At 35.0% G+C, this 72089-nt stretch overlaps 3 protein-coding genes across 5 annotated transcripts; 2 read left to right on the top strand and 1 right to left on the bottom strand.

Annotated features, from left to right (window-relative positions):
• Positions 1-17072: 17072 nt before the first annotated feature.
• On the top strand, positions 17073-22066 carry LOC120189688 (axoneme-associated protein mst101(2)-like). Of its 2 annotated transcripts, XM_039192909.1 has the most exons (5): positions 17073-18815; positions 18849-19688; positions 19901-20076; positions 20155-20495; positions 21760-22066. In XM_039192909.1, exons 1-5 carry the CDS (start codon positions 17108-17110, stop codon positions 21911-21913), a joined length of 3219 nt encoding a protein of 1072 aa, XP_039048840.1. In that variant the 5' UTR covers positions 17073-17107; the 3' UTR covers positions 21914-22066. The 2 variants fall into 2 exon arrangements, with proteins under 2 accessions (XP_039048840.1, XP_039048839.1); XM_039192908.1 differs by having other exon boundaries at positions 17073-19688.
• A 17194-nt stretch (positions 22067-39260) lies between these two features.
• LOC120189788 lies at positions 39261-54406 on the top strand. 2 transcript variants are annotated; one of them, XM_039192976.1, is made up of 13 exons: positions 39261-39408; positions 39575-39637; positions 39753-39839; positions 40588-40686; positions 41145-41240; positions 41333-41398; positions 41503-41593; positions 41808-41875; positions 41963-42028; positions 42438-42488; positions 42676-42740; positions 43065-43147; positions 43329-43455. In XM_039192976.1, the coding sequence occupies exons 1-12, from the start codon at positions 39373-39375 to the stop codon at positions 43120-43122; spliced, it is 846 nt and encodes a 281-aa protein (XP_039048907.1). In that variant the 5' UTR covers positions 39261-39372; the 3' UTR covers positions 43123-43147; positions 43329-43455. The 2 variants fall into 2 exon arrangements, with proteins under 2 accessions (XP_039048907.1, XP_039048908.1); XM_039192977.1 differs by lacking the exons at positions 43065-43147; positions 43329-43455 and adding an exon at positions 54396-54406 and having other exon boundaries at positions 42676-42769.
• LOC120189829 lies at positions 44632-58089 on the bottom strand. The gene is made up of 5 exons (XM_039193000.1): positions 57401-58089; positions 46005-46191; positions 45333-45615; positions 45079-45156; positions 44632-44868 (listed from the first exon to the last, which is right to left on the bottom strand). The coding sequence occupies exons 1-5, from the start codon at positions 57924-57926 to the stop codon at positions 44818-44820; spliced, it is 1125 nt and encodes a 374-aa protein (XP_039048931.1). The 5' UTR covers positions 57927-58089; the 3' UTR covers positions 44632-44817.
• Between the last annotated feature and the right edge of the window lie 14000 nt (positions 58090-72089).

Raw genomic sequence — 72089 nt, forward strand, 5'->3', positions numbered from 1 at the left:
ATAAAATATTTTTAGGTTACGAAAAAAATAAAATATATTTAATAAGTTAAGATAAAAAATATATTTTTTAATTCCAATATGTAAAATCAATTTAATATGTGAATTTAAGTTAAGACATATAAAATATTAAGAACTGAAGTTTACCCCAAAATTTTCTTTTATCTCTGATTGGTGAGAAAAATATATTAAATTTAAAATAAATTAAAATAAATTTAATCATCCAATCAAATTGTGACGCATGTTATTACACATGGCACCAGTGATACATGCCACCATTTGATTTAAGGGTTAAGTTTATTTTAAATGTATGGACCAAATTGATAGAATATATAAGTAACAGTTACCAAATGTGTAATCATACCAAATATTTAAACTGACACATCAATTTCTCCATTAAATATTAATGGCAAGTGGTTTAATTGAATGCATTTAAATAGTTCGCTAACCTGATTGATAAAATTTCAAAAATGGTGGTCAAAATGAAAAGGGACAATAGTTAGTTGGCCACTGATATAGTGGGATTCTACATTTTGTCATATAAGAATCAATAAATTCCTTAAAAATTCATACATTGTTTTATAATTTTGAAACTATTATATAATACTTGTATTATTTCAAAAGTTTGGGATAAAATTTCTTTAAAAATTTGATATATACAATATTGATATATCCAATGAGGCAATGATGTAGTGACAATAATTTTCTTTAACAAGTTTATCTTATTCAAATATATTTTTTAGAAAATAAATTTAATATATAAATTGACCCTTAAATTTTGTAATTTTTTTTAACTTGGTGTATAATTTTTTTTAGATCAAATTGGTATTTAAACTTGAAAAAAAATATTCAGATCAGTATTTGATGCTGACATAGATGTGATCATTTTAATTGATTAGCGTCACGTTAACTGCTTTTTGTTTGTTGAAATATTAAAAGCATGAGTATAAATTTGAGATTATTTTACAAGCTCAGGTACCAAATTGATAAAAAGAAAGAAAGTTAGATACCAAATTGATAAAAAAAAAGTTAAATATATAAAAGACACTTTTATATAAAAATAAAAGTAATCAAACACATTCCAAACGGCTAGATATGACTTCAAACACATTCCAAGATATAAATACAAGCTAAGGACACTTGAAGAAGAAAGAGAACAACTATCCAAGTAATCAAACACAAGAGAAGAGTTTTTCATTCTTATTTCATCTTTCTCTTGTAAATATTTTGTTCTTGTGAGCTTAATTCTTGTAAACACCTACCTTAGAGATGTTTTATTGTTTACATCTTTTATCCTTTTGTAAAGGGGAAAGGTTCTAGCTTAGCTCGTGTAAAAGCTAGGGAAAGGTTCTAGTTTAGCCCGGAAAAACTAGGGAGTTGTAAGGTTATCTCTTTGTCCTCAAAAGAAAGAACAAATTAGTGAATTTGTTGGAAAATCCTTGGTGAGGAGCTAAGGTAGTGGACATAGACTTTGATTGAGAAAGTCGAACCACTATAAATTGCTGTGCAATTCTCTATCTTTCAATCTCCTTACTCCCTAAACACAAAACCATTCCGACCCCTCTTTGCAAATCATTCCGGTTGTCATTTCGAGCTTCCGAAAATCCTAAAAATTGGCATCAGAGCCTAACTCATTAAGAAGGTTTAACCACCTTGAGACGATCTTAGAAGAAGCTCTACCAATTCCCGACGCAACCGACAAAGAAATGACTTTTTCCTCCGGTGCTTATTATCTTGAAGAATATTCTATTATGGATTCACAACTGGTCAACAAGCCACCCTTCTTCAATGGAGCAAATTATGCACATTGGAAGAATAAGATGATGTACTTCATTCAATCATACAATCTAGGAGCTTGGTACTCAATCATGAACGGTTACTCCTTTCCACCCGGCAAGTACAACGATTGGAGTAGAGAAGAGCAGAAAAATTTTCAGCTTAATTCTAAGGCTATACATATTCTATTTTGTGCTTTAGGCCCAAATGAATATGGAAGAGTCTCATCTTGTTCCAGTGCCAAACAGATTTGGGATAAGCTTCAAGTCACTCATGAAGGAACCGACAAAGTGAGGGAATCAAAGAAAAGTCTTCTCAACCATAGCTACGAGAACTTCAAGATGAAACCCGATGAAGACATCAAAGCTATGATGGATAGATTCTCTATGATTGTCAACAGTCTCAATGGATATGGAGAAGTAATCCCAAATGAGAAGCTTGTGAGGAAGATGATTTACTCTCTTCCAAAGGAGTGGCAATCAAAGAAGACGGACATTATCGAAGCAAGAAACCTAAAGTCTCTCACTCTCGACGAGCTAATTGGTTCCCTTCTCACTCATGAGATGATGACGAAGGAAGATGAAGAAAGGGAAGAGAAGAAAAACAAGAAGAAGAAGAAGAATGAGGACGTAGGCATCAATAAAAGCTATCAAGATTCAAGTGATGAGGTGGGTGAAGACGATGATAAAAAAAAAAGAGATGGTCAAGCTCTTGAACGAACTCAAGAGATTCATGATTTCCAAGGAAGTGAAACATGAATCAACCAAGAAGAAGAGTCCCCCGGTATGTTTCGATTGTCAAAGAAAGGGGCATGTCATGTATGAATGTCCTCTTCTAAAGAAAAAGGGGAAGAATGCATTTATTGCATCTTGGAGTGATGAAGATGATTCCAATGATGAAGATGAAGTAGTTAACCTATGCCTCATGACCACTCAAGAAGAATTTGAGGTATCTTCTAACTCAAATGAATTTAATTCATTTACTTTTGATGAGTTACAAGATGCTTATAATAGGTTGTATTTGGGATTTAAGACCATGAATTCCAAATATACAAAATTAATTTCAAAACTCAAAATTGAAAATAAATCGATTTTGAAAGCTAGAGTTGATTTTGAAAATCAAAATGAAATTTTGAAAAATGATTTAGAACTTTCAAAAATCAAAATAAATGATTTAGAAAAGAAAATTTTTGAGTTAGAAGTTAAGCTTGAAAGCTTAACAAAAGAAAAAGAATTAATTTCTAAAAACAATCTATTATGTTTAAAAATGGCAAAATGCTCACATTGCCATTATCATGGTCATATGGAATATACTTGTCCTTTGAAGAAAGGAAAACATTTTAAAATTAGGCAAGTATGGGTTCCAAAAGGAACAAGGGGCATTGTAACTAACGTTCAAGGATCCAAAGCAATTTGGATACCAAAATCTACTTAAATGTCTCTTGTAGTTGTGTGGAAGCAATTGTGATGAAAATGATGATATTCAAGATGCTCTAGCCACACATGAAAAAGTAATGGGTAACCTCTAAGCTTAATACTTTTAATTTTGGATTATTTGGTTGCTCATTTGATTTTAAGCATGCATGAGTTTTGGTTTTAAATGATTATGCATCATTGTTTTAATCTCATGTATGTTGAAAAGATGATTATGATGAACATTTTAAAATTGTAATGATTTTTCAGAATTTTTAGTTCATCATAATAAAATTTTGGTCAAAATTTGTTTTAATGCAAATGATATCTCTCTAACAATTGATATCAAAAATTTTCAAATGCATAATATTTTTAGAAAACTTTATGCATATGATCTTAAATTCAACAATTGGTATTGCATAAAGTATTTTAGTATTGGATATATTGAATTTCATATGCTACTAACATGTTTGTTATTCTTTGTTGAAATTCAATTTTGTTTAAGTGTCAAGATCCTAAAAGAAAAATTTTATTTGGAATGCATTTATTGAGGGGAGATTTGATTTTTTTTTCAAATGATTTTTAAAATGTCAAATTTACTACTTACTCTCCAAAGTTATTTTGAACTTCAAAGATTAGAGTCTTTTTGATTTAACAAAAAGGGGGAGAAGTGTGAAGGTGTTAAAGTGGAGAAGTGTTAAAGTAAGGGGGAGTAATTTCAAACTTGATTTCAAAATCTTAAAATTACTCAAATGTTTTGTTATATCAAAAAGGGGGAGATTGTTGAAAACATTTTGATGTTTCGATATAACAAATTAAGTTAAATGAATTTAAAGATTTTACAAAAGATTTTCTAAGTATATTCGATGTAATTATTCGAATATCAAAATATTACTCCAAGTCTTTCAAAGTTCATTTTAATCCTTACTAAAGTGTAAAATTGTGTTTTATACTTAAACTATTTTAAAACAATTTTACAAAGTATTTCGAGCCTTAATCGAGCCAAAAATATTTTATTTTTAAAGGGTTTCAAGAAAAATCATATTGTCCAGGGGGTATAGATTCCCCCCAGGGGAACAGATTCCCCCCAGGGGGTATCGATTCCCCGGGAACAGATTCCCCCAGGGGTATCGATTCCCCGGGTACAGATTCCCCCCTACATGGTTTGGCTCCGAGAAATAACAGATTACTCAGAGGGAACAGATTCCACCCTTAAGGGTACCGATTCCCTCACTGTTCATCAGCCCAACGGTCATAATATTTGAATATTATTAAGGGGTATCGATTCCCTATGAAGGGGTACCGATTCCCCCCATTCTGGGCAGCCTATTTTTGCAGAAAAATCATTCCCAAACGGCTCCAAAACATCCCCAACGGCTAGATATGACTTCAAACACATTCCAAGCTATAAATACAAGCTAAGGACACTTGAAGAAGAAAGAGAACAACTATCCAAGTAATCAAACACAAGAGAAGAGTTTTTCATTCTTATTTCATCTTTCTCTTGTAAATATTTTGTTCTTGTGAGCTTAATTCTTGTAAACACCTACCTTAGAGAGGTTTCATTGTTTACATCTTTTATCCTTTTGTAAAGGGGAAAGGTTCTAGTTTAGCCCGAAAAAACTAGGGAGTTGTAAGGTTATCTCTTTGTCCTCAAAAGAAAGAACAAATTAGTGAATTTGTTAGAAAATCCTTGGTGAGGAGCTAAGGTAGTGGACGTAGACTTTGATTGAGAAAGTCGAACCACTATAAATCGCTGTGCAATTCTCTATCTTTCAATCTCCTTACTCCCTAAACACAAAACCGTTCCGACCCCTCTTTGCAAATCGTTTCGGTTGTCATTTCGAGCTTCCGAAAATCCTAACAAATATTTTTGCGTAAACTACACATTAAGTATCTCAACTATCGCTTTTGTTCCATTTTGGTCAATCAAATATTTTTTATTTCAAAATCATACCTAACATTACATTTTAGTTTCATATTAGTTACATACTGTTAAAAAATTAACGGCTAATGTGTCGTCATAAGATAATTTTACATTATTTATTTAAAATGACACATCAGCGGTTTTGTTAATTTTTTAAAACCGGGTGACTAAAATAAAATCAAAACATAACTTTAAGATGATTTTGAAAAAATAATTAACTGATCAAATTAGAACAAAAGCAATAGTTAAAGTATTAAACGTGTAATTTACCATTTTTTAAACACACTACGTATTAAAATATGACAAAGGTGTACAAAGTGTACATTGTTCTCAGCATAAACATTATTTCATCCGTACCTAAAATCAAGAAGTTATCATTTTAGATGCTTGATGGTAACTCATTTAAGTGACATATGTTATATTTATAAGTTTTAAAAAAAATATATTTTTAAAAAATATTTTTAAAAAAATCTGAAACCATATACTTTTTTTGCCCTTAGATCTATATCATTTGGGGCTTGGTTGTGAGAATCGGACGGTGGATTTGTGTTGGGGTGGAGTGAGGATTATTTTGAGGTAAGATTAATTTTTTTCGGCCGCCAAACGGGGCGGTCGGAGCGGCGGCGGACGACGTTTGACCACCGGAGTGGTGGCCGGGTTTTGATAAGCCATCAGGGATGTTGAGAGAGTTGGGAGAGGGGAGAAGATAACATTTGAGAGAGGGGGAAATGAGTGAATTTGGGATTTTTTTGGGATTATATATCAACCCGGTGGGTTACCCCGTGTCCGACCTAACCCGCCTAAGGGGGTCTGCGTGTTTATGTAACAAATGGGGGAATCACGTTTTCGATCCCCCGATTTTTTATAAATTTCATTTTGATCCCCATATTCGATTTTTACCCTAATTTTCTCTTAAATTGTACCCCAGGATATTATTATTTCAATTTGGTCCCCTGAAATTTTTTCTTTGTTATTTTTTATTATGATTTTTAATATTAGTAGTATTATTTTCTTATTTGTTTCTATTTATTTACTTTTATATAATTTTTCTTTTCCTTTCAATTTATTTAAATTTTATTTATTATTTCTTTTATTCTATTTCTTTGATTTTATTTATCTATTTATTACTTTTTATATCTTTTTTTATTTTGATATATTTTTATTTATTTATCTTCTATTTGTTATGTTTTTGCCCTTTGATTTCTATTTGTTATTCCTTATTTATTTAACATTTTTTTGACTTCTTTTTGGTAATCTCAATCGATCAAAGGTAAGCAATTTGAATCAGGTTTTTGAATTTTAATTCTCACAAATAAAGACAACCGGTAAATTAATTGGTACCGAAAGGGCAGTTCAAGGGTGCTAGTCCTTCCTTGACCATAACCGACTCCCGAACTTGACATATTTCTGGTAAAATGAAGATCAGGTAAGATGGTGTCTGATCCACCTAAATGTTTTTTAAAAGTGATCGGTGGCGACTCTAACCCAATTCATTTAAGTTGAAGCCCAATTCCGGGCCTAACCGAAAGATGTTCCGACGACTTGGCGACTCTGCTGGGGACAGGTAAGTGAGTTAGGCCAGAATTAATTTTCGGTTGTCTTTTTATGCGAAAATAGTAAATTTTAATTTTAATTTATTTATTTCATTCCAATTATTTACCTTTGATTATTTTTCAAATAAATAGTTGTACTGACATTTTCTTAATGATTTCAGATTTTTGAAAAGTTACTATCTTTGGCTCTATACCTGAGCTCCGAACCCTTTTTAAGTGGGGGTGAAAGTGACGCCTTCGTGGGAATTTATTCTCCGTACAGGCCTAGCAAGTAACCTTCGGGATTCATATACCTCATGTCTTCGTGTGAATTTATTTACCGCATAGGCATAAGGGAATGTATCCTCTCGAGTTTAACTTAGTTCACGGAAGCTTATAATGGGCTTAGGACTAAGGGTCTGGCAAGCCCAAGGGGGCACCAGCAAGGAGAACTCGGGTACCTTTTTTAGAACCTAAACCGGGAGACTACAGGGAATTAGAGCCCACCCCGAAACCTTATTTCAAACCCTAGGCTATATTGAGTTCATTTCCTGCTTTATTTTATGTTCAAAGCAAGTGAACTAGAAATTTATGCGGTTAGGACTTGTTCAAAATCAACTTGCGAGATAGAGATCATGTTCGGGTAGGAATACTAAGCATGTGGGGGTAGATATCATGTGGGGTAGGACTTTTCATTTTAATTATTGCTTTGATTTACCTTACCAACTCTTTTCATTTTTGTTCTATTTCATTTTTATCATTTGCATCATTCAAAAGAGGTGTTGATCCATCAAAAACGTGTTTTTTAAACGTAAATAATTTTCATTAATGGACAAAGGGGTTATAATACAAAGAGATGAAAAGCTCAGAAGTCCAGTTATGGTCAAAGAATACTTAGGGAAAAAGGTTGCAAGGGCAAGACGAGAAAAAGGTTATTGACCTGGAGAGTCCCTTCAAAGACAATAGGCCATTGTTGACAAATCCAAGAAGTGAGTTTTAGATAGTTCATTTCAATGGAGGCCTCCAAAGGCGCTTCCTATAGGGAACAACCTCAACAGAGAGTGAAAGTCGAAGATACAGTCCTTCGAGACTTTTTGGGGCAAGCAGCTTGTCACTTGCACAGTTTAGCCAAAGGAGTTGGAACGATTCGACAGGGTATTCAATCGGTGACAGAAAAAAGACGGAAGACGAATTAACTTGTTAGAGGCTGTTTGGGACCTATGCATCAAAATGTTTTTTGTCTCTTAAAGACGTAACATTTTTGTCACCAATAAGGATTATTTATAATAACAAACATATGTTTTGGATCAATGCCTCGAACATTGCATGCATTATGGACTGGATACACCACCTCAAGCATTGGACACACCCCATCCGCATAACACCCTCTTGAAAAAAAAGAATAAGGAATCCAGAATTACTCAGATCGAAGAGAACATGTTGAAGCTCTAGAGAGAGTTGGAAGACAAGATAAACTAGAGCAATCAAAGTGCTCTGGATACAATCACCAAAAGCCAAGAGTCCTTGGTTGGTCAGATTATTGCCAAGTTAGTTGGACTACATCATATAAGTGTGCCTGGGGCAGGTTCATCGGAAGGGAGAGCTATACCACCTACCCCACAAGTGGTTGTGTCACCTGGAATCTTACACGAACTACAAGGGGGCCTATTAGATACAAAGGAAAAAGCCCTATCTGCTGCAAAGATACAGACTGTTGTATTTAACCCTGAGAATAATTCGGGTTATTACCATATACCGGATTTGGACGAAGAGAACAAAGTATGGAAGATGGAGGAGAAAATCAAGCAATTGGAGGACCAAATGAAGGTAATCAAAGGAGGCCATGACTACCATGGAGTCGATGTCGCAGAACTCAGTCTAGTCCCAGACTTAGTTCTTTCTCTGAAATTCAAGTCCTCGGAATTCTAGAAGTTTGATGGGAACAGTTGCCCATTCGCTCACATCACCATGTTCTACCGAAAGATGACAGGATATAGAGAAAACGACCAACTCCTAATCCACTGCTTCCAGGAGAGTCTGTCATGCTCAGCTATCCGATGGTACAACCAGCTAAGCCGATCATATATCAGGACCTAGAAGAACCAGGCCAAGTCATTTCTAGAACAGTACAAGCATGTCAATGACATAAGGCCAAACCGAGTTATGCTACAAAGCATGGAAAAGAAGCATAACAAGAGTTTCAAGCAATACGCATAAAAATGGAGGGATTTGACTGTACAAGTTCATCTACCCCTGGATGAGAAAGAAACCCTGAAGCTTTTTGTATAGACCCTGAAGGCTCCATATTTCAAACACCTGGTTGCAATCACATCAGGAAGCTTTTCAGACTTAGTTATGGCCAGAGAAATGATCGAGTCGGCTATAAAGCAAGGCAAGATAAAGGATAGAGAGGCCAGTAAGAAACCTCTTGTAAAGGAAATGGATGGGGAGATTAACAACGTTAAAACCTACCACACTAATAAATGTGTTACAATCTCCAAACCAAAATCAAATACAGTTGTACCGTCAGGTACTTTTAATCAAGATTCCAGAGAACCTAAGAGGGAAAGGGAACATTTTAACCCTATTCCCATGACCTAAAAAGAGCTTTACCGATGACTTCTTGACACCCACGTAGTGTCACCATATACGGTGGAACCCATGAAGCCCCCATACCCCAAGTGGTATGATGAGAATGCTCATTGTGAATATCACGGCGGTATCCCAGGGAATACTATTGAGAATTGTTACGCATTCAAGAGAGTCGTGCAGAAGATGCGTAACTAGAACTAGATCGACTTCAACAACTTAGGGGCATCCAAGTGAAAAAGATCATTTCATCGTTTAAGGTATTTTGTTTGAATTTGTGTTCTTTATTTTTTTCTCAAGTTTTTGTAAGGACATTTGAATAAATTTATGTTACTTTAAAGATGACAAACAACGAATCAAATTTGTAAACTTGCAATTCTTTGAATATCAACTGAATTAAAAAAACTCTGTAAATGATTTAGAGTTACAGATCTTTGAAAAGCAAATATAAAAAAGGACTTTGACCTTACCCAAAAGTTATGCTCAAACACCGTACCATTCTCTTGCAAATAACCAATATAGCCTTTCCTATTCATAAGGCTTGGTATTCAGATCTGCATAGGTGCAGGCAACATGGGGCATCTTTTGTATATGACAATTACTATACTTTTTGTTTAAGATGTTCAATGATGATCATTATCTTTACAGAAGAAATAATCGAGTAGGTGAATCTAGTTTAGGTCAGTTGCTTGGAAATTGAACTCTAAAGAAGAGATTCCTTGACTTTTAACAACACCTAAACTATAACAGGTTATTCTTGACAAACTTAAGAAATTAAATTTGTATACACAAAATATAATTATATATATATACAATAAAGCTTGAGCTGTCCCTCTAGAGCAATTGGTTAAACGCCCCGACTTTATGGATAAGATTCAGCTAGCCTGATAAAGTTGATTATAATATATAATAAAGCTTGAGTTGTCCCTCTAGAGCAATTGGTTAAACGCCCCGGCTTTATGGATAATATTCAGCTAGCCTGATAAAGGATATTATAATACTGAGCGGTCCCTCTAGAGCAATTGGTTAAACGTCCCGGCTTTATGGATCTAGTTAGCCATACAATGGCAAATTAAATAAGGAGTTTCGGTAAAGATGGAATAAGGGAGTTAAGGAACACCTGTTATAGTCAACTGCACACGAACACTCAGGAACTTCAATTTTAGACCGATATTTCTGCACTACCTTTGTTAGAGAAGTTTACAAAGCTTGAACAAATGGAAGATTTCAGAGGACCGAAATAGAAGGTATAGTAATTGATCATGCTAGTTGCGTCATTTTGTCCGCATTCAATTAAAATGCCAAGCCAAGAAAAAGGCACGTTACAATGGCCAAAATTGACATTTTTTTTATTTATGGCTGAAACCTTAGAAAGTAGGAAGCCAACCTAAAGTCAACTCATCCATTTGAATATTTTTCAAAGAGCTATAACTCTGAAAGTATTAAAAGAGCTATTAATTCTTTTGATTTTCTTTGAACTCATGTTTATAATTTGATTCGATTGCGAGCCTGAATTAAGGAAGCAACATTTTATAGAATTTTTTATCCTTTTCCCTCCTAAAACAAGAGAAAGGAGAAAAACATTTTCAAATAGGATAGTCTCAAATATAAAAGGTCTTTAAAATCAAAGCTCGAGAAGAAAATGGGGCACGATCGATTCCAATGACCAAATTGGTAGACAAAGCATGAGACTCCATCCAAGAGATAAAACCTAACTCATTCATGTTGGATGCATCTTAGGCATACTTAAGAGCATCACATTCATCATTTTAGCATACATGATTTTTTTTACAGCTTTTAGAGTCAAGTTTTGACTTTAGGATGAAGGATACTCGATTCAAAAGCGCCTTTAAAGAATGATGGTGGTTGCTTAACTCAGTAGTGAGAAGTTATCGACTTGACACATCGAAAGATTGACAGATCTCAGAATCAATTTCAGATAGGTTCGAGAGCTAATTCAGAATAAATCCAGTTCAACTCAACTCAACTCAACAATGAGTAGCAGGTTTCCAGTTAATATTTTCAAGCTAAATTTCCATTCCACAACGGAAGATATCCGACCGTCAGAATTTATCAGTGGGCTTTCCCGTAAAAGGGGAGTCATTCAAAGATCATCTCACTTGTTTCAGATCCACTTAGGGGAACCACCTGAGAATTATGGTCGGCTTAGACCTGTCAAGGGAAGCCATTTTTTTATTTATTTGCACCATAACTCAAGGCTAAAAGGGTTATCTGCTAACAAAAGACCTTCGAGTTCGACTACGCTCAACTCAAAGGCACATCATTTGCAGCAGAACTCAAGGCTAAAAGGGTTATCAACCAATACAAGACCTTCGAGTTCGATTACAATCAGCTCAAAGGTGCATCATTTGCAGTATAGCTTAAGGCAAGAAGGGCTATCTGCCAACCAAAGACCTTCGAGTTCGATTACACTCAGCTCAAAGGCACATCATTTGCAGCATAACTCAAGGCAAGAATGGTTATCTGCCAACAAAAGACCTTCGAGTTCGATTACACTCAGCTCAAAGGCACATCATTTGTAACATAGCTCAAGGCGAGAAGGGATACTTGCTAACAAAAGACATTCGAGTTCGATTACACTTAGCTCAAATGCATTATTTGCAGCATAGCTTAAGGCAAGAAGGGCTATCTGCCAAAGACCTTCGAGTTCGATTACACTCATTTCAAAGGCACATCATTTGCAACATAGCCAAAGGTGAGAAGGTCTATTTGCCAACAAAAGACCTTCAAGTTCGATTACACTCAGCTCAAAGGCACATTATTTGCAGCATAACTCAAGGATAGAAGGGTTATCTGCCAACAAAAGACCTTCGAGTTCGATTATATTCAGCTCAAAGGTGCATCATTTACAGCATAGCTCAAGGGAAGAAGGGCTATCTACCAAAGACTTTCGAGTTCGATTACATTCAGCTCAAAGGCACATCATTTATAGCATAACTCAAGGCTAGAAGGGTTATTTATTAACAAAAGACCTTCGAGTTCGATTACACTCAGCTCAAAGGCACATAATTTACAGCATGACTCAAGGCAAGAAGGGTTATCTGCCAAAGACCTTCGAGTTCAATTACATTCAACTCAGAGGCAAATCAAATTTACATCATAGCTAATGGCGAGAAGGGCTATCTGTCAACAAAATTGTCGAGTTCGATTTCATTCAGCTCAATGACACATCAACCACACTACTGTCCGGTTGCAATCGAGGTTTTCAAGTCGAGAAGAAGACCTGGGTTAGTGCCTTAGTGACAAGAAACTGTTTTCCGCCAGCATAACTTAAGTCGAGAAAAGTTATCTGTCAACGAAGACCTTTCGAGTTCAATTTCAGTCAGCTCGAGGGCCTATTAACCACATGGTGGAGTCAAGGAATTGTTTTCCAGTTGAGTTTTTAAACCAAGGTCTTTAAATCGAGAAGAAGACCGAAGTGAACTACAATTTGGCAATGAGAAGCCGCATCCCGATTCAAATCCTGAATTACAGCTTCAATTTCATATCGTTTCAAGATGAACTCGACTTCGCGACGGAGGAGTCATCCGCAACTCAATTCGACATGGAGTTATTCTTAATTGAAATATCAGAGTCGATTTTCAACTCCACCGAACAAAAATTTGTGTCCTTTTATCTTTGTCCTATTTTTCGTTCCACGAAAAAGGACAAAGAGGGGCAGCTGCAGACACTCATTTTCGTCCAATTTTTTATAAATATATATATATATTATATAGTTTGCAAATAATTTTTGAAATATATATATATAATATATAGTTTTAGAAAGCATTTTGAAAACATATATAATATATAGTTTTTAAAACATTTTGGAAAAATATATAATATATAGTTTTTAAAACATTTTGGAAATATATATAATATATAGTTTTTAAAACATTTTGAAAATTTATATAATATATAGTTTTTAAAAATATTTTGAAAACTTATATAATATATAAGTTTTTAAAACATTTTGGAAAATATATATAATATAGTTTTAAAATATTTTTTGAAAATATATTATATTATATGGTTTTGAAAAACATTTTTTAAAATCATATATAAAATATAGTTTAAAAAAATATTTTATTTATTTATTTATTTATTTATTTATTCATTTTTTCTTTCTCGTTTTAGGTCTATTTGGGGTCTAATCAATCCAGGAATAGGGCCTGAACTAGCCTAGTGAGGGTCTAGGGTTTCACGGGTTAGCATAAGCGCCGTACAACAGGGGACCGTTAGATCAGGAGGGAGATCAACGACCAATATTGTTAAGGAGTTAGGGTTTATTTAACCCTCAAAGACCTATCACGCCGTGGCCGATCTTGGACCGTTGGATCTGACCCAATCCAACGGTCAAGATCAAATCAAAGGTTCCAAAAGCCTGAACACCACCAACAACAGTCAAGAGACCACACACCGGTCACCGAGATTTCCAGCCGAGGAGATCAGGATTAACCCATCCCGAAATCCCTGGCCAACCATAAGTGTGTTACCATAATCGTCGGAACGACCACCGGTAGAGGTATAAATACCCTCACCAAGCCACTGCCAAGGGGATCACAAACATCAACAGTAAACTGAGAGCACATAACAACAGTCAAACGACGAGCACCGAGATACACCACAGTACCAAAACAACACAGCCATCAACACAGACAGAACCCACGGAAACACAGTAAACCGAGAGATCGAGAAACATCGAACATCAATACCAAAAATAGCAAACCAAAACAAACCATAGCAGCCAAACATCGAAGCAAAACTCAAGGAAATACACACAAAACAAAGAAAAAATAGCAGTGAGAACCAGCGCGCGTCGAAATCGAGAAGGCTCGCCAGGAAACAGATGGGTTTTCGAGAACTAACTAAAAGCCCGAGAGCTTTGCCCTTAGATCTACGTCATTTGGGGCTTGGTTGTGAGAATCGGACGGTGGATTTGTGTTGGGGGTGGAGTGAGGATTATTTTAAGGTAAGGTTAATTTTTCCGGCCGCCGGAGCGGTGGCGAATGGTGTTTGACCACCGGAGTGGTGGCTAGGCTTTGATCGACCATCGGGGATGTTGAGAAAGTTGGGAGAGGGGAGAAGATAACATTTGAGAGAGGATGAAAATGAGCTAATTTGGGATTTTTTTGGGATTATATATCAACCCGCTGGGTTGACCCGTGTCCGACCCGACCCGACCAAGGGGGTCTGCGTGTTTCTGTAACAAATGGGAGGAATCGCATTTTCGACCCTAATTTTCTCTTAAATTGTATCCCCATGTTATTATTATTTCAATTTGGTCCCCTGAAATTTTATCTTTTTTATTTTTTTATTATGTTTTTAATTATTAGTAGTATTATTTTCTTATTTGTTTCCATTTATTTACTTTTAAATAACTTTTCTTTTCCTTTCAATTTATTTAAATTTTCTTATTATTTCTTTTATTCTATTTATTTGATTTTATTCTATTTATCTATTTATTTCTATTTATTATTTATTTTGATATATTTTTATTTATTTATCTTTTATTTGTTATGTTTTTACCCTTTGATTTCTATTTATTATTCCTTATTTATTTAACATTTTTTTGACTTCTTTTTGGTAATCTCAATCGATCAAAGGTAAGTAATTAGAATCAGGTTTTTGAATTTTAATTTTAATTTTAATTTTTACAAATAAAGACAACCGGTAAATTAATTGGTACCGAAAGGGCGGTTCAAGGGTGCCAATCCTTCATTGACCGTAACCGACTCCCGAACTCGACACATTTCTGGTAAAACATAGATCAGGTAAGATGGTGTCCGATCCACCTAAATATTTTTTAAAAGTGATCAGTGACGACTATAATCCAATTCATTCAAGTCGAAGCTCAATTTTAAGACCAACCGAAATATGATTCCGACACCACCCAAATCCGCCGAGAAATATGTGTTGCAGTTCATTGTGTCCATTCTTGTTTGATTTTGTCCATCACTTTCATCAATTGTTTGATCGGTCAAATTGTCTTTGCGATTTGGGAATTGCAGGGAGACAACGCGGAGGGAAGGAGGGGAGGGGGGAGGGGCATAATTTTTTAATAATATTTTTATTTTTTTAAAATATAAAATTTTAAAAAAATATAAATATAACAAATGTCAGTTAATGAATTTTTTAATTGTTACAGTCGAAGTATCTAAAATAATAACAGTTATAACGATAAACACTTGAATTGATTAAAAAAGATTAAACAATGATTTAAAAAAATATAATTTGAACATTTTTTTTTATAAATCAAAACAAAAAGTCCAACCCATCGTATTGCCTTGTAATTTTGTTTTGACAAAAAAGCAATTGTGATTCCTGTAATTTTATTTTAAAAATCAATGTGATATTTACTCGTATTAAATATGATCATTTAACATAGAAAATAAATTTAATATGATATTTGATCAATATTTTTGTCGTTAACCATTACATTATTAACGTGACAATTTACAATATTGATGTGATTATTCATGATATTAACATGACAGTTTACAATGATCGATGACGTTATAGATAACATGATAGACGAACTAAATTAGTTTTTTTATCTTGTTTGAGGGCCAGATTGATTTTTCAAAAGAAGTTTAGTGATATTTTTATTTTTTTTAAAACATTTTAAAATTTGAATTTAAAAATATTTAAAAATACTCAAATATAAAAATACTAAAAATATAAATTAAATTATTAAAAATTAAATATATATTACAAATACTAAATTTATTATTAAAAATGAATACATGTCATAAACTATAAAATGATAATTTATAAATTATTAAAAAAATAATTAAAAAAAAGATATACATGTAATATATGATTATATCATCAACACTTATACATAATTTTCTTAATGGATTAGTCGAGATTTATAAATTTTGTTTCTAAATATAAATAGAAGATATAAGTTTCGACTAATCTAAAATCTGTAAATCTCAACTAATTAAAATTTTATAAATCTTGATTAATCTAATAATAATATTTTATATTAGTATTAATGATACAACTATATGTTATATGTATATATCTTATATAATATATCTTTCTATTTTTTTTAATAATTTATAAGTTATCATTCTATAACTTATGATATATATATATTTATATTTAATTTTTTAACGGTAATTTTTAATATTTTTAATATGTACACTTCATTTTTTAGTAATTTAAATTTTATTTTTATATTTAATTTTTTTGAAGATTTGAATACTTTATATTTAAAATTTTATAAATAAGATCTTGATTTGCTTTAAAAATAATTTAACTATCGAACAAGATTAAAAAAATAATTTAATTCATTTGTCATTGTATTCGTCACATCATCTATTACAATGGACTGCTACTTTAGTATCATGAATCATAAATCACCATGTTAGTATCGTAAAATATCACATTAATAACATAACAATTAATTTTAAAAAATATTGATAAAAAAATCACATCAAATATATTGATAAAAAAATCACATCAAATATATTTTTTAAATTGAATGGTCACATTTGATAAAAAAAAATAAAAATAAAAATAAAACAATAACCATATTTTTTTTAAAGTAAAAGGGTCTCATGTGACTTTATTACTTTTGGTTTGGATGATTAATAATTCTATGCTATAAACGTTCTTTTTGGGATTTCTTCATCCCCAATTTTTGAATTTTCCCTAATTCTTTTCCCTCTTTCCTCTAAATTTCTCTCGTCTCTATTTTCCTCAACAAACAAAGAGATTCTATTTTCGCTTTTGCTTTTGCTTTTGCTTTTGCTTTTGCTTTTGCTTTTTGCTTTTGCTTTTGCTTTTGCTTTTGCTTTGCAAGTTCAGGTTCCCGCGTGCATTGATTTCTGAAGATTATTGGGTGTTTTGGTTCGAGTTACTTGATGGAGAAGTTAACTGATTTAGAACGCATTGAGTTGAGCAAAACCAATTTACGAAGGGCCATGAATGAGATTCAAGATCGCGTTTCTTCCCTTCTTGTGCTTAATCTTCGATGGAAAGACATGGAACACGTTTTGGACTCCGCCCAGAGTTCGGTTGAAGAACGACTCAGAGAAGTGAGTTCAAAAGAAGATGAGATCGGAAGAAAGGAGAAATCGGTTAGAGACCAGTTTGAAGACCTTAAGGTTAAAGAGAAGGAGCTAGGAAGGAAACTTAGGGATTTGGAGTTTGGGAAGCAGTGTTTTGAAGAAAGGCTTAAACTAAAAGAGGATGAGATTTTGTTTAAAGAGAAGGCGTTTGAGAAGAACCGTAGGGATTTTGAGTTAGAGAAGAAGGATTTTGAGCGGCAGCGTGCAGGGCTTGAACTTAGTGTTAAACAATGTGAGCAGCAAATGAAAGATGTTAAATCGATGGAGAAATCGGTAAAAGATAGGTTGGAGGAAGTTGGGCTGAAAGAAAAGAGTTTCGGGAAGCGTTGCAAGGAGTTTGAGTTGGAAGGAAAGGCTTTGAAAGAACGTCGTAAGTATCTTGAAATGAACATAAAACAATGTGAGCAGCGGCGGGAAGAGGCTAATTCGATGGAGAAAATGGTAAAAGACAAGTTGGAGAAAGTTTGTTTGCAAGAGAAAGACTTGCAGAAACGCTGTAGAGAGTATGAGTTGAAAGAAAAGCAATTTGGGTTGAAAGAGAGAGATTTTGAGAAGTGCTCGAGTGAGTATGAGTTAAAAGAACATCAATTCAGGTTGAAAGAGAATAGTTTTCAGAGGCGGTGTACAGAGTTTGAGATGGAAGAAAAGGCTTTGAGAGAACGTCGTCAAGATCTTGAATTTAGTGTAAAACAATGTGAGAAACAATGTGAAGAGGTTAAATCGAATGAGAAATCGATAAAAGATAGATTGGAGGAAGTTGGGTTGAAAGAGAGAGATTTAGAGAAGTGTTTGAGAGAGTTTAAGTTCAGCAAAGAGCAATTCGGGTCGAAAGAGAAGCATTTTCTGCAGCGTTGCATTGAGTTTGATTTGGAAGAAAAGGCTTTCAAAGAACGTTGTAGGGATCATGAGATGATAGAGAAAGGGGTGCAAAAGCGGTTGGAAGAGATTAAAAGGAAAGAGGAAGAATTCGGGCGGAAAGAGAGTGATCTTGGGCGGCGTTGTAGGGATGTCGAATTGTCAGAGAATTGCCTTCAGAAAGGTCTTAAAGATCTAAAACTAAAGTCTGCACAATGTGTGGAGAGATTCAGAGAGCTTAAGTTAATGGAAGAATCAATAACAACCCAGTGTGAGGAGCTTAAGGAGAAAGAAGAGCAATTTAGATCGAAAATGAATCATTTTGAGCAGCGTTCTAGAGATTTTACAATGAAGGAGACATCTCTTGAAAAGGGTCATCAAGAACTTGAAGCAAAACAGAAACATAATGAAGAGTGCTTTAGAGAAATCAAATTGAAAGAGAAGCAAATAGAAGAATCATCTGTGGAACTGGCGAGAAAATATAAATTACAATTTGAAGAACTCGAACATAAAGTTAAGCAATATGATCAGAGATTCATGGAGCTGAAGCTTAAGGAGAAAATGGTTAAAGATCAGTTTGAACAGGTTGAGGAAAAAGAGCAACAGCTTGAGTTGAAAGAGAGGTATTTTGAGCAGTGTTCAAAAGATTTTGAGTTAAAAGAAAAATGCCATTCTCTAGATTTTGAGTTAAAAGAAAAATGTCTTGAGCAACGTAATCGGGAGCTTGAAGCCAAAGAGAAGCATTATGGTGAATGTTTGAGAAAAGTTGAACTAAGAGAGAAGGAGATCGAAGAACTATCTGCAGAACATAGGAGAAAGTATGAGCAACAGTCCAGCGAGCTTGAGTTCAATGGTAAGAAGTGTGAGCAGCGGTTCAGAGATCTTGATTTAAAGGAGAAGAAACTTGCAGAATGGTTGAAAGAACTTGAAAGCAAGAGTCATGCTTTAGCCCCCCATCCTCGAATGAAAGAAGAATCAGCAGGCAGTTTGTCGGTTAAATGTTCCATAGATTATTCTTCACCAGCACATCTTTGGTTTTGTGTATATATGGATGGAAAGGATTTGCAGATGTTCCTAAATGAGCGCTGGAAAGAGCATGGTTCGATAGGCACTGAAGTTGCTATGGCTCTTCAACTTGCAGCAGACCCTGCAAAGCTTGTCTTGGATGCAATGGAGGGGTTTTACCCTCCACATTTGAGTAAGGGAGACGGAGAGTTTGAAGGGAATGTTGCCAGAAGAAGTTGCATTCTCTTGTTGGAGCAATTGATGAAAATCTCACCTGAAGTTAAGCCCCATGTTAGAAAAGAAGCTATGAAGCTTGCCTTTGATTGGATAACAAAAATGAGACTTGAATCTGGCCATGAATTGGAGGTTTTGGGATTTCTGCGTCTTTTAGCCTCTTTCCGATTGGCAGGTGCTTTAGATGCTGACGAGCTTGTCAACTTCTTGGTGTTTGTTGCTCAGCATATTCAAACCCCTGAATTATTCAAGGTTCTTGGTTTGGGAGATAAGATCACTGGTAAAGTTTATAGAACCCTTTACCTTCTCTTATTTACATGCATGTCTAATATTATAAGTTTTCTTTTACTGATAAACATGCAAATTCTTGAAATGAGAATGCATAAAAGCCCTAGATGGCTAGATCATAAAATGAAATTTACCTGTAGTTATATTGTTTGTTTTACATGGGGAGGTCCATAGCAGTTATAACTTGGATTACCTGCCTGACAGGTTTCATAAGAAAACTTGTTGAAAAGAAGCAGCATATGGAGGCAATTAGATTTATTTATGCTTTTGAACAGGTTAATGAGTTTCCTCCAGTACCTGTCTTGAAAGATTTCTTGAACCATTCCAAGGCTGAAGCTAGATCAATTTTGAAAAAGAAAAAAATGGCCCCTAAAGCACAGGTTTATCTAACTTTCTATTTAAAAGTTTGCTATGTCGTTAACTATTTAGCCATCTAAATGTGTAAAATTAATTGACAGAATGAGGCAAACACCAAAAGAATAGCTGATCTAAGGGCTGTTGTCAAATGCATCAAAGATCATAAACTTGAATCCGAGTACCTACCTCACGAACTTAAGAAGCTTAACAAATTAATTCTCTCTCTTGAAAATATAAATGGAAGCAGAAGTCTTACCCACCCAGAAGCTAACCCTGTCCTTAACACTGCTCCTGTGAGTGAGACCTCATCACAGCAACAAGGTGGTATAAAGCGACCACGAGAGTTAGTAGCTACTGAAGTTGCTGGAAATGCCCCCCGTGGTGCCACGATCGATTTTTCCTCAAATAATGACTCCCAAGAATCTAAAAGGGTCAAAATAAGGTAAGTATTCTCTACAATAGTTGATTTTTTTATATAGTTTTTGTATATAATTTGGGTCTGGGAATCTATTACCAATTAGTTTTAGGTTGGATACTTAACATAGTTTTTGAATTTTACTAGTGACAATTACTTATCTAAATTCTAAGTGATATATAACAACATCCTCTTTTCCGAACAAATACAATTTAATCTTCTATATCCATTATTACTCCACTTTATAGCTCTAAAAAACTTCCATTTCTTTGACTTGGATTGAAGAAAGGTATGGAGAGTGACCTGTAGAACCCAAGTCCCAAGATGATTATTGGAATTTTGTAACAATGCAAGGAAATTTGGAAATGTATGCGTACCTGTTCTCTGAATTGTTGTTGTATGGTGTTATTAAGGCTGCCTTCCCAATGCCCTTCATTTCCCCTCTCATTTAGTAGTGCTTTGTGAAACATTGGAGTGATTGAGTGTCCTTGAGAGAACATCTTCATCTCTGGGTAATTTTCCACACTCATAATATGTAAGGATGGGAATCTAATGCCATAATCCCTAGCGAGCATAAGCTTTCTAGCTTTGGTAGGCATGTAAGTTCCAAGCGGTTGAGTTTGGGGAAACGGGGGAGAGACATAGGATCTTATATTAGGGGTAAACTTCTAAAATTTTAAAAGTGGCGAAAACCGATTATCAATCGAAAATACAAAAAAAAATATTTAAACCATATATTAATTTGAATTTTTTAAGGGTGATTGCCGTCACCCACCCTTTCGATCCATCCCTAGGAAAACTGATTTTATCATGATCATCATCATCCCACCTTGTACTAATTTATTTCTTATATATTTTCGCGACAATATATATACTCATTTCTTTGAGCTTCCCTAGACTTTTGGACGTGGAATGTGCAATTATTTTTTTTAACTTGGGGCTGTTTTTCACATGCAAAATCTTATATTTTGGAATCCTTCCTTTTCTTCCATAAATTCATCAGTTCCCATAGAAATTGTCATCTTAATTCAATTATCTTAATCCTAATTATCTGAGTAGGACCGTAAATGAGATGAGACAGATTGCTAGTTACTTGAGTTTGATTGAGTCAAAGTTTAATCAGTACTTGACTCGAATGGATTCAACTCGAGTTTTTAACGAGTTGAAGCAAGCTAGTTAATGCTTGACTTGAAAAGCTTGCAAACAATTTGAAAAAAATACTAAATTTTAAATCTTTTAAATTAAATTTTAATAATATTAATATTTATATATTATTTTTTTTAAAATGCAGTGTAAGATTTTTATCTTTGTTTTCAAAAGCGCGCTTAAGGCATCAATCACAACGCCTTCGGAGAGAGGCACAACGCACAACAAGAAGCCCTCCTAGACGTGCGCTTATGGGACATTTTTGCATAAGCGCCAGGCGTACGCTTATGCCGCCTTAGGGCTAAGGGACCTGTGCAACTGCTCGCTTGCCTCTTCTACTGTTTGTCTCTTCCACTAAAAAACATATCACGTATGCTATATGCTATGACTGAGAATAAAAATAGATAATAGAAATAGAAGAAAAGAATTCAGGAAGATATGCTAGTTTTGTAAGTAGGCGTTATTCGTGTTTTATATTCTTATAAATAGTTGATAATGTTGTGTAAATACACGAGTCACATTAATGACATGAGTTAAGGCATTGATCTAGGCGAGGAGATTGCACGTGTCCTTGTTGTATAATCATGAATCTATGTGTATTCTAATGACATGAGTTACATGCATGAATATAGTTGTATATCAGAGTGCGCCTACACGATGTCTATAAAATGCCTGGTAGTTCACGGCTTATCAAACAAGCATAACATTCCACACCAATCAAGACAAACAATTTATGAACCAAGGCCTGCAATTCCCAAAAGAATCAACACAAAGAACTACTATTCACACTTTCAGCTGGAATCGCATCAATAAAACCCCAAACAAAGTTCAAGCACTTGTGATAACCCAATCAAAGCTCCCCAAGGCCTCAAACTACAATTGCACTGGAACTGCAAACCCCCACTCAAATGGAGCACAGCTATTGCAGCAGAGCTTGAGCGTCGAGTCTCAACTCTGCATTCTGCGAACCTGGATAATCGAGTTTGGCAAGTTGATGAAATAAGAAATCGAAAAACTTATAATCGGCCGTTTACATTTTGCACGAAAAATATGTCCTCGTAACTATCGCTTCAAAAATTTGGTCTTCTTTCCATCTATTTCGATTAAAAACAGCTTCATTCCTACATAGCCAAATCGTCTAAAGAAAAAAAAAACAAAGATGGACGTATTCCACAATTACTTATACCCGATAACTATAGGTTGATCGATCCAAAATAAGATGAACGCTCTGACATTATTCGGACACACGAAGTTTAGATTCCATAACGTGAACCACCTAGCCTAGATCCTCCAAACAAACTGGCAATGGCAAAACAAGTGATTTACAAGAATCAAAACACACAACTCCAGTTTTCGCTAGCTCCACCAATATTGCGATCCTTTGCACTACAACCCTCCAGATAAATTCCTGAACTTTTTCGGGTGCTAAATTCGACCAAACAAATTCCCATAATTTATCTCTAACAGCCCTCTTTCTCGTAAAAAACAATCTTCTAATTTCAATATTCCAGACCCACTCTCTATTAACTAGGTGGTCGAACTCCGAAACTTTACTCGAATTTCTAATAGTAACCCTAAATATTCTTGAAAAAGATTGTCTTAACGACCTAACTTTCGTCCAATTGTCACTCCAAAAGTCAACATTCCTTACGTCCCCTGCACACAATCGCACATTCCTAGTATATAGGTCATCATCCTTAAGCAATGGAGTCGTTATATTCCTCTATATCCTTGAAGAATTTCTTGGTTGGGGGGGTACGGGATCAATAAATCGGGATCCATCCCATATTTAGCTTCTACAACTTTCCTCCACAAAGATATGGCTCACCACCAAACTCCAGAGTTATTTGATTAATAATGATCGATTCCAGACACGAAGACGTGGAATCCAAGCCTACCATAAGCCCTTGGTCTGCACACGTTATTCCATTTAACCAACTGGACGGCCCTACCAGACTTCGCGCCCCACAGGAAATTTGCAATAATCTAATTAAGGGTAGAAGCGATAGAAACAAGCATTTGGAATAACGAAAGGAAATACACCAGTAGGTTAACGAGAACTGATCTTATCAAAGGCATGCGTCTTCCGAATGAAAGAAGCTTTCTTTTTCACCTGACCAATCTTGCATTAATCTTCTTCACAATGGGCTTCCACAAGGCAACTGAATCCCTTGAATAACCGAGCGGCAAGCCAAGATAAGTTGGTGGGAAATTTCCATATGAACATTTGATGCTACTCGCCCTATTTTGGACACAATGTTCAGACAAATTAACACCATACACAGTCGATTTGCTTACATTTAAGCTTAGGCCAGATGCAATCTTCAATATTCTTAATACCCTCTTCGCGTTCCTAATCGGCTTCAAATTATCGTCCAAGAATATTAAAATGTCGTCAACAAACAGAATATGGGAGATGCGCATCCCACTTGAGCCCACCGGGACTCCACCAATCAACCCCACGTCTACGGCTTTAGCTATCAAACCCTTTCTTAATAATGGACATCCTTGGCGAAACCCTTTCTTAATATCAATTTTTTTTTTTTTTTTTGTAAGGGTGTCGTTTACTAAAACAGAAATTGAGGCCTTCGTGATACACGAATTCATCCATCGTCGCAATTTTTTTACCAAAGCTCCTCATTCTCAATACCAAGTCTAGGAACTTCCAATAGACTAAATCGAATGCTTTCGTGAAATCTACTTTGAATACAACTACTTTTCTTTTCTTTCTGTTCAGGTCATCAATCACTTCGTTAGCAATGATAAAACAATTTGAAATTTGCTTGCTTGAAATGAACACAAACCGAGTCTCACAGACCACTTCATTAACATAATCGGTTAGCCTCCATGTCAATACACGAGTAACATCACCCCTTCAAGATCCTCTATTCTGCTTTCAATCTCATGGATTGATTCAACGTCTCTCTCTAGCATTCCAAAGCCCACACTTTCGACGCCCCTTTTCTCTCTCAGTAAAGTATTCGAACCTTTGTTTTTACATCTCCTGCTAACAGACTTGACCATCTCAGCATAATCTTTGTCATCTGCCCAGTGCGTAAACCATTTGAATGGTCGAGGACCCTTACTAACGTTCTCCACATGGATCGTTACAGGATTATGGTCTGAAAAGCTCTTAGGGGGCGCAGTCTGCGCCAAGCTTGGAAAGCTGAGTAACACCTCAGTAGATATCAAAAACATGTCCAGTCTACTCGCTGGCATTGAAGCCCCCCCTCTGACCCAAGTAAACGGACCTCCCACTAGCGGCATATCAATTAAGTTTCTTGAATGGATGAACTCTACGAAAGTTCTCGTCACAGTCAAATTATGAGTACCCCACAGACTTTCCCCCCCATATAACAACATTAAAATTAGCTTCGATGATGACCTGTAATCCCAAATCCCCAACAGTGCCATTTAAATTGTCGAAGAACTCCTCCCTTTCTCTTTGGTCGTTGGGGCCGTACATGTTAAGAAATCCCACCTGTATATTGCTCTGCGTAATCCTACCAACTAACACCACCACTCTATTATACACTCTCATAAGCTCCACTTGAAAGAAGTTCGCGTCCCACAACGTAATCAGTCCAACCGAAGCACACCATCAGATAGCACAACTTTCACATCATGAAATCTTCTACCTTTCAGATGAGATAACATACCCTGCTTCACTGCTGACATTCTGGACTCCTGAATAAACGCTACGTTGGCTTTGCTTCTGTGTAGAATTCTGCTCACTGCTCGAACCTTCTCAGCCTTACCCAACCCTCTCACATTTCAAGTAATAAGAGACAAATTCATAAGATAGCATCAAAACACACAACAAAAGATAGGAATGAGGCTCCTGGGCATTTACAACCCTGCAGCATCTTCCATATCCTTAAATCGTCCCCTAACTACAAATTCTGGGGCATTTAACTCGACACCAAGACATTTCCCTGCCTCTATCGTCGAAATTGCCTCTGTTAATGTGTCGATAGTTGGCTCGTTCAACAAGTTAGGTTGATCAGGACCCAAGGAAAGATTCATCAATCCACTAACAGTAGGGCATTCACCACGTTTCCGAATCCTTTTACCCCTTTTGATGGTGGTTTTGTTCTTTCCTTTTTTCTTAGTCACCTTTCTGCTTTCTTTGTCGCACAGATTCCTTGTTCTCAATCCTAGCCCGAGATGCTCACCTTGATGATTCCAGTGAATAACCAAATCCTTTCCCACCCCTATTAATGCCAAGCTCTCCGCCTCTTCTATAGGCACTTCTAATAATCTAGAGCTATTAGAAATGGATGAAAGCAAACTCAGTCTCTGACTCCTCCCAGCAGTTATTCTCAGTCCCTAGTGAAAAAGGCGAAGCGTTCAGCTCTTCATCAGCTGCGTACTTCTCATTTAATTCTTTTGCTAGTTTTGCAATATAGTCTTCATTCCCAGTAGGGGATCAACCAAATTGGCAGGCTCCGCACCCATCTCATCCTCAAATGGGAGTCGACCATCCCAAAACAGTCTATCCCCATCATACCCCTAAACCTTAAGTTTCAAATTGGCCACTCCCCCATCAATGATGATAGGAACTCTATCAGGAACACATAATACCTTTTGAACTGAGATGAACGCCCTAGCCACGTCAAATTGGTCACGCCTTAAAGTCTCCTCCTCAACCTTCAAGGGCGCTCCCCATCTACTTCCAAGCTCTGGGAAGAACTTTTCATTCCATACTTCTAAAGGCACATCTTCTATAGCAACCCAAATATTAACATTTCTTTTTCCTTCATAACTGATTAACATCTCCAATTCATCAAACTACATGTGAATTAACTCTTTTCTTTTCTGCAAGCATTTTTGAAGCTCTTCATCACTTGGAAACTGAATCACCACCAATAACCCTTGCCAAGGACTGATTTTCACGTTAAGCCCCTCACTGCTCAATATATTTTCCAGTAGAACTTCATTATACATTCCTTTAATTCGTCCAACCAGGCACCTCCTCCTCCACTCCGTGTCTGACTTCAGAATACAGATGGGCCTAAACTTACTGTCACTTGGATCGTCATCAATTTGCATGTGGTTATCAACAATACTCACCAGAACCTCAAACTCTTTGACAACGTGTCCCCTCACTACTTGATCAATGGGAAGCTCTGAATTCCCTGATTCTGCTCGCCCCACCAATGCTTCCTTAAATGACATCAAACCTTTCAAAGACGATCTCTTAAAACCCGTCCTCGGATCGTCAGCTCTCTTAGGTGGACCTTCTATCTTATCCATAGACAAAAAGACCTTAATGGGAAGACCATCGATCAATCTTCCAGAACCATTCCCAACTGCAACGATTGCTTCCTCTCGTTTCTTATATCTCACAAACGCAAACGTACTCTTTTTGAGCAGTCGATTCATATTATTGTACACAATAAATACATCTAAAACAATATCGTACGCCTGAAAAACTTCACCCAAGGCTCTCTGATGAACTCTTTTGCTCACGTTGTCCACGAAAACGGAGAACCCTGGCGACATCGATCGACCGAACTTGCCTGCAATGTGAAGCCTCTTCGTGACTCTTCATGACTTTTCATTTTCCATAAGATGACTTGCTGAACTTTTAGGTTGGGAAAGTAGTGAGATACAAGTTCTTGGCTTACACAATGCCATATCTCTTTCATTCCCGCATTCCATCCCAAATTCAGCTGATGTAGATTTAGATTTTGAAATGTAAACTGCGTAGTTCCCAATTATTTGTCGGGTAAACTACATTATTGGTAACATTCGATTTAGTTTTGTACACTTTTCTTCATTAAATTTAAAAATATAATATTTGATCATTTTTATTTTTATTTTATTAAAGATGTAATCATGTTCGTTTTAATTTAATTAAGACGTACCACTTACCTTTTTTACTTTTAAATGTTTAGTCACTAAAATCTTGATCGCCTTAATGAGAAAATTAAATAAAAGTGACTCCGTCTTAATAAAATAAAAACAAAATTGATCAAATATTATGTTTTTTTGAATTTATTAAGAAAAATGTATAAAACTAAAACGGAAGGAATCAATTTTGTTGTTTAACCTTATTTGTTAACAACACGGACACATTATAAATGCATTGTTGTTTCAGCCTTATGATGCTTTGCTAATCCTGTCTTCTTCTTCTTTTTGTCCGCGCTGCTAATATTGCTTCTATTATAGGTGTTTAATCGGTCGGTTTGATTAAATGACCGAACCGAATTTTCAAAATATTATTAAATGATTTTTTTTTCTATTTAATCGTTAATTGAATTGAATTTTTACAAAAAATTACTGACTGAAGTTTATAAATAATATATATTATATATTAAATATTTTTTTTATTTTCGGTTAATTCAATCGATTAATTCTGTTAAAATAGAAATTTGAACACACTTAGGGACCGTTTGGTTGGGAGAATGTGGGATTCCCCGGGAATGGAATACACATTCTCCCGTTTGGTTGGCCGGGAATGTCATTACCGGTAATGTTTTATTATCAATAGTGGATTTTTTAGGTATATTACCGGGAATGTCCCATTCCCTTAGGTATTGTTGGATTACCGGCGTTTTGGACTAAAATGCCCTTACTTTTTTTCTCAAAAATATCCTTCTTCTTTCATTGAATAATAAAAATTCTACGAATGTTAAATTACAAATTTATCCTTATACTATTTTAGATTTACAAAAAAAGTCTATAATTAAGATTTTATATGAAGTTCAGGAGTTAAAATAAAATTTTACCCTTTCATTAAACCTTTTTATATTTTCAATTTTGTAAAAAAAATTATATGAATTTTATGAATTTAAATTTTTTAAAGAAAATATATAAATATTTTCCAACTTGTTAAAAAAACAAATATATAATAAGGATAATTTGGTCAAATATACATTCTAATAATCTTTTATTCCTTTAACCAAATACGATAATCTTACATTCCTGCTAAACCAACCAAACACTAAATACAACATTCCCAGTAATCTTATTACCTGGTAATCTTTTATTCTCACTGGTAATTTTATATTCCGTGAACCAAACGGGCTAAGTGATATATATTTAATAGAGAAAATAACCTCAGTGACCGAAAATGTCTTATAATATATGATTTTAACCAATTTTTTTTGGATTTTCCAAAATGACCAACAAATTCGCAACGCGAACTCCAATTTCGCAACCCAGTTTCCAATTTCGCAACGCGAATATGTAAATCGCAACGCGAATTTGTAAATCGCAACACAGAAGTCAAATTCGCAACGCGATAGTCAAATTCGCAAAGCAATAGTCAAATTCGCAACACAAAAGTCAAATTCGCAACGCGATAGTCAAATTCGCAACACAAAAGTCAAATTCGCAACTGAATTTCAAATTCGCAACTAGATTTTCGAATTCGCAACACGAATTTAATTTCGCAACAGGTTTTAGTTTCGCAACACAAGTGTTTTGGGTATATAACAACGCAGCAGCAGTAACTCATAACCTAAATCCCTAAATTGCAACTCATTCCATCTCCATCTATCACTCTCTCCGGCTACATCCGTTCCTATATCCAACGACATCTTTCCCCATCTCTAATTTTTTTTACATAATTTTGTTTTTATATAATTTTTCAATGATTTCTCTCCCAAATTATCAACTATCAACTTAATAAAGGTATGTTTTTCTCTAAGTTAGTGATGATATCTAGTTTATAGCTCGTTTGTTTAGTAAATTAATTTACAATTTGTAGAATGAAATCATCTAATGTTGATCATGTTTAGATAGATTTATGTTTTGGACGGCCATGGGAGAATGTTCATGGTGTTTTACAATATGTGCCTTTACCCATGAATCTTCAACTAAAACTGTCATTAAAAAAGTTAACTTATGAAACTCTAATGTTACGTGTTGCAAAGAAATTGAATTTAGAGTCTCTAAGTGGATTTAGGCTATCTTATCAGAGAAAAGGTAAAGTTTATTTGTTAACCGACAATGAAGATGTTGAACGATTCATTTCTTACATTAGTGTTTCGCAAGAAGATGATGTTACATTATATGTTGTTGAACCAAGAAGTAGTGAAGTTGGGTCAGTAGCGGGTAATAATCAACTAAGTTCTTCAACCACAGTTTATGGTGCTCACAATGTACAACGTTGTTATCAACCTCAAAATTTAATGGTTCCACCACAATTTCATCACCAAGAAAATTTTGTTTACCACATTTCCAATACCAAATAAAATATCAAACACAATCTCAAAACCCACAACCTTTTCCTAATCCAAATCTCAATCAACTTTCAGCACCAAATTCCGGTTTTCGTATTGATCAGTTAGACGATTATGAGCCAACAGAAAAAATTGTGAGTACTAGTCAGTATTCGAAATTTGATCTTGGTCAATACCCGGAATTTGACCTTGGTCAATACTCAGATTTTGATGATGTGATGGAAGAAGAAACAGACCCTGCATGTAATGATTTTGATATTGGTCAATACCCGAATTTTGATGATGAAACAGCCGCTGCCGAGGAAGATGTTGATGATAATGAGGAGGAAGTTACGACTGTGAATGAACATGTTGAACATCTATTTTGTAATTCATATAACCCTGAAGAAGAAAAAGAAGTCCCCGAAGAAAATGCCACTGGAGTATAACTGGAATATGATAGAATTACTTCAGATACCGAAAGAAGAGTTGGTAAAGATAGCAGTTGATTGTTACACAAAAGTTATTCGTATCAAGAAAGATGATTGTTTTGATACAAATGAATACTTGAAGATAGCTTTGTATACGAAATGTGTGGAAGATGGCTATCAACTAAAAGTTAACAAATCAAGCAAAGATCGTTTCGAAACAAGGTGTATGATTGACAAAATCTGTACGTGGCGTATGATTGCAAAGAGGATAAAAGATTGCGAAATGTTTCAAGTTAGGACTTTTATTGATAAACAGACATGTTCAAGCCAAGTTTTTCCTCACCATAGACAGGCAAACAAAAAGGTGTTGGGTGGTTTTCTGGCTGAGTTAATGTTTTTGAATGGAAGGGTATATCGGGGACATAAAATTATGACTGATATGAATACTCGGTTCAAGATTAGTATCTCATATTCTCAAGCTTGGAGAGCCAAATGTTATGCCTTGAAATTGTTGAGAGGGTGGCCAGAAGCATCGTTTGCCCAACTGTCGGCTTATTGTCACAATTTAAAGATGAAAAATCCTGGGTCGGTAACTCATATCAAAACAGATAGAGATGGACACTTTGAGTTGATGTTTATCGCCATTGGTGCTGAGGTTAGTAAATAATTATAATTTTTTGACTCATTTTTGTTAGTTGCATGCATTTCACATTTAAATGATTATATTTCTTGTATATATGATTTTTTAGATTTGTTCGTTTATTACTTACATGCGCCCAGTTATTATAGTTGAGGGAGCACATTTGAAAGGTCGATACCTTGGAGTAAACTTATTAGCAGTATCCATGGATGCTAACAATGGGATACTGCCAATAACTTACGAGGTTGGCAAATCTGAAACCTCTGATTCATGGACATGGTTTATGGGGCATCTTAAGGATTGCATAGGTCCTATTAGCAATCTGACAATCATATCCGATAGGGCAAACTCAATTGATAACGCTGTTAGAAGGTGTTTCCTAGATGCTTTTCATGGACTTTGTGGTGTTCATTTGTATAGAAATCTAAAATCATGGTCTGCTGGTATAAAAAATCACAAATGTACATACTGGAAGGCTGTAAAAGCTTATCGGGAAGTGGATTTTAATAAGCATATAAATTGTTTAAGACGTGTTTTGCCTCAATGAGCTCAAACACTAGAAGATGTCGGGTTTGAAAGATGGTCAAGAGTACATCAACTTGGAGCAAGATATGGTTTCATGAAGTCTAATAGTGCAGAATCAATCAATGCTCTAAGTCGTCATTCCCGGAAATTACCCATTACTATGTTAATGGAGTTTTTTTGAACCTCTATTCAACAGTGGTACTACAAGAAAAGAAACCATGTAGGTATTATTTCTTTAAATTCGTAACTTATCATATATTTTACTAAGTATTATTTATTTAAATTTACAGGAACATTGGAACGTCGTGTTACACCATGGACTGAAAAAAGATAACGAAACATGTTGTGAAATCAACGTCATGGAGAGTTGAACCATGTTCAAACACTTTGTTTGAAGTATTGGATAATAACTTAAATGGGTTTATCAATCTAAATGCAAAGGCGTGTAGTTGTAAGAAATGACAAACATCTGGTTATCTGTGTGGAGATGTTATAAAAGTTGCTCTTCATCTAAACCAAGATGATTCAAGCGCATACGCTATGGATTGCTACACTACATAAGTATATCGACAAACTTATGTCGAGATTGTCTACCCATGTCCACATCCTTCTGAGTGGGACATACCAGATGACTTCCAAACAGTTTTGCCACCAGTCATGGACAGTAGGCTATCTGGCCGACCAAAAAATCACGATCGTATACTGTCTAAGGGTGAAGAGAAGAGGATATCGACATGTAGTCGGTGTAAGGAAAGTGGTCATACAAGGTTGACCTGTGCATCACCAGTGCCATCACAATCATCTTTTCCTCTACCAAAAAATGGATCCTCATCAAAATCCAAAGCTCATATGGTGCCAAGCAAAAGGAAATCAAAATCGCAATCAAAATCAAAATCCCAATCACAACCGGCTTCACCTTTTGGGACTTATTAACTTAGGTGATTTTTAAATGCAAACGTTGTATTATGTGTATTTTATGTGTGAATGCATACATTTTCAGTTAGACATTCATTAGTAACTTGAGTTTGAACATTGTTATGATTTGTTCAGTTGTTATCATGTTGGGATTTTCTCTTGTGTTTGATTGCTTGGATAGTTATTCTCTTGCTTCTTCAAGTATCCTTAGCTTGTATTTATAGCTTGGAATGTGTTTGATGTTGTATATAACTTGATGTTGTATGTTGCGATCAACGGGAAAGTCAAATTCGCAATGCGAAATAAGCGTTGCGATAGTCAAATTCGCAACGCGAAATCGCAAACCGAAAATCGCAACGCGAATTTGACTTTCGCGTTGCGAATTTGTATCTTCAACATGTCTTTTTTGCCTTTAACATAATGCAGATTGAATTTAAAACAACAAATCAACTTTTACAAATCAATTAAACAAGCAAAAAAATAATTCTTATTTACACATCAAATTAAACAAATCAACTTTTACAAATCAATTAAACAAACAAAAAATAATTCTTATTTCCTCATCAATTAAACAAATCAACTTTCAATGTAAAATTCAATTAAACAAGCAAAAAAAGTGTACCCCAGACTGTTGTTTATGCACAAATACATCAATTTCACGCAGCTCACGTCAGGAATAACCTACAGAAACCAAACATTTTCTCAAACAACACTTTCTACACATCTAAAACCAACAAACAACAAATTATTGAATTCTAGGTACTTAACCAAACATTTTCAAACCAACAAAGAGTATATATGTTAACAACACTTGCTTAAACTTACCAATTATTTATGCAAACTTTCAGCACGCGGATGCAGGTAGGCAACGTCTCGCATATATCGCTCGAGCCATAAAATATCGAAACCATAAGCATACTGCACCTCTATCTCTATCTGTGGGAGGTAGAAGGTGTTTACTTCCTGTCGTCAAACGCTCCAAGCACATGCATACAAGAGGACCACAATCCCCTATGGCTACCTCTGTTTGTTGTGGCGCGGTATCGTCTCTGATCATTATAACTTTAAACTTTTTTGGCTCCTTGTTTCCAGAATTAGTCCAATAATCAATCGCGTCCAAGTATTTCGCCAAATGAGCGCTCCATCCCTTACAAATAATATCTCTCAAATCAGATAATGGTATGTAATTCAACATGCTGTCATATACCATTGTCTTCAGGGATGGGAGCTGAAGCTCGACGAGAAGCCAATGACGACGTTCCAAAACAGGGATAAACACCTGCAATCATAAATAATTGCGCACATCAAATAAAATTTATGAAAACCTTTAAAATATTCAAAAAATAAATACTAACCTTATCGACCTCCTACCACGCAGGATAAAGTTTAGCTTTTCCATTACCCAACGTATATGAAGCATCTCTCGGATCCTTCAAGTGAGCTATGTGAAAAGACGTCGGCATAATAGTCCATCGAGTATTTCTTATTTTCCTCAATTTCCTTATTATTAGAAGACGTGACACCCATGCATCAATATGCTGTTTTATAAAAAAATATACATATATTAGTGAATTTATTAATAATTTAAAAAAAATAATCAAAATGCAATATAAGAAGAATATAAGACTTACCACCCCTTCGAGATAGCCATTATCTTCAACCCCTAATAAAATACCCCACCAAGACCGATCAAAAAACAAATGAATAACATCGTCGAGTTGGCATAGATCAGAATAACACCCATTGCTCCGCTCATGTAGATAAAAATCAACTGCGGTCTTAGCCTAAAGGGTATTATCCGTAATTGTGTCTGGTAGTGTTTCCCTCTCCTGTTGAGGAATGGTACTGGCCGATAACACATACGAAAGCCAACTCGCATCCATCATATCGGGCACGGGAGGGGGTTTATCAATATGTCGACATATGACGCCATGTGAATCGGGCTCTTGAACGGCGGGCGGGACCTCTTGAACGATGACAGGGGCCTCTTGAACGGTGGGAGGGGCTTCTTCGATGATGAGAGGGGCCTCTTGAACGATAGGAGGTGCCTCTTGAATGATGATAGGTGCATCGAGCTTCTTCTTACGGAGTCTTGGCACTAGTGGGGTGAACGAAGACGTAATGGCACGTGCACGACGTCTGATGCGTGAACCCCGTCGTGCAAGAAAAACCCGATATAAAGCATCTACCTTATCGGGCCGCTAAAAATAAATTAATACATAAATCAGTAAATAAATAAATAAATAATGCTGAAAAAATGTTATTTGCATTTTTAGTATAGTATTAAACAAATTTACCTCATTGCGTAGAGTATAAACCTCATTCTGCAATGACGAAATAATCTCGCGTAGAGTGACAACCTCATCACGTAAAGTAGATACCTTACCACGTAGCGCACCATTGTCATCGCGTAAAAAATCCACCTCACCACGTAAAGACTGAACCTCATCACGCCATGCACCATTATTTTCACGTAAAGTACCGACCTCATGACGCAAAGCACCGACCTAATCATGTAACTCCCCTAACTCATCCCGTGGAGGTGGAGAACAGGGAGATAAATGGCGTGGCCTCTTTGCCGGTCGTCTATTATGAGGTGATGGTGGAGAAGAGGCTCGATGATGTGATGGAATAGGTGATGGTGGAGGTGGAGAAGAGGCTCGATCAGGTGATGGCTCCAGGTATCGAGATGTAGAATCGACCCGATCAGGTGATGGCTCTCAAATTGGGGGGTGCTCATCATCCGTCCCATCAAAAAACCACTTACTAGCTTGCCACCAATCAGTAGCAAGCTCAGCCTCTGTGGGTGTCAGCCTCTGTAATGGATAGTTGGCCTCCTAACAATATAAAAGCTCAAACAAAGTTAAACTTGTACTAGTAATAACTTGTTTATGTATGATATTATTTGTGTGTTAACTTACATCATTCATCGTCGTATATAGGAGTAACTCTTCCCAATCTAACATGCGGATCCTCTTCCAGGTAATACCCCTAGGAATATCATTTGATCTTTTTATCGCATATGTTCGCATGCTGGGGAAAGCCTCAAATATCCAAATCTACAAAACAATATAATACACAAACATTAGTAATTGTTAAATAATTAATTATAATTTTGGAAACATTATATATAAATTCTTACCTTAAAGGCCCAAGTAAAGCATGTCAAAGTGTATTTAGAACCATCGCCCCACAAACTTTTTCGGTCCTCAAAGGCAGACGACAACTTCTTCTAGGTAGCTTTCCATAGATATGAACCCCACGGAAACAGGTTCCATGCATTTAGGTCCTCTACCTATAATATTAGGTCCTCAGAGATAAGTTGTCTGCCCTCTTTACCTAAAAAGTCAGCATACAAAAGTAATAAATGGCATACTCGGACAACATTAAGGTCATCCATCGGAGTAAAACCATCTTTAACAAATAATCTCTTCAAGTCGTCGATGTGTAAACTCGGCTTTGACTTTGCCAGCTCAGGAAAAACCCGAGATAACCATGATGGGTGGTATGACTAGTGTACCGGGTTACTTCATCGTGTCCGAAGCGTAGACCAGTGATTAAGCAAAACTCCTCCCGCCCAAAACAAGTATACGCCGGTGCCGGAGGAAAATGAAACCATATCTCTTCATCACCACGTTGTATCCTCTCGGGTAGATCGTTAGTCATGGTCTGAAGAAACAAATATGTCAACATAGCATCTCCACCCGTATGTTGTACTTTCAGCCATGGCCCGAAGCAAGTATCCTCAAACAATTTTCTTTGTAGAGGTGCAAGCGTCGACACAATTTTAGTGGCTAGGCTTAATTTATTCCTTAAGGTCAATACAGCCGAAAAAAATTTCTACAAAAACAATAAACATACCAAGTTAGATATACCAAAAACTACAAATTATACACTATAAACAGACATGATAATAAACAGTGAAAACAAAGCCAAATATGTTTCAAACTAGTACGGTATTCACATGCTGTCATTATTCCATCATAGTTCACAAAATACATCAAATAACATTCCAGAAGTAAGCACTTATATAAGCATTTAAAAGGACAACATATAGGTTTAGTGTAGGTTCAAGGTCAACATAAAGAGTAGTAGTTTATTCTTGAAACTTAAATTAGCAACACTGTGAAGTTAGTATTTGTCTTTGTTTTGTCTTTTTGTTGAAGTAATGCAATTCATTCAAGTTTCAATTTGCAGAATAAGAGTAGTTTCTGAAACTTAAATTCGCAACACGAAACTAAAATCGCGTTGCGATTTTGGTGTTGCGATTTTAGTGTTGCGATTTTCATTTTCGTGTTGCGAATTTATATTTCAAAAACTATTCTTCTGCAAATTGAAACTTGAATGAATTGCATTTCTTCAACAAAAAGACAAAACAAAGACAAATACTAACTTCACAGGGTTAAAGACTAAACAGTTTAGCAGTATTGGCAGCAACCGAATGAATTTACTAAGCAATCTCAGTGAAATGGTTAATCTTTATATATATTGAAATTACCAGAAAATTTATCATCAATATAAGAAAAATCTAATAATAATACAAAATTTTCAAAATAAAAATAAGAGATTAAAAAACTAACCCTCGGTGGTTGATTTTCTATTTCTGACCGTGAATGGTTGTGAGGATTGCTCTGAGAGATGGAGATAGACGGATTTCGCCGGAGATGGGAACGAATTTCGCCGGGGATGGGGACGGATTTCACCGTAGAGAGTGAGAGATGGAGATGGGTCTGAGTTGTGATTTAGGGTTTTAGGTTATGATTTGCGATAATACTATTTACATTTGTGTTGTGAAATTAATATTATGTTTCGCATTGCGAATTTGACTATCGCGTTGCGAATTTGACTTTTGTGTTGCGAATTTGACTTTTGTGTTGCGAATTTGGCTATTGCGTTGCGAATTTGACTTCTGTGTTACGATTTACAAATTCACGTTGCAATTTACAGATTCGCGTTGCGAAATTGGAAACTGGGTTGCGAGGAGTTCGCGTTGCGAATTTGTTGGTCATTTTGGCAAATCCAAAAAAAATTGGTTAAAATCATATATTATAAGGCATTTTCGGTCACTGAGGTTATTTTCTCTATTTAATATATATGATATATTAAATATTTAATAATTTTGGTTAATTTGGTTAATTCATTTAATTGACCGATTTCATATCGAATTAACCGATAACTGAAGTTTGAAAATCATTAACCGTTAACCCAAAAAACTTAAAATTAACCAACAGATTAACCGAAAAAACTTTGGCTCTACTGAATAAATAGATTTTAACTGAAGTTGAACACCCCTACCTTTTATTATGTCTTGCATTTTCATCACATGCAAAACAAGTGTTTTGAGTTGAACAAAGCCTTTAACCATAGATGAAGTAAATACATCGATTTTTTAGAAAAAATATTATCAATCGAATCGGACATAATTCAATTAATTAGGTCAATTTTTGAATTAACTAAAATTGATTGTTATTTTTCAGTTAGATTAATTTAATAGTGAAATATTTTTCCTATTTGGATTAAATTTTGATTTAGACTTAAAAGTTTAATAAATTTAGTGTGATTAAAAATAATTAGGTTTTGGTTCTAATAAATTTGAACTTAAAATGTGCGTGCGTGTGTGTATATATATATATATAATATTTAATGTGTTTAATTAATTATTCGATTTAGATATAAATTAATCGATAATCGAAACTTTAAAAAAATAATCGTTAATTGATCTAATATCTAATTAATCGATTGATTAATTAAACTAAATTTTGATTTGATCGATTAATTTCTTTAAAATCAAACAATGAATAATAGTATCCACTTTAGAAAGGAGTTTTTCTCATGTAAGTTGAAAACAAGGGAAGGATATATAATATTTCAAAGAAATAATGATTCATAACGTTACAAAATTAAAACTTAATATAGTGGATTAGTTTCGACAACCCAGTTAAAGCTATACATAATATTGCTTCCATATAGTATAAATATAAATATAAAAATTATTTATTATTTTTTATTCTAAAATATTACAAAATAACATATTATTTTCGTATAAGATGTTCTAAATTTTTTGAGTAAATCATGAGTTTAAAATCGTGAACTCTCATATTACTTTAATGATAGAAAGTGACACTCGTGAAGTGGTCATTGAGTGAAGGTCGAGTTTAGGATGTTATACTATTAACGACAATCGAAAAAGTTTAGTGTTAAAAATTAAAATTTTTGAAGTCAAGTAATAAAATTGATACACCTTTAAATTTTAGGGTCTAAAACATCATTATTTTTGGCATTGATAACAACATCAAAACATTGTTTTATCCACATCATCACAATAATAAAAGAATTCATTCATGTCATCATATCGTTAAAATTTAATAATTTAGTAGTATAATTGAAATCAAAATTTAATATTATAATTAAAAAAAAATTAAAACTCGATAGTATAATGATACATTGTCATAGATTAGGTGATATTTGATGTAATTTACCTAAAAAAAATCTTAAATCTTAATATTTGATAGTATGATCATATCCTTATAAAATGCTTGTGATGAAACGTATTTTTCTATTTATTTTTAATAATTTAAAGATTGATTCGCTAAAACCCATGATTAATCTTTTAAATACTAATTATATATATATATAAAAAAAGAATAAAACAAAATGAGAACTATTTTTTCCCTCCGTAAATTTTTTGGAATGATAATATGCCAATAAAAATGCCCTGAAATTTAGACCAGATATCATGTCGCCTCCTTTTAGTTTTCTTGGTAGCCTCCGTCTTCAACCTCCCACCTCATTCATTTTTAAATTCTCAGCATCTTTTAAAATAGTCTTCAACCTCAAAATAATTAAAAAAAATAAAAATTAAATAAATAATATATACTTTGGTTTGGTTTGGTTTGGTTGAATAGGAATCTTGTAGTTCTAGCAGGTTGGTTGAAGGAATGACGACTCTACCAGCAACTCGTAGTCTCTCCCTACTATCACGCTTAAATGTCTATAAAACCCCTCCATCTTCTCCCATCTTTCAATTTCGCCACTGTCGTTTCTTTCTCAATTCTCCTCCTAGAACCCTCTCTATCATGGCCTCTGCAACTCGACCTTCTTCTTCCTCTCAGGTAATTTACACACTCAATGTTATATTCGTTTCTATATATCTAAAAAAAGAATACGGAAACCTGGGTTTTCTTTTTTGTATTGATTTTTATCTGAAAAGGAGTTAATTGATTGGAAAATATTCTTTTCTTGTAGAAAAATTAATGGGTTTTATGTTTATTTTGCCAGGCAATCTCTCCTGATGATGTTCATGATGAAACCAATGTGTTTCAGTTAATTCAAGCTCACCAGGTTTGTTAAATTTTATGCATGTAATGTTGTACGAGTTTCCCTCTTTTTTTATATATATATACCTGTAGTTTACTTGGGTTTGGTGCTTACTGAAATTTGGTCATTCCATTTTCAGGAGAAGGCTGCTAGGCTTTCTCCGGTGGAGGAAATCCGTACTGTGCTTGATCAGAGCACGCGCGGTATGCTTTCAACTTTTTCAGAGGTATGTCATCATATTACTAGTTGATTTGATCATTTATAATTTAGGTTAATTTATCATAAAGACTGATGTAAAGACAGTTTTGATACTTGTTTGAGGAAAGCTATTGTTTGATCGTTTTGTTAAAGATTACTGTCATTTGCTCACCCTTTCCACGGTGATGATTTGGAATGAAGAAGTTAGAAGGATTCTCAGTATGAAGATTATAGTATTAAATTGCGGCTGAGGTATTGCTGTTGTGGAAGTTACGCCATGAATTATTTTCTAAAATAACTCCGTTTTTATGTTGGGAATTGGTTTGCGGTGACCTTATGATGTGCTTGTTACACTGCTTTGCAGCCGCAATTTAATACTATGATGCAAATCATTATCTCATCATCTAGCATACAATTCTAAAAATGAATAAAAGAACCTTGTAATCACTACACTTCATAGTGAATATAAACTTAATCAACTAGCTCCACAAGACTCCTATAATCTAAACTTGCACAAGCTGTTGCTGAATATTGCAAACTTTCCCCTTCTCCGCCCTTCCTAGTTGCAGTTTCGGTATCTTAGGCCATGCTGTTGCTCGTACAGCTGATATTTCCTATATAGAACTGTGATGGAAACAAGATCTTCCAAAATCCTGGGTCCTTCGGCACTTCTTGTGGAAGTGTTTGGATGGAATTAGAATGATGACTTATGTTTTCTTTGACAACTCATATTAGGAAAAAAATTTCTTGTTATCCTACTCATTTTCTGCATGCAGAAGCATGAGGGCTATCCATCGGGGTCAATGGTCGACTTTGCATGTGATGCTAGTGGATCTCCAATATTAGCAGTCAGTAGCCTGGCCGTTCATACTAAGGTTCTCTCTTTGATTTTGAATCTTATTTGTATGAGTGCTTTGATTGGAATCTATTCATCGATTGTCCTAGCTTAGAAGAAATAGGAGGGAAATTGAAACATCAAAAGGATATTGGATATCGTTCAGATTATTATTGTGTATGGAGATGAAGACTCATATATTGGATCATGCTTTTTTCTTCTTCTTATAGTTATGTTAAATCATGTAAATTGTTAAGGTTATAAATTGATATTCTCATGTTACCATTTTTGACAAAATCATTTACGACAGCCAGGAAAACTCTAAGATATGCCTGTTCTCTTGTAATTAGCTTTAGTTTCTTATGTTATAGTCACGGTCACCAGTCATTTTTCTTTCTGCCATTGGGAGTTTCTCTGTTGTTAATCCTATTTTCCCTTTCGACACAGTCAAGTTTTATTCTTTTCACCTGATAATTATTACAAAAATTGCTGTCGTAGGACTTATTAGCCAATTGCAAATGTTCATTGCTTGTTGCTAGAGATCCCGAGGACAGAACTGATTTAGTAATCACTCTACACGGTGATGCTATTTCTGTAAGTTATTTGTAATTTTCGTTCTCCTGTTACTCATCCTAATGATTTGGTGTTCTGAAATATTTGAGATGATGCATTGATCAATTATATAGGTTTCGGAAAAAGATCAAGCAGCCGTTCGAACTGCTTATTTGGCTAAGCATCCCAATGCATTCTGGGTATGTTTGTCTCGCATCCCCCTGCATTCCGTATGTCCCTTTAGATAAATCTTGTCACTAATCTGTCTAGATAGAGAACTCAGTATATATTTTCCGTTCTGAAGGTTGACTTTGGTGACTTCCAATTTATGCGCATTGAACCGAAAGTTGTGAGATATGTATCAGGTGTTGCGACAGCTTTGCTGGGATCAGGAGGTCTGCGCTCCGATTATTTTTCTGCTTCTGATCCTATTTTCATTTTCTAAGCAAGTAATAGTCCGTTTAATACAAGGGGCTACTGCTTCTTTTTCTGCTGCCTTTCACCCATTTGATTTATTGTTTTTGGAAACTCTTACGGATTTTTTGTGGTTTTATCCTTTTCTTGAACAATCTTATTTCTTTGTTGTCTATTTTACCTTATGTCATTAAGAGTTCAAGAAAGAGGAGTACCAGAATTCAAAAGTTGATCCAATAGCTCAATTTTCTAAGCCTGTTACGGTATCTTTTGGCTGTTCATTTTCTCTTGTTATACATTTTTTTTTTCATGAGGAATTCGTCCTTATTAATGACAGTGTTCTGTTTCAGTCTCACATGAATAAGGATCATGCCGAAGACACACAAGTCATTGTGCAATTCGCAACATCAATCCCGGTAATTAGGAATATTACCTGTTTAACACTATCTTATTTGAAGTGTAAGATTCTATAGGCATTTAATTGCAGAGACAAAAGTCAGTTAGCTCTTGCTGGTTAAGTTGGAAAATTGTAGGACATGTCTCAATAGCCAATTCTGGTCCCAATATTAACGTCTGTGCAAGAGAAATAGATAATTGTCTTAGTTTACGCTTACAGTTTAATAATAATATGGATAAATTTATTGAATTTATTAGTCTCATAGTTCAGGTAAGCATGTTTACTGAAATCTGTCGAATGTTTCTTCAAACAAAGTGCATTAGTGTTCTTGAAAATCCAGAAAATGAATTTTTCATTCTAGAAGATCCAACATGACAACTCATCTTGTCTCATCATCCTTTTCCTACCTGATTTTCGTCTTTCTCCAGGTTGATTCTGCTTACATGCTGGATTTGGATAGTCTTGGATTCAATGTCAAGGTGATAAATTTTAAACCTTTTATATTGAATCTTGTTATTAGCTACCTAACAGAGTAATTTTTTTCCATTACTTTTGAAGTTAACTAATATTGAAAAGTCCAATCAATATTTCCTCATGAGTTGCGAATCAATCCTTACTGTATTCGAATTCTTGGTATATGAAGCATTTCCCCTCTTTTTCTGGCAGGCTAGTTATCAAGGAAATACTTTCAAGCTTCGAGTTCCTTTTCCTAGGCGCGCAGAAGATAGAAAGTGAGATATCTTTATATTACTTATCATCTGTTGTTAGCTAGTACATTTTGTTTGGGGCATCTGTTCTGAGATTCTCAACGAAAAACGAAATTTATACAATCCCGGCAAAAGCCACTGATATAAACGAGGAGGGCAGAGCTCGTTGTTTGCCTTAATCCAGTTATTTAAATAGGAATGTCGTGATTGTATACTGATCTCGGTTCTTCTCTGACTGGCTAAAACTTCAAGTAAAAGAACAATAGCTTGGGTGGAATGCTTTTCGGGTTTGACCGTGTTACATGCATGTTTTATCGCTGTTCAATCGGTTTTTTATGTATGTATCAGGGATGTGAAAACGCTCATAGTTGAAATGCTCCAAGCTGCGCGATCTCAGGCTAACTGACATGCTGGTAAAAGTGACATAAGAGGTGAGGTTTTCTAATTTCTCAGGTCTCTGTCTCATCTAACCAACAAATGTAGACTTTAGTTTGTATAGATTGAACTGCCAATCTTATGGTTGTCAAATGCTCAGCTTCAGCATTATAAATTACTGGCAATGGTATCCAAAATCAAAGATCCTTACTAATGCTTGTCGAATTCGTTCTGCAGGATCTTATGTTATGGTGGCATTGAACATCTCCAGGATATAAACAGACATAATTCCGAAATTCGTCGCGATATAGATAAAAATACCGAAAACAATCGTCTGAGATAAATGGCTTTCTGCATATTATAACCTCAGAAACTTTCTTTTCATATAATTGTCGTTACAGTCGGTGATACCATTTGAAAGTTGAAACTGGTTTGTGATTTATGATTTATGATTTATGTATATACATTAGATACTTGAATGATTCGAAAAAAGTTTGGGAACTTATTTAGAAAAGTGATATAATTTAAACATTTATTTTATAATTAAACCAAAAACAAATGTAAATATGATTTCATTTACTCCCCTATGTTAAATCCAAGCAGATCGGTCCCTGAGAAATAGTACCACGTAGACCTCAGTTATAGGCACAACTTTTTTGGAAGCATAAATCAGTCACCCCAATTTCACACCATACATTTTACCAAATCTGACTGTTAATAATTCATACCATTACACTTTTACCGTCTTAATTAGTAATGTATAAGGTACGATAGTTTTAATATATTGTTAAAAAAAAATGTTGCTGAAAATATTAATATTTTTAATAATATTTCTAGTGAACCGTTACTTTATAGTTTTATTTTTCTACTGAAAATTTTAATATTAGACGCTATCTAAAATGTTTAACATTTTTTGTAAAGCGTTACATAAAACATTATTTTTTTTATTGAAAATGTTAATATTAGATTCTACTAGAAATTAATTAGCGAAATTAATATTTCTGGTAAAAAAAATATTTTAGATAACGATTTACCAGAAATATTAAAAAATATTAACATTTTCGGTGGATATTTTCTTAATCGTATATTAAGATTACCGTAGCCGGTAAATACCCTCTCAATTACCAAATTTATGTTATATGTATTAGTTGATTGAAATAGAAATATTAGACTAAAAAAGCTTTTGATACCGAATTAAATTCTAAAATCAAGTTAAAGATACCAAAATATAGGCTCTTTTTTATTGAAATGTCATCTAATAAAGATAATTTTTGGGATTAACACTCATTCCAGATTATTTTTTTTATTGCCGTTATTTTGTATCATATAAGACAAAGAAACGTCTTCTACAACACGTACGCGATGTGCAAGTTCAAAATTAATTTGCAATGTGTTTGAATTTGGGAATTAATGTTTTTTTAGGATATACCTGGGTAAAAAGGCCCAAAATATATATTTATTTAAAAATAAAGAAAAAATGAAGGTAGAAAGAAGAGAGCCACATGCAACTGTTTGCAGTAAAAATTTAACGCGGTAAATAAGAACAATTATTTTCATTCATAAAAATGAAAATTTCAACTTGTATACACCAAACCACAGCAAGCAGAAGACTGATTAACCTTCTCTCCCTCAACACTCTTAACAATCAACACCATTAACATTAGCTGCGAAAATCAGAGAAAAAACGCCCCTACTGCAGCTGCCATGGCGGCTTATAGTAGGGTCTTCAATCTGAATCACTTTCCACACTGCCCATGGCCTTCAATCCCCTCGGTCTCTGCAAACAAAACCAGGGAAGAAGATAACAGTTACATGCACAATATATTGAAAAACTTGATAGAACAAGAGGGAAGATAGCAGGGGATTGTAGCAATTGCGGGTGTTATTGCGGTTGTCAAATAATGGTTTCTGGGGCACGTTTACCACTATACATCGGCCACTATTGGACCTCTATTTAAATCCCTGAAAATTGCCATCGTAGGTTTACCTTCTTAGAACTCTTCTTTTCCCGAACTTCGTATCTTTCTTGGCACATATCAGTCAACCAAGCCCCGGGGCTCACCAGCTGCACAAAATTGAACCCAAAATTCTAAGAAATCCTTATCCACAAGATAAGATCATCATATGCCTCAGCTTCTGATACGTTTATCTCGTATATACTGACGGATACAAGATTTTATATTAAAGAAAACAGATTATCGACAGAAAATACGAAGGAAATTCGACAATTGGATTGCTTACAAGTAAGGTCCTTTGGATGATTTTGGCTCTCTTTTTAGGCCTTTGAGGGGGTTTACAACCTTTCATTGCCATGAAATCCTCCTCTTTTTCTTTGCTTGACAAAGTGATAAACAGCTTTGGCCACACTACTCCTTTCTTATCCTCTCCATTATTGCCACTATCCACTGCAGTCTTCCCATTCTCATCCACTGCTGATGACCCCCTTGTTGTGTAGTACCTGTCTTCCTTCTCTGGCGATGACGCTTTCCGGTGGTCCGACCGGAGTATAGCTGCTTCTGAATTCCTACAAAACCAAACATACTAAATGAGTAAATTTCACATTTTTTTACCAGTTTTGCTTGTTTTCATTATAAAAGTTTTACAGGGAAAATTTCTTAACACCGTGTTTGGCAGCTGAGAAAACAAAAACAGCAGTCGCAACATCATTTAGTAATTTTCTCGGAAAATCCATAATCACTGGCAGATGGCTTCTGGGGAAAAAAAACGTAACCACGTCCAGCTGATTTAGGGAGATAAAAAAACCAAATTCAACCCAGAAGCTTCTCAGAAATCAAAGAAAAGGGTAAAATAATCCAAAAAAAAAGGAGAGAAAATGCTTGGAAACAAAGAAAATCTCTTTTTTCCCCCAAACCATCAAGATGAGCCAAGAAAAATCATGATTTATAGTCATACCTGGTGAGACCATGATTGTAATTGGCAGAAGTGATTCTTCTGCGAATTACAGCACTCGATTTATATGAGATCTTTTGAGGGTCTTTAACTCTCACACATCTTAGCCTCTTTCTATTCCCCCACTGTAAAAACACCTCTGGCTCTATCGTTTTGCATGCTCTTTGGCTCTTCTCTTCTTTCTCCATCTCTGCCATTAAAACACCATAAACAAATAAAAAAATTAATTTCTTAGAGAAATAAAGAAATTCAAAAGACCCAAAAACGAATTTTTGATGAAGAAAGTAAAACAACAGAGCTGTCTTTTTTTGGAGAAAACCAATTTGGGTGTGAAAATCAAAGAGATGATGAAAACAAAATCTGGGTGTTTACAGTTTCTTCTTCTTCTTCTTTCGTTTAAGAGAAGAGTAGGAGAAGAAATGTCATATTAAAGATTTCTTCTGAAAATTTTGAAACTTTAAGAGGAATAGGTTGCCCAACCTTAAGATCTAAGCAAATACACTATAATCTTCCCTCAGAAAAACCTGAAAATCCAAATAAAAAATAAATAAATCCATTACCATGTAAGAACAAAGAAAAGCTCAGAAAAAAATTACAGCAAGAGAAGAAGAAATCTTACAGTGAAACACTATCATCCCAGAGAAAAACAAAAAGTGGGTTTTCTCTTCCGACTCCTTGCCTAAATAATTACTGCAATTTATTTGTTATTGCTTTCTCAATTGAATTTGAGAAGGATTTTCTTCCGTTGTAGGTGTTTCTCTTTCAGTCTGCTTTGCTTGATCTCTCTTCAACCCCCTTTTTTCTCTTAAGTGAACTCTGATTTCTTCAGTTTTTTTCTCCCTCTGGTTTGTGAAAGAGATGAAGCAAAAACAGCCAAGGGGAAAGGATATGGTGGTGGTGGTGTATATATTGATGATTGAGTGGGTGGGTTAACCAAAAAAACAAGTAGGCGAGGTGGGTGCCGTTAGTTGAATTTTGAATAAAGCCTGGGCTAAATTTATGGAAAGGCCTTGATTTACCTTAAAAGAGTTTCAGTTGGGCTTTGCATGTTTAATAATATTACTGTAAAATTTGTCTAATAGGTCAGCCGAGATAAAAAAATTAGTCCATTTAGTTATTTTCAAAATTAATTTTTAATCTACAATATTTATTTCCGTGATTTGAAATTCATCACATCAATGTAGTAATAAGTTTTAATAAAATACGTTTTATTAGAATTTGTCAATCTTATATGACAAAATTTAATAAAAAAATTATATTTTATTAAAACTCATCACGTCGATATAAAAAGTGAATAAAAATATATTTGGGCAAACTCGTCATGCCCAAAATAAAATTCATGTTGTTTTAATGTGCTATTTTGTTTACCCGGTTGGCTTATTGGGTAAAATTTACCATAATATTACATATATGGGCTATAATATTACGAGTACTTAATGAGTTGAGCAGTTCGTGTGTTGTTTGAACTCAATTCGGTTAAACTTTGATGAACGATCAATTTTGATTGACTTAAATTGAACTCGAACTCGACTTAAGACCTTAACAAGTTGGGTCAAACAAGGTCCAACTTGACTCGACAAATTTACGAACAATTTGTTATTTTTTTATAATTTTTTAATAGTTATCTTTAAAAATATTTTATTTAAAAAGAAAGTTTAAATAATGATTAATAATTAATAATTTACTAACAGATAATAATAAGAAATATATTAAATTATTAATTAATATTAATTAATAGTTACACCAATTTATTAATTTTCTAATAAATAACAAGAAAGCTACTAAATTATTAATTTAATAATTATTCATTTATTAGATTTTAGATATTGTTAAAAAATAAGGTAAAAGTTTAGGAGAATTTAATAAGTAACGAATTGAGCAATGAGCAACAAATCGAGTAGAACAAAAAGTTTTTTTAATGAGCACAAGTCAAAATTTTATCAAGCTTAAAGAGTAACAAGTCGAATTAAGCACTGCTCAACTCACGACCGACTCGTTCGATAAAAACTCATATTCAATATGAATCAAAATATATTTTTCAGACCAAAATGAGTGATTTTTTCTCCCAAGAAAATAAATAAAGTTTTAGCCTAATTTTTATAATTACGTGTATTTGATTTATTAATCAATTAACTTAAATCAAATACTTTATCAATCTACATTTTTCTATTAACATTCACAATATTTAATCTCTAAACTTACAATAGTAAAAAAGCAACACAGTTACAAATTACAAATAACTTAATAAAAGTATAATATAATATATAATCGAATTATTAACGTGAAAGAATGATTTAGGCCTTACCGAAGACATGACCTATGATAGGAAATTATGGAGGCTTAAGACTAGGGTAGTCGAGTAGTGTGAGTCACATCTATAGGGTGTATCATCTTTGTCTTCTTTTAAATGCATTTGTAGTAATTTCCATGACTTTTACTTTTTATACTTTTCTGTTATTGGTATTTATGAAAGATTAGACCTGGGCTTGCTATCGTTGTCTTCTGTGTATCATTCCCGTCATGTTTCCTCTATTAAATTTAGTCGGGTCTTAGGTTTCTGTCTATATGCAGAGATTCTTTCGCATGGATTATTTTGCAGGGATTACTCCCCATTACAGAAGCACATATGATATTAATGACTGCATATGAATACTGTTTTAGCTATGTATTTATGTAATTATTTATACATGCATTGCATTTTATCTATATTTTTAATTTTCTGACTGCCGGAGGTCTTTCACGGAAGTTATTCTCAACCTGGCGTTGGGGGCAGCCTACTACCCTACCTCCCCCTTACCCCATATATATGGGAATTGGGTTTTGTTGTTGTTGTTGTTGTTAGGATAAACTACACAAATAGTCACTAATGTTTGGGTAAGTGTTCATTTTCATCACTGATGTTTGAAAAGTCACAAATCGATCACTAACATTATCGTTTGTTATAAAATAGTCACTCGACGTTAACATCCATCGTTGTGGGTGACGAAAAGCTGACGTGGCACGTTAATATATTTTGTTGGCACTGTTTGACCATTATTTTGACCTACCCTTCTCTTCCATATGTATTGAGTTAATCGATCGACGGAATCGACCAAGAGGGGGTGACTTGGCAATTAAAAATTTGGTGGAAGCTTTTGCAGAAAATTAAAAATATTTGCACAGCGATTTAGAGTGGTTCGACTTTCTCAACCAAAGTCTACGTCCACTACCTTAGCTATCCACATTAAAGATTTTCCAACAAATTACTAATTTGTTCTTTCTTTTGAGGCCAAAGAGATAACCTTACAACTCTCTCAAGAATATACCCCAATTCTTGAGAACACTCTTTCTCAGCGAAGATTACAAATTCGCAAACTTAATGAAAAACCTCACAAGGCAAATGTGTTTGCACAATTCTAGAACAAAGAAAGAATACTCAAGAATGAATACAATTGAGTACAAGTAGTGTTCTTGAAAGCAAAATGAATATTGAATGAAAAATAGGCTTGAAATGCTCAAACAATGAGTTTGATGCTTTCTCTTTGATTCTTTCTTGATTCTTGATAATTGTTTATGATCAATGGCTTCTAAGCTTGTTTAAATACTCATTCAATTGATTCTGAACGTTGGGGATCATTAGTGGAGTTAATAGAGCCGTTATTGTGTGAAAATAATTAATAAAATCAGTTGGGAGAGTGGGTGCATCGATGCATAGTCAAGGTGCATTGATGCATCAAGTGTAAAATTCAAATATTTCGACCGTTGGAACACTTAGTGCATCGGTGCATTAAGGGTGCATTGATGCATAAATTGCATTCGATGTTTCAAACAAGCCTGGAGTGCATCGATGCATGGTATGTGCATCGATGCATAAAATGTATTCGATATTTTAATAAAATCCTGAGTGCATCGATGCATGGTTGTGCATCGATGCATAAAATGCATTCGAAATGGTGTGTGCATCGATGCATCAATGAGTGCATCGGTGCATCCCTTCACAAATTTGATTTTTGACTCGTTTTTTGTTTGAAATACTTTGTGAAAACTGTTTCAAAAATATTTGAAGTATAAAACACAATTTTACACTTTAGTAAGGATTGAATTTAAACTTTGAAAGACTTCGAGTAATATTTTGATATTTGAATAATTGTATCGAATATACTTAGAAAATCATTTGTAAAATCTTAAAATTAATTTAACTTATTTTGTTGTATCGAAACATCAAAAATGTTTTCAACAATATGGGTATTATTTCTCCTTCCTCCTTTCTTCTACTTTCGCAAACAAAAAATCTCATTTCTTCATCTTCAACTTTTGCAATTTCAACTCAAATTAGATTCCGTTTTGATTTTAGGCACATAATGAGCTTCGCTTCAAAATCCCAAACGCAATGTGTTTCTTCCTCAACGATGTACCAGGTTTCGGAACTAGACTCCATTGAAATGGACTGCATTGCGAAGAAGACCTTCCAAAGGTACTCATTAAACACAGTGAAGAGAAGTGAAAAAGGGGTTTCCTTGGTTTGGTTTAGGAATGATCTGAGGGTGCTAGACAATGAGCCTTTGTTCAAGGCTTGGGGTTTCCTCAGAGCCTATTTCGCCTGTTTACTGCATCGACCATTGTCTCTTTCAGACCACCTATCACTTTGGTTTCCCTAAGACTGGAGGTATCACTTTTTTTCTTGTTGTTTTGCTTTACCTTTTCCAGTTTTTGTGATCAGCATTAACGTTTTGGGATATTGTCATTTTGAAAGATGAAATCATTTGTTTGTTTTTCGTTTCATTCATGGTAGCTTTGAAAGCACAATTTATCATGGAATGCTTGGTTGTTTTGAAGAAAAATTTAATGAAGAAAGGTCTCAATCTTCTCATTCAACCTGAGAAACCAGAGGACATTCTTCCTAAGCTTGCAAAGGCTTTTGGAGCTCACACAGCTAAGTGCCATACACTATAATGTCTAGTCCTAGAGGTGAATTTATACTTTAGAATTACTATATTATTGAGTTTTCATAGTGCCCAGTTCGAAAACTACTTTGCTCCTTCCTCTTTAAAGAAAGGGGAAAGAATATGCAAAATCAACCAAAGAGGGTTCGGTTGAAGAAGAAGAAGAATAAGGGTTGGGTTGAAGAAAAAGAAGGGCAGTCAAAATGGTCTAATATGGTTAAACAGTGCCAACAAATCTATTAACATGGCACATCAGCTTTCCGTCACCTATAGTAACGATGGTTAACTTCAAATAATCATTTTGTAACAAATGATATGTTAATGACCGATTTATGATTTTTCAAACATTAGTGGTGAAAATGACAACTTACCCAAATATTAGTGACCATTTAAGTAGTTTACCCAATATTTTAAAACATACAACAATAATAGTTACTTATATAAAGCACTTATAAATTTCAATCCTCTCATTTAGGGAGAGGATTTATCGATTTGAAACATACGTCAATCCATTCAGTTTAGTTAGTTTCAATCTACATGAGATTTTTTTTTTATATAAAACCAAATTGATTTATACACATTAATGTTAAATATATGTAATAAGTTAACTCAAACCATGCTCAACTATTTTCCCAACGAACTCATAATTTGATTTCATGTACAACTTTATTCGATTAGTTTGTTATTTATTCTTTTCTTTTAAATGACAAACGGAAAATCTATAAATGACCTTCTTAACGATATATTGTCTAATATTTTTTTTGAATTAATTACTAGTATCTGAATCTACTGAACAACTAATCCAGATAGGATACTACAAAGGTGAGAGTGACCATCCCATCCTAGTTTGCTCCATTCGCAAACGTCAGTGTTTGAACCCCTAACCTTGCTTAAGAGACTTAGTGTCTCATCCCACTAAACCAACTAATTGTTGGTGATAAATGATCTAATATTGATTATTCAACAACAACAACAACAAAACCCTTATTCCCATATGCAATAGGGTAAGGGGGATGTAGGGTAGTAGGCTGACCCCAATGCCAGGTTGAGAGCAGCTTCCGTGGAAGACCTCCGGCAGTCAGAAAATTAAAAATAAAGATAAGATGCAAATGCGTGTATAAATAAATAAATACATAGATGAACAGCCTTTATATGCAGTCTTGATATGTGCGTCTGTAATGGGGAGTAATCCCTATAAATAATTCCCTGCAAATAATTCCCTACATAGAAATCTCTGCATATAGACTGAAAATGTAAGACCCCGCTAAATTTAAAAAGAGGAAACATGAATAGAAATGATACACAGAAGTCAATAATAGCAAGCTACGAGAAGGAATAACTTCAAATGAGTTAATTCTTAAACTAAGGCAACACTACTCCGACACCCTAGTTCTAAGCCTTCATACATTTCAATGACAGAAACATGTATAAAGTAGAAGTCATGGAAAGTACTACAAAGACATTAAAAAGAAGATAGAGATGTTACACCCTATGGCTGTGAACCACACTACTCAACTACCCTAGTTTTAAGTCTCCATACTTTCCTATCGGAGGTCATGTCCTCGGTAAGGGCTAATTCCTTCAAATCAGATCTCAAGCAGTCTTCCCACTTCCGTCTTGGTCGTCCTCTCCTTCTGACACCGTCGACTGTAATCGACTCTACCCTCCTGACCGCATCCGACGGTTGTCGCCTAAGGACATGCCCAAACCACCGTAGTCTTCCCTCCCTCAATTTTTCGGATACAGGCACCACCCCCAAGTACATCCTAATAGCAGAGTTAGGTGTCATGTCCCACAGAGTCCTACCACATGTCCATCGAAGCATTCTCATTTCTGCGGCCTCCATCCTCCTTACGTGATCCTTCTTGATTGCCCAACATTCTGATCCATACAGCAGCGCTGGTCTTATTGCCATTCTATAAAATTTTCCCTTTAGTTTTTGAGGCACCTTCTTGTCACACAAAACTCCAGTAGCAGCCCTCCACTTTAGCCATCTTCCCTTTATACGGTGTGTAACGTCTTCATCTACACCCCCATCTTTATGTATCATAGACCCTAGGTACTTGAAACAATCATTTGAGGGGATAATGTGTCCTTCTATGCATACTTCTACATCTTCATCGTTTTGGTTTCTACTGAAGTTTGAACATACATAATTTGTCTTTTCAATATTGATCCTTAGATGTTAGGAATTATATTAAGATTTTTTTACACCACCACCAAATCTATTGGGTATTTTATATAGTAATGAGGATCATATATATACAATGGATGTTTGACCTCTCTAATTACTTACATGACAATGGGATCTCAACCTCATGGTTAGGGTCCTCCTTAGTCTCAAATGATTATTCACACTATGATATTTTATATAATATAATCTCTCTTAACTAGTTCTTTATTAATGAGATTGTATATTTGTCTTCAGGCACCATGGTTTATTTTTTGAGCAAGACATTATTCACGCTCATCGCACCAAATATTAAAATCTGAATATATCAAATTTAGAATCATCGGCATCTTCAAATGTGAGTTGACATTGTTGCTTAGATAATTTGTATAATATGAATTAGGTACTAATTACTGGGTTGATCTTAGAAATTTGGCATCCTAAGTCAACTAAACGTGGTAAAAGAAAAAGGCCGATTATATTGACTTGTCCCTGATTTCTTGGGATTCTACTGCTTTTCTAACATGGATTATTGTCTTAAAATCATTGGATTAAAGTGAAATAACAAATTAATATATTAATTTTCAGAATAAATAAAATGATAAGATCCAAATACACAATATATATTTTTTAATTTCACATAGATTTAAGATTGTTACTGAGATGTAATACCCTAATATTGTTCGGGTATTTGAAAATGAATTTCGAGGCGATCAATATTGTTCAAGTGGCCTTATTGCATGGATGATAAATAAGTCCGGGGATTTGATAAGTTGCGAGCATTCATTTAAGAGGGTTTGAAGATCAAATATGTTCATTTTGGAAAATTGAGATCCTAGTTAATTTTAAAACCAAATACCAACCACAAAAAAAATTAAATCCTACAAATGTCCAAATTTACAAGTCCAATACAATGTAAACCCATTTAACCTTACACCCATTATATGTGACCCCAAGAGTCGGTTTTGGTTCTAGGGGGTTTAGGGACTTAGTTTGGTTGATTTAGTCTCGGGTTCGGGTTTTAGGTTGTAGATCGGAAAGTTAGGGGCGTTTTGGGCTAGCTTGGGAATATCCGGTCATTGTCAGCGGTGGCCGACGAACGACAGCGGAGCTTCGGGTTCTTGGGGAGGTGACCGGTTATATGGAGAAGAGAGGAGAGAGAGGAGAGAGTTTTAATTTTTTTAGGGTTTAGATTTAAAATTTTTAAAAAAAGGTTATATGGCGACTTGAAATATGTTTTCTAAACTCTTGCTTTTCGATCCCATTCCAACTCGTCAAAAAGGTTAAGGACCGTTCCGACAGATGAGTTATTGGAGTATTAATTTTACTAGGGTTTTACCCTTTTCTCTCCGTCTTTGGCAGGTTTTTTCCAGGATTTTATCGTTCTTCGCTTTTTATTTCTATTGTGGCTATCGTTTTTCATATGGGTTTTCGTGCGTTCCAATTCTTCTGAATCAACATGGGTGATCTAGAGCAACGTTTGGACGAACTTCAATTGGGGGAAGAAAAGGAGGAAGAGATTTTGAAGTTAGAATTGGGGGCCACTGGGTCGTCTATCTCTTTCAAGAATTGGCTTATGAGGTATTTCGTCACGTCTAGCATGATAAATTTTAGGCGATTCACACTACTCTAGCTAATGTATGACACCCTATTGATGGCATATCTATATCTGTTCTTGAGGAGGGAGATATCTATTTCAATTATATCATACTGTTGACATTGACAAAATTGTCAGGGATGGGCCGTGGTACTTCAACTCTCATTTGTTAGTTTTTTACTGGTTGTCTGAGGGGGACGACCCTTTACTAGTTCCACTAAATACGATGGACTTTTGGGTGCGTGTTATTGATATGCCTACAGGGTTTATTTCCAAATTAGTTGCAAAACTATTAGGAAATTTTGTAGTTAAGTCTTTGGAGTATGATGCTTCAGCAATCTCATTAGGTTATGGGGGTGTATCAGGACTTGTGTTCAAGTTGATGTGAGTAATCAATTGAAGAAAAGGAAGAAACAAACGTTCTCGAATGGGAAACTGGTCTATGCATCTTTTTAGTACGAAAAACTGAGACTTTTTTGTTTTATATGTGGGAAGTTGGGACATGGAAAGGGTTTTTGCCCACTTCTTATTTTACAGGACAAGAAAGAGTACGCTTTCTCCTTGCTTGGCATATACGGCAACGAGGATCATTGTAAAGTCCATGGTTGAGGGAGGAAGAGGGTGATGGGAGGAGCTCCTTAGGAAATAATTAGGAGTGGAGAGGTGTTCTTGATGAGAATAGGGTCCCTGGTGTGCGCATAGATGCATTGGGTCAAAGGTGTGAGAGTAATCATCCATTGACTATTTTGGATAAAAATCGACAGTTGGTTCAACATTCTTCGTTGGATGTGATAATGGTAGCAGTTGAGGAGGAGAATCCATTAGTGAGAGTCAATGGTGCTAAACGTTAGAGGTATTCCTCGAAGTCTAACGAGTGTTTAGAGGAGATAGTGTCTAATAGGGAGCAAAACGTATCAGTGGCAGGCTTGCAGAACTAGTCCAGTTGATCTCAATGAAGCTCATGAGTTGAAACGTCCGGGGTTTGGGTCAACCTCGTCCAGTTAGACGCTTTCGGCATCTGCCAATGGACATTAACCCAACTATAGTTTTCTTGATTGAAACAAAACAACAGAAATGGAGATAATTCGTAGATGGTGTGGATTTCCAAATAGTTTATATGTTGATTCATATGAGAGTAGCGGAGGTTTATGTTTGGCTTGGCAAGGAGGTTAGATATGACCTAAGGTCGCTTTCGACAATACACATTGATGTTTTGATTAAAGTTGCTGAAGATGGATTGTTGTGGCATTGTAAAAAAATTCTATGAAGCTCCTAAGGAGATTCAGAGATGCAAAAAATGGGCTCTATTACGTCATTTGGATGATCGACTAGACATTCCTTGGATGGTTGTCAGTGATTTCAATGAGATTTTATTTTCTTATAAAAACGAGGGGGCTTCTATGTAACGTACGAAAAATAGAAGATTTCCGTAATACTCACTTTGATTGTGGCCTTGAGGACATTGGATACTTTGGTTGTCGATTCATGTGGGAACAGGGAAGATAGGCGGAGACCAATATTCGAAACAGGTTGGATAAGGGTGTGGCTAATTCCTTGTGGCTAGAGAAATTCCCCCATTTTTCCTTGTATCATCTGGTTCATTCTATTTCTAACCATTGCTCATTACTGTTGAATACTGATCACATGGTGGATAGTGAGAGGAAGTGACACTTTAAATTTGAATCCTCTTGGCTGTTGAAAGAGTCGTGTGAACTGGAGATGCGTTGTTTATGAGAGTCATCTTCAGGAACGATTTTGGATAGGCTGCATTGTGTTCGCTTGGGCCTTAACAAATGGTTCAATAGAGTTTGGAGGGAGAAACACATTTCGAAGAAAGACCTTAAAAAGAAGTTGGTGGAGTTAGAAGATTCTTCCTCGGCATCGAATTTGCTAGGAAAAATTAGACATTAAATTACAACTCAATCTCAAAATTGACATGTCAGAACTTTACTAGGAGCCGGGGGTGAGAGTGAATTGGATTAAAAATGGGATAATAATAAGAATTTTTTCACAATTACGCCACTCAGCGAAAACGTAAGAACCGTATTCGATTTCTTAACCGTGATGATGGTGCATGATTGGAATATAAGGGGATGATTGAGGAGGAAGCTAGTGGTTATTTCCAAAACTTATTTGCCTCGTTTGGGAGTGAGTAGACAGTTGCATCCTAGAGGTTGTGGTCCCTTATATCTCGCTCGAAATGAATGATAGTTTATTGAAGGAATTCACATTTGCTAATTGTCGCAGTTTTTAGGATGGGTACGGAATTTAGTTTCAACTTAAATAGAACGCATTAGAGTCGCCATCGATCATTTAAAAAAATATTTAGGTTGATCGGATACTATCTTACCTGATCTGCGTTTTTAACAGAAGTATGTTGGATTCGAGAGTCGGTTACAGTCAAGCAAGGATTAGCACCCTTGAATTACCTTTTCGGTACCGTTTTAATTTTCCGGTTGTCTTAATTGAGAAAATTAAAATTAAAATTTAAAGACTCCATTCGAATTACTTACCTTTGATTGATTGAATTCTTTTAAAAAGGGTCAAAAAAATAAAATATTAGATCGTAAAATAAAAATAAATAAATGCTAAACAAAAAGAAATAATTTTAAAAGGTTAAATTAAGAAATAAGAATAAAAAACAAAATTAAGATAAAATAATAATAATAATAATAATAATAAAAATAAGGTGAAATAATATTTTTTAAACCCAAACAAAAATGGGTGTATTCCTCAACATTGCGGTTAAGCCAAAATGAAAATAAAGGGTCCTTGATAAGACCTTGCTTGATCATGTTGTACCATATTGGGACAGCTTTCCCAACAGATATCTCCTTAAACCCAAGTCCTAATATCCCATCAAATTTGGCCACCAAAAGCGTAAGACCTGGCTCCTTAGTAGCCTCAATAAATTCTTGATATTTTACAACCAAGTCACCAATTTGAACATCGTCATAACTAAAGAAACCAGAAATAGCAGCAGATTTCTCATTCTTCTTATATGTTTTTGACTCACTTGCCTTGTACTTGGAATGAAGATAACAAGAAATCGAGAAATAGCACTTAGATGATGGCACCCACAAATTTGAACAGCCAGTATCAAATATAACAGTGAATTTTTGTGGAGTTCCTACACCAATCTCACCATAGTACTGAGCATCCATGTAGTTCTTCAAGGCAACAATATCCACATCCTCCGAGTCTCCAAGATAGTTACGGAAGCGATGCTTTTTCATAGATGCTATGAAAGCCTCTCGATCCTTGGATTCAAGCCGGTTGTTCGGATCGAATTTCAGCTTTTTCAGCCCAGTTCTAACCAACCCATCACTAGAGGCCGTTACGACGGAAAATAAAAGGGAGGAGATGATCAACGACGGCACAGCCACATTGAAAGTCGTTCCATGTTAACCTTATACGAGCTCCTCAATCAGCTTGATTCATCAAGCAAAGAACTAAGTGCACCGCTAACGAGCCGAGTATAAAGTAAAAGGAAATTGATCAAAATGAAAAATAATTTTCAAGAAAAAATCGTTATGGTTTACAACTTCATGTCGCACTAAAATAATCCATCCGACCAACAAAATATCAGCATCAAAACAGTAGCTATAAACAAAAATTTTAAAAAGTAAGAACAAGAAAAATGGAGGAACAGGTAGAACAATGCTCACCGCTTTAGACGAAAGAAACCTAAGGGAAAGGTAAGTCGATGAAATGTAGAAAAAATGAGCCAGAAATAGAGAATACAAAGGAGGGGGGAAAGGAAACAACAAGAATCCCGAGAAACAAACAGAAAAGACCTGAAGGTTTTAGCTACCTGTCACTTCCCTAGATTCGGTGGGTTCCAACTTCCATTAAATACGTGGGATTCGACTGTCCATGTCCGAACTGAGTGAGATTGAATTTTGAAGGGGAGAGTGGAAACCCAGGAACATGAGTTTGGGCATAGCGAAACAAGGCGTTAACATCGAGTTTATGAGCTTCCTGCACTGCCTCCACCACTCTGTTTTTTCATCCGTTCCTCCTGAACTCATATCAGCAGAATTCCGCTTGTTGGAGCCAGAACTTTCACCAAAAGATGCAGACCGAGATGAAGAAGGACAGGGCGTAGTCTGCTGACAATTCGACCCTAACGAATCAATTTCCACTCGGAACATCTCTTCAAACAGTTCCTGTAATTCCTCCCAGCTTTCCTCTGCCTCCTCCCGAGCCTTATTGGCACCGTGATCCTTATCAAGAAAGTGGCAGCCCTACAAATGTACCTAAAATCCACTTTTTAAGGACCCACAAAGCCATTTCTCTCAAATGTCAGATAATGGGGTCAAGTACAGCGGATTTCATGGGATTCCAAGTAGATAATCGATCATATTACCAACCCAACAAATAATAATAATAATAGTGTAATATTTTTTGTCCGGACAAAAACGAATGACTACACTAATGAGATAATGGCTGTAAAATTTATTTGTTTCCTTGGAACTTTTAGGCTAGATGGATTGGGTGCTTTTTCCCCCCAAATGTTTTGGTACATCTTTGGTAACGAGATTGCTGCATTCTGTATTGATTTGCTCTAAAGACGCTTTGATATGGCCTCGGTCAATCTTACTCACATTGTGTTAATACCCAAGCTACAGTCTCCTTTTAATCTCACTCAATATTAACGAGTTAGTCTTTGTAACGTGCTATTCAAAAAATTGTCGAAAATATTGGTAGCAAGGACGCAAGGGTTGCTATATTTATGTATTGATGAAGCAAAAAGTTCATTTATGCCAGATAAATTAATTACATACAACATCATATCGGATATGAGATCCTTCACTCCTTTGTTAATAAGCTTATTGGTTTTTTTTTTGGGTTCTTTGCTCTAAAATTAGACATGAGTAAAGGTTATGACAGGGTGAAGTGGCCGTTAATTTAGGAAGTTATGGCTCAAATGAGGTTTGCAAAAGGATGGATAAGCTTCTTCAAAGATATGTTTGCTCACCCTCGCACGTTATAGTGACAAATGGTGTGGCTGGAGATATGTTTTATCCACAACAAGGCCTCCGTCAAGGTGATCCCTTTAGTCCGTATCTTTTTCTGATTTTTAGCGAGAGGTTATCCTCGCTCATTCGACAATTAGCAAGATTTAATAGGTTGAAAGGCATCAAAATTAACATGTATAGGCCTTCGATCACTTATCTCTTATTTGCGAACGATTCCCTGATTTTTAGAGAGGCCAATGCGGGAGTGGCAAGTGAAATTAAAGCTATCCTACGGCTGTGTGGGGAGAGCTCAGGTCAACTTATAAACTTTTAAAAGTCAAGAGTTTCTTTCAGGTAAAATTTTATTGAAGAACATAGAGCTGATGTAAAGTGAATTCTAGAGGTTGGAAGCTCTTCGAACCCTGAGAAATATTTGGGGTTTATCGGCATTTGTTGAAAGGAATAAAATATGAGCGTTTGTTCATTTTAAGGAGTGGATGTTGACTCGTATTAATGTATTGAGCATTCATTTCCTCACACAAGGGGTAAGGAGGTCTTTATCAAGTTTGTGCTTTAGGCACTACTCATTTATGCAATGAATTGTTTTTTACTCCCTAGGGCGCGTGTTTGGTTCAAGGATTGTGTGATTCCCGTGGGATGAGAATCCCACATTCCCATGTTTGGTTGGCCGGGAATCTCATTCCCGATAATGTTTTATTACCAATTGTATATTTTTTGGGGTATATTACCTGGAATGTCATTACCTCCCTTCCGTTAGGTATTGTAACATTACCGGCATTTTGGACTAAAATGCCCTTAATTTTTTATTTTTTTTCAAAAATATCATTCTTCTGTCATTGAATAATAAAAATTCTACGAAGGTTAAATTACAAATTTATCCTTAAATTATTTTAGATTTACAAAAAAGTCTATAATTAAAATTTTATATGAAGTTCAGGGGTTAAATTGTTTTTTACCCTTTCATTAAACCTTTTTTATATTTTTAATTTTGTAAAAAAAATTATATAAATATTATGAATTTAATTTTTTAAAGAAAATATATAAATATTTTGCAATTTGTAATATTATACAAATATATTAATAAGGACAATTTGGTCAAATATACATTCCAATAATCTTTTATTCCTTTAACCAAGCACGGTAATCTTACATTCCTGCTAAACCAACCAAACACAAAATACAACATTCCCAGTAATCCTATTCTCCGGTAATCTTTTATTCCCACTGGTAATCTTACATTCCGTGAACCAAACACACCCTAAAAATCTTTGATATGAGCTGGAAGGTCTAATGGCTTGGTTTTGATAGATAAAATCAGAAAACAAACATGGGATACACTGGTGCTCATGGAAAAATCTGTGCGAGTTGAAAGAGTAAAAAAGGTTTGAGGTTTCGTGACATGGCCAAGTTCAATGCGTCTTCATTGGCAAAGCAAGGATAGCGCTTGATCACTTCCATTTCTTCGCTTGCGAGTAGGATAATTAGAGCAAAATATTATCCTATGACATATTTCATGCACACTAAGCTGGGGTCCCAACCTTCATATGTGCGGCGTAGTATTTGGAGTGCTTGTGGGTTATGGGAAAAGGGACTTCAATGGAGAGTGGGATCAGGTTCTTTAATCTTTTTTCTGAAACAAATTCTGGTTACCATTACTACCACCAGTGTGTGTATCTTCCCCTCGCTCGGAGCCAGTTGGGCTAGTGTCTGACTTGATTGTGGAGCATGGGAATGTCTGGAATAAAGGGTTAATTCAAAGTATATTTTCTAAGAGAGAAGCAAATTTGCTTTTAGAAATTCATCTCCCTTCGTCTATAATGGAGAATTATATTGTGTGGAGTGAGGAGAAAATAGGCTTGTATACGGTTAAGAGTGCTTACAGGTTGTTAGATAATCCTAATGGAGCGAATTATTCATTAATCTATTATAAAAGAATTTAGGAGAGCGATTGTCAGAGGAAAATAAAAATCAAGTTTGGAGATTTTACACAACCTCGTCCCAACCATGTCGAATCTGTACCAAAAATGTGTTACTTGGAACCCTCACTGTCCTTGGTGTCCGATTTTAAGTGAATCATGTGAACATGTGATTCGTGAGTGTTATGCAGCAAGTGAAGTGTGGAGGGATCTAGGATCCAATGGTTAGTCTATGGTTTTCAATGAACTGTGAAGGAATTGTTGAGCTGGTTATTTGATCACTATCCTACCGGCAAGCAGGGTGATGTCCTGACTACTATTTGGGTAATTTGGTTTGCCCCAAAAAAAATTCTATCATGAAGCCGAAAACACAACGTGTGGGGAACTTACTACTTTCATCCAAGCCCATTGCATTGTAAGGAATATGTGAAAGTCAACGCTCATGTTCAACCACCCCCATCTTTGGAAAAGGTTTGATGGACTCCTCTGGTTGCACCGAAAGTGAAGGTGAACTTTGACGCTAGTTTCTCACACAAAGATAAGGAAGCTTGGTCCAGGGTAGTGATAAGGAATAACGAGGGTCACATTTTTGGAGCTGATAGACAAAAGATTTGATGTGATACCTCTGTATTTACAACTGAGGCCATCGCTACCATTCATGCGCTTCAATTCTCCAAGGATCTTGGCTTCTCCTAGGTGGTTATTGAAGGGGATTCCAATCGATTATCCATAAATTAGTAGGGAACAAACCAAATATTTTTAAAATTGGGGCTTGGATATGGGATGATAAATGACTGGTAACTACCTTGCATGTAGTGGGACTAATATATTCTATGCTCTGGGAACGCCATGGCTTAAATTTTGGCAAAGCATTTGTCGTCTGGAACTGAAGATAGGTTTTGGGTGGCGGAGGCTCCCCACAATGTGATAGTTCAAACGACAGAGGATAGAGGATGCTTCGAGTTACTGTAGCTGGGAGGGCATTCTATGTCTGCTCATGTTCCTAAGGATCTAATTTCTCTTCGTGTTTCCCTAATGGTCGTTCGCTGCCTCATCAAGAGAAGGGGAAGTGCCTAGCCGATTTTAAGTTTTTTAATTCTTTATTTTCTCATTTATTTATGCAGTTAGCTTGAACTTCTTTGGTTTATTTGCTTTATTACTTTTGGAAATACTTTATTTTTCGATAGCTAGCATGGTCTTTCACGGTTGTCTCTCAATTAATAATATTCTTAAATGGTTTTTTGAGTTCAAAAAGTTCTTTTGATGAGTTAAAATAGACGAATGATATTAATAGTAGAAAATGAAGAGATATTTATTAAAAAAAATAATGAATGGATCTCAATCATTTATTTTTACTCATCTAACGATCCTAAATTCATGTAAAACCAAAAAGGTTTTTTACTCAAAGTTTGTAGTATCATAACATTAAAGTTAACTTAGTTTGAAAATAGTTGGTATTTAACTATATTATTGATGAATTAAGATTTTGATATAACAATAATTTATAAAATTGATTTTGACCTTAATCAAATTTGTTAAAAATTTATAAAAAATAATTCAAAGTCCGAATGAACTTGAAAAATATGTTTTAAATGTTTTCCAACTTAGTCGAACCTTTTCAAAAACATATTTGATTGTTTTTCATGCTCTAAATTCGAGTTTCTAAGCATTTTTGACTCAAAGGATTGATCCCTTAGTAAAAGAACGAATCATTTAGTCAAAGGGACCGATCCCCTTAAAAAGGATTGATCCCTTCGATTCTAGTAAGTTTTGGATCGATCTATTTTACTAAAGGATCGATCCCTCGACGAAAATGATTAATCTCTTTCCCTAACTGATCGATATCTTTCTTGATACGATCGAATTATTTGAAATTTTTTTGATATCATTCACCAAATGATAGATCTCTTGCGCATTAAATGTTATTTTTGATTGTAGGTAACAAATATAATGGTCCCCAACGGCTAGAATTGATAAAGAAGATATAAATTGAAGGTCAAAGCATCCCAAGATCAACTATAACCATATTGAACAAATATACCAACATCAAAGAAATGCTTTGTGCTTTATTTTTCAATCTTTTCATTGTAACACACTTGTGAGCTACATTGTTTATTTCGCTTAAGTGTGATTTGGGTGGGTGCTTAAATTATGCAAATATATTTTCCTTATAAGGTTTTCTCAATTGTTTGCTTTATTTGTAATTCTTCTTGTGGAGAGTGTAAGTAATGTTTTGGGGTACAAATTTTGTGTATTGTTGTAAGGTAACACCTTGTCCTCAAAGGGTTAGAAAATCTAGCAGATTTGAGAAATCCTTAGCGGTGGATGCTAAGGTAGTGGATGTAGACTTGGTTTAGAAGTAAAATCACCCTAAAATAGTTGTGAAAAGTTTATTTTAGATTGTTTCCACAACAAAACTTTAAAGGAAAATTAACCTCCTTTTGGCATTTTTCGGTTAATCGATAAAGCTAACCATTGGTATATGAGCAGGTTTCTATTGAAGGTTTAACAACCTTGAGAAGGTCTTTGCTCAATAATGAGTTGATGGTGAAAGAAGAGGAGTAATAAGAAGAAAAGAAAGAAAATAAAAGCAAGTTGGTGTTGCTTTAAGATCCTCTACATACAAAGAATGCAACTCCAATGAAGAGGAAGATGAAGAAGATGAAGAGATGCCAAGCTCTTCAAGAGATTTAAATAGTTCATGTCGTCCAAAGATAAAGAGACGAAACATGAATCGAAGAAGAAGAAGAATCTTCTCATATGCTACAATCGCCAAAAATCGGGACATGTGAAGTATGATTGTCCCCAATTAAAGAAGACGAGATCAAGTAAGCCAGAGAAGAAGGCTTTTGTTGCTACATGGAGTGATGAAGACATCACAAATGATGAAGTAGCCAACCTTTGCCACATGGATATCCAATTAGATTCAAAGGTATCCTCTAACTTATATAATTCAAATTCATATGCATTTGATGAGTTACAAGATGTCTATGATGAATTAGTGTTAGAATATGAAGTCATGATTTCAAAACACAAAAAGATTCATCAAAATTAAAAATTAAAAATGACTCACTTTCTAAGGCTAATAGTGAACATGAAAGCAAAGTCAATGATTTGTAAGAAAAATTAAATAATTTTGAGAAAATGTATCTAGACTTGCAAAATTTCTTTTCAATGTTCATAAGGATCATCAAAAGAAAATAGATGATATTGAGAAAGAAAAAGCTAATTTTGAAAAAAAATTATCTAAAATTAATTTGAAAGAGGAGATTTCTCCAAATCATTTTTTTTTTCAAAAATAGCTTTTATAATAGACATATTTATTCCCCTAAATTTTATAAATGAAAAATGATTAAGAGTATATGGCTCCCTAAAGGACTCATTGCTATTAAAAATAAAGACATCATATTTCCATGGATACCTAAAGTGACTAAATTGTTTGAAACTAATGCAATGGACCCAAAAAGTTTTGGGTACCAAAATTTGTATAATTGTCTATTGTGAGCAAAGTCGAGCTATTTGAGAGCTCTAAAACACATTAAGGAAGGACACTTGAAGAAAGGGTGACCTAAGAAATCAACCTTAATTCAAGTTGTAACAAGTTTTAATTTCATGCAATTTTATGCTTTTATATGATTATATGCATGATTGAGTGTCTCCACATAGTGCTTAATTACAATTAGTTAGGGAGTAATTTTTGTATTAGTTTTAATTTTGGCTTAATATGCTTATATGATGATTTTTCTACCTTAAATTTGTAATGTTGATTGTTGTTATGAATTCATGTTCTTTATGCTTTGTATTGATCATATATGTTGATTTTGAGAATATGATGTTTAAATGTAGCAAAATTGAAAATATGTATGTTTAGGATCTTTAGAGCCATTGTATATTTTTGTGACTTGATTTGAACTTTAGTTGTGCAAAATATGGACTAAATTAATCAATAGTAAAAATTTGCATAATTTGATGTTTCAAGTTGATATTCATGCACATTTAGTATCCTCTAAGTCATTGAAATTAATTTTCTATCAATAATGTGACTTAGGTTGCATTTAATTTGAGTTAAGTGTCATACAATTTGATCCTTGAAATAAAATTACAACTTTTCAGAAAAAATATTGATCCCTTTGTATAAAGGATAAATCCCTTGTATTTTCCAGAAAAAAAAAATCAATCCATTTTTTAAAAGGATTGATCCATTTTTGTGATGGATCGATCCCTTTTGGCCAAAATAGTCTAGGGAGCCCTTTTAAGTATGTTTCATATTTCCTTCACCAAGCCATATTTCGAAGCAAAAACACCCAAAACCTCCCAAACTTTGAATTTCATAAAAAATCTTCAAACCAGATCGTTTTCAAATGGGTTTTGTGAAACAAATCAATATTCCTTCATCCTCTCAATGAATCATTCTTCATTTTTTGAAGAATCGTCACATTTGGGTAAGAATTTTTCAAAACCATAAATTTTCAATTTTTTTAAATTGATCTTTTTATTCTAATGCTCGTGTGTCAATCACTACTCAAGATGACACCCCTTTTTAGACCATTGTTTCATATCTTATGGGTAATACCATTACCATCATTGCTAACTTCACACCCAATATTTTGACCTTATTCTTATCGACGATGAAAATGAAAAAGATCATTTTTCCTCCCGATATTCATCTTAAAAATAATAGAGCTACCATTTTCTCCCTTTACGACTGCTTGTTTCATCTTATCATCACCCATTGTATTTGTGCTTGTGGCACGAAATTTTCTATCGGCCACAAGAGTTACTATTATTGGATGTATTGCATTCAACAAGGTCACAATATTTACCTAGATAACATGATCTTCAATGACATTGTGAGTATGATCAAGTAAAAATATCAACCAAATCTTGTGTATGAGATGCACCTTTTTCATTTGTTCTAGTTTCTAGGTATCGACACTTCTTATGAGGCCAATACATTCCCTTTCGATGAGAGGACCATTGATCGCGACACTATGGCAAAGATCAAATACATGGAGGAGCCCAAGGGATCCATACGTTAGGTTTGTAGTCGCCACGGAGAGCATGAGTCCAAGAGAGCGACTCATGTAGACTCGACACCTCCTACGGATTTCTTTCGAGACTTTGAAGAGAGGATGCTTCAGTCTATCGGTTGTCTCTGAGCCCATGTTGACTCCCACTTTGATGTGATTGAGCATCGTCAGGATGTTATTGAGGCTCGTATGATTGAGAAGGTTCAAACGATCCAACGTCAGCTCGATGAATTTTCTTTCCCTCATTCATATTCGTCTTAGTGCGAATGCATATATGTCATATCATTTTCATATTATTATAACTTGCTACATTTATGTCACTTGGACCTTTGATGTTTTATTTGGTATTTGGTACTTATGTTTTTATTTGGTTATTTGGATATTTATGACTTGTACTTTATATTTTATATGGATTTATCTATTTATGCTATGATGCTTCATATATTAGTTATGCATGTGTTTATTTGATTCTAGCTTTATTTTTTTACTTTATCTACTTTATTATATGATACTAACATTGTTGAATTATTTTTTATATAACAAAAAAGGGGAGAAGTAAGTATAAAATGAAAAATGAATATTTTTCAAAAATTAAAATTAGAGTTTAAATTTTTTCACAAATTCACAAAAAAATTTATTATTATTTTTAAAGAAGAGCATTATTCAAAAAATAATTTTTCAAAGAGTTTTGTTATATCAAAAAGGAAGAGATTGTTGAATTAAGATTTTGATGTAACAATAATTTGTAAAATTGATTTTGAACTTAATCGAATTTGTCAAAAATTTATAAAAAATAATTCAAAGTCCAAATTAATTTGAAAAATGTTTTAAATGTTTTCCAACTTAGTCGAACCTTTTCAAAAACATGCTCGATCATTTTCACGCTTCAAAGTTGGATTTCCAAGCATTTTTTTTGCTCAAAGGATCAACTCCCTTAAAAAAGGATCAATCCCTTATATTCCTGTAAGTTTTGGATCAATCCCTTTCACTAAAGGATCAATCCCTTGAGGAAAAGGTAAATCCCTTCACCAAAATGATCGATCCCTCGATGAAAAGGATCGATCCATTCCTCTAAAAGATCGATCTCTTTCTTGAAACGATCAAATTATTTGAAAAAGAAACGACCACTTTCACCAAAGATCAATCCCTTGCATTAAATGTTGTTTTTGGTTGTAGGTAACAACTATATTGGTCCCTAACGGCTCCAAATGGCTAGAATTGATGGAGAAAGTATAAATTGAAGGTCAAAGCATCCCAAGGTCAACTAAAACCATATTAAACAAATATACCAACATCAAAGAAGTGTTTTGTTCTTTACTTTTCAATCTTTCCATTGTAACACACTTGTGAGCTATATTGTTTATTTTGTTCAGGTGTGATTTGGTCGAGTGCTTAAATTGTGCAAACATATTTGCCTTGTGAGGTTAGGTTTTCTCAATTGTTTGTTTTATTTGTAATTCCTCTTGTGGAGATAGTGTAAGTAAGGTTTTGGGGTATAAACATTGTGTATTGTTGTAAGGTTACACTTTGTCCTCAAAGGTTATCAAATCTAGTGGATTTTAGAAATCCTTAGTGTGGATCCTAAGGTAGTGGATATAGACTTGGCTTAGAAGTAGAACCACTCTAAAATCGTTGTGTAAAAATTTTATTTTCGGTTGCTTCCACCACAAATTTTTAAAAGATCAATTCAATCCTGTTAAAGTTTCTCGGTTGATTGATAAAGCTAAAATTATATTATCAAACAGTTCGATTGAGTTAGTATCAATGTATCATCGATTAATTATGCATCAATTCAATAGAAAAAATTAAAATATTACTAGAATTCTTATTATAATGATATTTTTATATTTTATATAATCTTTAAATATAATAATTAAGAACCACTCTATTAAGGGTCAAACATGTGTCTAATAGAATTTATATATTAGTTCTCCACCAATGAACCAAGAATCATTATTTAAAAAAATATGAATACAATATTTTCTTTCATTCAAAACGTTAATAATATTCATTAATAAAATATGTAGTGGTAAAGAAATAGAAGGAAAAATAAAATTGTAAATTATTTGGATTGGTGTTATGATAATGATTGGATTAAATGACGACTTTAAATATTTGAAAAAACAGAAAATTCAAAATTTTCAACACATAAAGAATTTAAATAAAAAAAATTATGTAAAACGTTCTATAGAAATTTAAAAAAAATAAAAGATTTGTAATATAAAAAAATATTAAAAGACTAACAGATTTTCTTTTTTGGTTACAAAGGGGAACGAAAGAAAAAAAAAAACTTGCTTATGCTATCTTATGCACTCATGGGAAGGAGACTCCTATACAGTCTGCATTAAGAAACGGAACCACTTCTGTGGGCGGATGTTCGAAGATAACAAGCTCTTCGTCAAGACAGCAACCCATCTTCGAAAGTATGTCAGCGCAAAAGTTTCCCTCGCGATACGTATGGAGAAATGTGAGAGACCAGCTGCGATTCTTGAGATTACGAATATCTGCTATGATAGATCCCCACGGGAGAGTATCTATACATCCCGAATCAATAAGAAGAAGAGCTAATCGTGCATCAACTTCACATTCAATAGCTCGGAAACCCTTATCCCATGCGATCATCAAACCCATGCGAATCGCTTGAAGTTCGGATGCCATGCTAGTGCAGATCCCGACAAGCGCTGAAAATCCCATAATCCATTCGCCACTAGCATTGCGAAAACTTCCACCAGCTCCCGCTAGACCTGGGTTCCCTTGACTCGCACCATCAGTGTTTAACTTAATGATGCCATCCCTTGAAGCCTTCCAAGTCACCATAAACTAATCCTTAGGGGCCGTGGATAATTTTTTGTAAGTCAACAACACCTCTTTTGTCGCTACAATAATTCTTCGCCACATGCCAAGTTCATCCGACGCTACACCATTTTGGTCGAAGGTCCTAACACACGGATATGTCCAGAGCTTCCACAAAGTTGCTGCAAAACCAGCGATGTACTCCTTCAAATGTTTAGATTTGTCAAGATTTTCAACTGACCACGTCTCTAAATTTTGCGATAAGAAGTCCTGTGAGGGAGAGTCTCGAAAATAATAGTTCCAAAATTTTCGAGCAACAGAACAGTCCCTCAATATGTGAATCAAATCTTCAGCAGCACCTCTGCAAGAAAAGCACCCAGGAGAAATATTTTGATTCCAGGACGCTACTCTTGCATTAGTGAGCAGTCGATTACGCCATACAAGCCACACGAAAAATTGCCATTTGGGAGGGATAGATAAGTTCCATATCCATGAGAAACCCGTACCAATTTCACCATAATCCTCGGCAAGAAGGGCCAGGTACGCTGATCTCGTACTAAACTCACCATTTGTAGAAAGGCCCCAAATATAAGAATAATGTAAAGTTGAAACTGTTGGTAAGGGATAACTCATAACTTTATTCGCTTTTCCATGGGGTGTTCAGCAAAAACACGTTCTAAATCGCACTTACCATTGGCCGTAATAAACTCTGAGACTTTTGTTGAATTATCCGCAATAGATAACAAAACATCAGGGTACTGTACAAGAGGCTTCCCCAACCAGTTATCATTCCAAAAGTAAAGTTTTCTCACCGTTGCCAATCCATTTGATCAACCCACTAGCTATACATCTTAGACCATAAAGAAGACTTTTACAGGTGTGAGACCAGGAAATCGTCTTGTCATGGTGATTAAGCGCAAAGTGACACGGGGCTAGAGTGTAGGCTAGCTGGTCCGTGCGGCCCTTAATCACTTTGCTCGGTTGTTGGGCTCTAAGGCAACCTTAAAGCTTAAGTTTGGTTGCTTAAGTTGTTGCGAACGTAAGAACAAAAGAGTATGAACAGAAATAAGAGATGCATGAGAGTATTTGGCTTGGAAGCCAGGTTAGTCTTATTTCCAATAGAAAAGAATGAATGAATACAATGGGGTGGGGAGGCCCCTTTTATAGTGAAAATCTCCTATGAGTTAATGGCTAAGTCTACTTCTATTCTAACTAAAAGTACTTCCCTACGTTAGTTAAAACTCTAAAGGTTGAGTCCTACTTGAACAAGGATGGTAGCTTTGTCCCTTTTCTTAGAGGGGCCCAGATTTGGCTTTCGGAGGGCCCAAATCATGTTGTGTTCGGCCTCATCCCATTCTGGCGCTGGCAAGGCATGTCTCTTGGTGTGTTTTGGGGCAGACTTGGTTTGTTGCTTGATGCATCTAGGCCTCAAAGTGCCTTGGTACGATGCAGACTGGATGATGTTGGACTTGACTTCAAGGTAGTGGTCCGTGACATTCTCCCCCCACTAGTTCTAGCGATGCCCTCATCGATTGGCTTGCTTGAAATTGCTCAATTCTGTCTCTGAATTTCCATAAGGCTTCGGTAGGTTCCCAACTCCCTTCGCTTTCGGGGAGCCCTTTCCATTGAACCAGATATTCGTGTCTTGGTTTGTGCCCCACTCAGTGAACGACTCTTTCAGCGTGGATCACTTCGACTTCCCTTTCGTAGGAGGCTTTTATTCCGGCTGGATCTCGATGAGAAATACTTCGGTTGGTATCATCCTTGTTTGGATGAAAGGGCTTGAGTAGGCTCACATGTAACACAGGGTGAGCCCGGATGGTTTGTGGCAAGTCTAACTTATAGGCCATGGTGCCTATTCGTTTCTTGATCTTGAATGGTCCTTCGTATCTTCGCACCAACCCTTTATGTCTATCTTGGTTGCGCAAGATGTTTGTGAGTTTGGCAAGGACAAGGTCACCTTCTTGGAAGTTTACGTCCCTGCAATTTTTGTTTGCCCATTTCTTGGTACGTTTCCCCGCTTTATGTACGCAGGCTCGGGCTAACTCGTAGTTCCCTTGCCATTCCTTGGTAATTGATAAGTGGATGGATTAGGTCCTCTGTACCTAGCTATAACCGTGTTAGGTATGAGCGGTTTCTGTCCGTTTACAATCTTGAACGGGCTTTGGTTGGTGGCTTCGCTCTTTTTCAAATTGTAGGAAAATTGTACCACGTCCAAAAGCTTTGACCAGTCGCTTTGGGTAGCACTTACGTAGTGCCTATGATAAATTTCTAAGAGTCCATTTACTCTTTTAGTTTTCCCGTCGGTTTGTGGGTGGACTATAGTTGGAAAGTTTAGGCTTGTCAACATCAATTTGAATAGCTCGGTCCAAAACCGGCCCGTGAATCGGGTATCGCGATCGCTGATGATTGTCTTTGGAACACCCAAGTACTTTACCACATGTTTAAGGAATAAGCGGGCTGCTTCCTTGGGCATACTTTAGACGCAGGGATGAATATTTCATACTTGGAGAATCTATCAACTATAACCATGATGCTTGATAGTCCCTCTGAGTGTGGGAGTCCAACGATGAAGTCCATTGAGATGTTTTCCCATGGTCGCTTGGGAATGGGCAAAGGTTGTAGCAATCCTGCTGATTTCTTTAGTTCTATCTTTTCTTGTTGGCACACAAGGCATG

This window comes from Hibiscus syriacus, unplaced genomic scaffold (genome assembly GCF_006381635.1).
Source record: "Hibiscus syriacus cultivar Baekdansim isolate YM2019G1 unplaced genomic scaffold, ASM638163v2 tig00116959_pilon, whole genome shotgun sequence".
In the NCBI taxonomy this organism is placed as follows: Eukaryota; Viridiplantae; Streptophyta; class Magnoliopsida; order Malvales; family Malvaceae; genus Hibiscus; species Hibiscus syriacus.

What these genes read in the sequence shown, in the direction of transcription:
- LOC120189688 (XM_039192908.1), top strand. Translation starts at nt 17,108, where the DNA reads ATGGAGAAGTTAACTGATTTAGAACGCATTGAGTTGAGCAAAACCAAT. An exon ending in TTTGGGAGATAAGATCACTG is followed by an intron (nt 19,689 to 19,900) that starts GTAAAGTTTATA and finishes CCTGCCTGACAG; the next exon opens with GTTTCATAAGAAAACTTGTT. An exon ending in AAATGGCCCCTAAAGCACAG is followed by an intron (nt 20,077 to 20,154) that starts GTTTATCTAACT and finishes ATTAATTGACAG; the next exon opens with AATGAGGCAAACACCAAAAG.
- LOC120189788 (XM_039192976.1), top strand. Translation starts at nt 39,373, where the DNA reads ATGGCCTCTGCAACTCGACCTTCTTCTTCCTCTCAG. An exon ending in TGCTTTCAACTTTTTCAGAG is followed by an intron (nt 39,840 to 40,587) that starts GTATGTCATCAT and finishes TTCTGCATGCAG; the next exon opens with AAGCATGAGGGCTATCCATC. An exon ending in AGCTTTGCTGGGATCAGGAG is followed by an intron (nt 41,594 to 41,807) that starts GTCTGCGCTCCG and finishes TATGTCATTAAG; the next exon opens with AGTTCAAGAAAGAGGAGTAC.
- LOC120189829 (XM_039193000.1), bottom strand. Translation starts at nt 57,926, where the DNA reads ATGAAAAAGCATCGCTTCCGTAACTATCTTGGAGACTCGGAGGATGTG. An exon ending in ATACACCCATTTTTGTTTGG is followed by an intron (nt 46,192 to 57,400) that starts GTTTAAAAAATA and finishes TTTTAATGGCAG; the next exon opens with AGATGGAGAAAGAAGAGAAG. An exon ending in TCATCCAAAGGACCTTACTT is followed by an intron (nt 45,157 to 45,332) that starts GTAAGCAATCCA and finishes AATTTTGTGCAG; the next exon opens with CTGGTGAGCCCCGGGGCTTG.